Below are 72,089 nucleotides of genomic sequence, written 5' to 3'. Positions count from 1 at the left end.
CTTCTCTTCCTTCCTTCCTCCCTACCCATCTCCACTGAGAAGGCACACAATTCAATATGGGTTATACATATGTAGTCATGCAAAACACTTCCATAATAGTCATGATCTGAAAGACTAACCATGTTTCCCTCCATCCTATCCTGCTTCCCTATTTATTCTACTCTTTCTTTTGACCCCGTCCCTTCGCAAAAGTATTTACTTCTAATTACCTCCTCCTTCAATTTTCCCTCCCTTCTATCATTCCATCACCCCTGCTTATCCATTTTGCCCCTATTTTCTTGTAGTGTAAGACAGATTTTCATACCAAATTGAGTGCATATGTTCTTCCATTTTATGCCAAATCTGATGAAAGATTCACTCATTCTCTCTTACCTCTCCCTTCTTCCGCTCCATTTAATAAGCTTTTTCTTGCCTCTTTTATATGAGAAATAGTTTAACCCACTCTATTTCTCTCCTCCCAATACATTCCTCTATCACCCTTTAATTTTATTTTTTAGATATCATCTCTTCATATTCAACTCATCATGTGCCTCTTGTCTATATGTATATAATTCCTCCAGTTACTCTAATACTGATAAAAGTCTCAACAGCTACAAATATCTTTCTATGTAGGAATTTAAAGAGTTCAACTTTAGTAAGTCTCTTGTGATTTCTTTGTCCTGTTTACCTTTTCATGCTTCTCTTCATTCTTGTATTTGAAAGTCAAATTTTCTATTCAGTTCTGGTCTTTTCATCTGGAATACTTGAAAGTCCTCTATTTCATTTCATGACCATTTTTGTCCTGAAGTATTATATTCAGTTTTGCTGGGTAAGTGATTCTTGGTTTTAATCCTAGCTTCTTTGACCTCTGGAATATCATATTCCAAGCCCTCTGACCCCTTAATGTAGAAGCTGCTAGATGTTCTGTTATCCTGATTTTGTTTCCATAATACTCAAATTGTTTGTTTCTGTTTGCTTGTAATATTTTCTCCTTGACCTGGGAGCTCTGGAATTTAGCTACAATATTTCTAGGAGTTTTCTTTTGGGGATCTCTTTTAGCTGGTGATTGGTGGATTCTTTCAATATTTATTTTACCTTCTGGTGCTAGAATATCAGGGCTGTTTTCCTTGCTAATTTCTTGAAAGATGTTATGGTCATGACCTGGTCATGGTTTTCAGGTAGTCCAATAATTTTTAAATTCTCTCTTCTGGATTTATCTTTCAGGTCAGTTGTTTTTCCAGTGAGATATTTCATATTGTCTTCTATTTAATGAAAGAACTTTTTAAAAAGTGCCTTGCAAATTTTAAAATGTAATATAAATATCATGACTATTAATTGCTAATATTTTCTAACACTTACTCTATGCTAGACCCTGTGATAAGCTCTTTGCAATCACATCATCATCACTATCAATCATCATCTCAGATGTTTAAGAAATGGCAAGACTGTTTCAAATACATAAAATAGGAGTAACAAAAAATAAACCATTCGTCATGCAAGGATAATGCCGAGTGCAGCAGTCAACATCAGGCTAAGAACATAGTTTTTCAGGTTAACTATTCTTTTTTTAAGCAACTTGATATGCTTATCACACAAACATTTGAAATCTTCATGGGAGTTCATGTCCATCTGTATTTCATATTGATTGTACTCTAAAATTTAGAAAGGTTGATCACGAGACTAATGGAACTATGATCATGTTTCCTAAAATTCCTTCCATTTTAAGGCCATAATTCCCTTGATTTTATTTTAAATGCCTTTCTCATCATGGAAAGTAGCCAATTCCTTTTTCTTCCTCCAAGTGTCTTCACCCATTGATTACATATACCCAACTTAGACTGAAGCATCAAGTCAGAACAAAACAAAAACAAAACAAACAATCCCAAACTGGGAAACTGAAGGAAACTGTCATAATCAAAATGGAGTTGGAAGAATCCACTTACTGACTTCTATGCTGAATGATTGGCTGAAGGAAAAAAAAATGCTCTCACACATTAACTTTAATATGATAACCATTTGTAATTGAATTGTATTTACATAGCTTTGATGATTGAGTGTAGAGTTCCAATGGCCAGAATGATGGTATTTGCAGCTCTGTAGCACTGAGCAGGGATAAATTGCTATAATGGGATTCTTGGTTTCACTGCTCTATTAATTTAATAGCAGACTCTGACTTTATTACAGTAAATAACATATTCATTAAAATGTTTAAACACTCATGAAAGGGAAGAAGAGACATTAGAAATGCACTCTGCCAGGATAACTAACAAAGACATGAAATAATTACCGGGGGTTTAGTGTTATTTTAATGCTCTCTGACATTCCCTGCAGTATGCTGACATACACAAGGGTGTGATTGCATGGACACATGCAATTTGAATATGAGTTTCACATTCAAATGTGCCATTAACATCAAGTCATTAAAAAAATAGAGCAATATTTCTTTGGGGGAGAGGATTAGGATCTTTGGGAAATTGAGACAGGTTATAATGGGAAGAAGCAAGTGCTGACATTTAAGAAAACATGTATAGGATTAAGTCGTAGCTCTAGAAATGGAAGAAACTTTACAGTTCATTTCGTTCAAACTTCTCATTTAACATGTGAGACAACAGAGGTTGAGTGATGAAGTAACTGTTGCAAGGTCACATGGGCATGTGTGGCAAAAGTGGAATTATATCCACAGCCTCTGACTACAAAGCCAACAGTCTTGCTAAAATGATATCCAAATGTAATTATTTGTTCTATTAATTTATTCTAGGGTAAAATTGGGAAAAATTACTAAATGGAAAAATTTACCAATTCATAATCACCATTTATTTATGTGAAACCATACAATAATTAAATGACTCTGCATGGCTTCCTCTGCTTTTACTGATAGATTTCGTTTTTAGATTACCTTCATTTCTAAATATCCCTCTCCCTCCTTCCCTAAGCAGAGACACATCCATTATAACACAGATTTTAAAAAATCTAGTTAATCTAAATCTAATCTAAACCAATAAGAATATCACTAGTGTCTGTCGCATACAATATTCCATTGCCACAGTCTGTAACCTTTACAAAGAGTCAAGGGAAATGCCTTTCCTTCACTCTTCTCTAGGGACAATTTTTTTCATTTTCATTATACGTGTTTCTTTTGTTCTTTGGTATTTATACATGTTGTTTTCCTCCTGTTTTCTCTCTGTATAGCTTCCTTTAAATTGAGTTGTCACAATAAATACGCTTGCTCTTGCCTTTTAAAAGTACATCTCTTCTGGGATTCTGTAACTGAGAAAAATGAAATAGGTTGTAGCAGCTCAAATTCAGTAAGGACTGGTGCAATGAAGCAACTGCTTAGCCCTGCTATCACCAATTAAGGTTAATTCTTTAATATATAGTATACTTTAATATACTTTAACATATTTATATATTTATTATTATATATATTTATATATTTATTAATATATTTATAATATATTTAATATAAAGTAAATAATACTTTACATGATCATGAAGGTTGCAATCCATCCTTGTTTTCTTGTCCTGTGTGTCTTGCCCTTGCCCTTCTATAAACTTGCCTTTAGTGGTAAGGGGTGGCATCTCCCCAAAGTGTTGATGACTTTCTTTCTGTTTTCTTGGTATCACATTTGCACAAATGGTTCACACCAATATGTATAAATCAAAGAGATAAATAAAATAAAAATGCTTCAACTGAGGATGGATAAGAAAGTCTCAGTGAGAGATAATCTTTAGAAGTAAGGTAAACAAAGGAAAGAACACTGATAGAACCTAAGCTGTGACACAGCAAATATCTGAAAATGATCAGAGTTGGGTGTGTAGCCTCCAAGTTCCTCAATGAACTGATTGCACAGAATGTCAGCCGGGGAATTTTGACCTTTCAGCATCATGCTTTCACTCTAGGTTGTGTCTACATGATACCAGATGGCATGGAATTTTCTACTGGTGTTGCTGCTGCTACAACCACAGCACATCTCCTCCTTCTCTTCTTTCTCTCCCTTCTCCTATGATGTCATTATTTCTCTGTTTCAGCCATTCAGTAACTTTTCGTGGACCTAAATGAAGCAACCAGACATGTGATTCATCTCAGCGTGCCTTCAATCATCATCTTTCTAGGCACAAAAAGCACATATGAATGTATGTCTAATTTTAGGATGAAAGTCTCATGATCACTAACTTAAGCATCATTTCCTCTTAGACTCTGATGAAGACATCCCACAATCTTGAACCCAAGAAGCTTGGGAATAGTAGATTACCCCAAAACCACCAGATAGGAAAGAACTATTATCATCTGCTTTGATGCTTGTCATCTGACTTGCATCTAAAACCTTTTGTATTTATTATTTCTCCCATTACACTGTGAGCTTTTTGAGAGAAGGAGCTGTCTTTACTATATATGTCTTTCATTTTTAATAAAGTGCTTTTCACATGCTAAGCACTTCAGAAGTACTTATTTCATTCATTCATTTGTGATGGTTAAAGCAGTGTTCACTTTCCTAAATGAAATTCAGTGTCTTCTTTTATTTTTGAGTTTTGGTCTGACTCGTTATCTATAGTGCCTGTCTAAAGTATGTGTGTTGGTGAACTAATCTAAGGACCTGACATTCACTTTTCACATAATTCTTGGAATAACAGGTATTTCTCATCCATTTAGTCTTTCTTGTGTGGATTGTTAGGCAAATGTCTTTAGTGTAGTCATGGATTTCATTCAGAAGGCTCTTATCATTATGTTCTGAAACTTTTAGCAATAAGTACAATGTTATTTGAAAACATATGCTTCTGAAGGATTATATTATCTGGTGGAAGTTTTCTTCCATTTGGTCACTGCTAAGGTTCTACTCCAAGATAGTACTGAAAGCCTTTGGAGAGCATGTCTTGCTGCCTTATTGCTTTGCTTCACCTTATCATTATCATGTAAGTGCCTTGAGATGATGGATTGTCTCATTCTTTGAATCTCTATTAGTAGTATCTATCACAATGTTTTTCGTAGACAATAAATACTTACTGATTGACTGAACATTGATTTTCTGAGCATATTTGAATAGAATTATCTCATTGGTTGCATTTATTAAGAACTTCTGTGGGATCTTAATGTGCACATGAGGATTTCTTGGAGAACATTTGAAGTTACGTTTTGTCTACTGAATCAAATAATTCTTTGGAGTCAACAATCAATAAAACAACAGAATCTTGTATTACTGATGCATTTTCACAAATTGTGTGATGGTAATGATTACAGTCTTTGGAAGAAAATTGCATAAACACTTATCTATTCCCTTCTCATATTTTCTGGGAGGCCACTGTTGCTTAATGTGTAGAGGAAAAACTTGTTAATTAGGTCAATAGGTATTGATGTTCTTTGCATACTTTATTTCTTTATTTCATCCCATTATCAATGGTTGTCCCAATTTTTTTCATGTGTAATCTTTACTCCTTGAGTTATCTTGAAAATGTTCCCTAAAATCTTTACCTCCAGATTTTGGAATGCTGCTGTCCCTTTTTCCCAACTCTATTGCCAAATGCCATTTCAACCTGACATGGTTACTCATCACGGACTGATTCAGTAGGATCCACAATGGGTACATGTACTCTCATTGAATAGGACCATAGGTCATTACAGAAACACTGACAAATTTGTTCTATTTTCCTTTTACTTATGCACTTGTACCTGCTTCATTGTATAAATGCTGCCAAGGTAATGTGACATGTTTGTCACATCATGCAAACTTTCTACAGCCTTGTTTTTACCTCTGCTGCTTTTTGTGGCTGCTGGTTATGCTACTCACAGTATCCTTGCTGTATTTGCTTGAAGTTTTTGATTGGTCTACAGACTTCTGACATTTTTATTGTTTGAACCTGGATTATATCATATAACCCACCTTTTTTTGTAGTCCTCCCCTACGTCTACTTTTCAATTGTAGTCTCTAAGAATTAGGGCAAAAAATAGATATTTACTGAGTCTGTTCATTCTTGTGGTATTCATTTTTGAGTCTCTCTACCTTTCTAAACCACTCCCCACAGAAATTATTAGCTTATTTGTGTATATGTTTTCTTCTGTTGAGTATAAGCTCGTTGAGGCAGGTTCTATTTCATTTTGTACTGTATCACACTGCTTTTTAAATGTTCCTTTTTAAACTTAATTATTTCCATATTTTTATGCTCATAGTATGATCATAATTTTAAAATGGGAAGGGACTATGGTGAACTTGGGCAGTACAAAGACAAATGACACTATCTGTTGATGTAACTCATTCCACTAGCTTCTCTCTTTTCCTTTCCAAGGAGAAGCTGAGAAGAATACTTCCACTTAGCTCCAACTTTCTTTTGTTCCCCTGTTTTGGGAGATAGCACAGCCCACTGAGAAATTCTTGAACTGCATCTGCAAAACAAAACACACAGAATACCTTTACAAAGAGATTGTAAAGGAAAACAACTTAATTCCAATGAAACATGAACACAGTAAAAGACAATTGCATAGTTATTGAGGACCTAGCCATCCCTCCCCTTCCCATTTGGCACCCATTGTCCTTTTATGTTCTCTCTCCTGTCTTTCCTTCTCTACCACTGTCCTCTTGATATCTTTAATGCAAAGGTTAAAACGTCAAGTGGAGATTCCTTTTTCTTTAGCAAGTGTTTGAAAGTTTCTCTCAGATTTCAACATGCTGGCCTTGGCTAACGGTGTACCAAAGAGCATATAAAGTTGGCTGGTCATGAGAAGACAAAAAAGGAAAAGCCTAGAGAAAAACTCAATTTGTGGATAGGCACAATGACCCTTTTGACATGATCAGTTCCATCCACCTAGAGAAACTTCTGCTAAATGCCTTCTTACACATTCCTGTGGGCTGCTGGAATACACAATGGCCTTTTGAGTTATCATTCACTCTCTAAAGTGCAGTATTGGAAGCAAAAAAACAACCCAACAACAACATGTTATTTACTCCAGCAATGTTCCTTCTAAATTGAACAATGGAGCAGTTACATTACCAGGGCTCTGGTGTTTCTGGTTCCAGCTTTTTCCTGCCCTGCCTGAATCCTCATTGTTATGGAGTTCTCATAACCAGGGCTTCAAAGTCTCTGTCAATCTTGGTTGTGACGAACTTCATAGGAAAATGGCCCAGCACTGAATAAGATAAATAAAGAACAGAAAGGTAAAGGGTAGAATAGAAAACACACACACACAGCATTAAAAAGTGAAAATCACCCAGCAGTGAGTGATTTGTCGTTATGTGCTTGTCAAATGACTGGCTACTTGGAAAAATTTCTCCATCATATTGTATAGTGGGAATGAAATGACATCTAATGGCCAACCTTCATGGGGATATATGAATGCTGAGAAAACTAGAGGCGTATGTTCAGAATGTTAGGTGAGCCCACTGAGAAGGACTTAAGGGTTGATATGAATTCATCATATAAAGTAGAAAGGCACGGATTGTTGAGACCTATACATTTGCAGGGGGGGTTCCTAACTCAATGAAACTGCAGATCTGTAGATGTCTTGAAGCATTGAAGTGTCAGGAAAAAGTCATACTTCTCATTTTGTTACATGAACTAAGCCAAATGCTTTAGTAATATTATCTCATATATAAATATAATTCAACAAGAGGAAGGCCATATAAACATTGGTGTCCTCATTTTACAAATGAGGAAACTGAGGTTCAGAGATATGAAATAACTAGCCCATTGTCACAGGACTGGTAGAGGTAGAACTTGAGTTTGAACCCAGGTTTTCCATCTCAGTGACCTTTCCATTATACAAAACCGTGTCTCTATATTCAAATTTAAAGGATTGTAAACATATGAATGAATTGCCTGAAGGGAAGGGTCACTGGTACATGCACACATACTTGTTTAGCTTATGATTCTAAATAAGTATTTGTTTCTTTTGACATATTAATATGTCTTGATGGGGGCTTGGTATATGCTAACTTAAAATTTAGAGGTAAGTCTACTGATTCCCAAAGTAAACGTCAGTCACATAGCCTACCAATTACAAGAGGAGGTAATTAGGGAAAAAAAAGGGAAAAATATGAAAAATGTTTGTCAGCTGTCCACATTAAAAAAAATTCAAGGGGTCTTCATTGTGCATGTATGTGTATGTACCTATGTACATATAAGTAATGTGTGTATTTAAAATTGGCTATCCCTTGCACTCTTGTACTAGAATACAAAACTATCATATCTTCACTTTTCATGCTATTTTGGTCTTTTGACTCAATAACTTCTATCTTGGTCACTAATCTGAAATGGAATAACATGTTTTAGAGCTAAGAAAGTCCATCTGCCCTAGTCTTCTGCCCTTAGGCAAGTGAGATATCATTTTACTGATGCAACCACTGAAGTCTAACTAAAGCGACTTGCCTAAAGTTATGAAGCTAGAAAATGACAGAATCCATAATTCTGGAATCCCAGTATAGTTCTCCTTCAATTCTTTTCTAGTTCTAACATAACATGATGTCATCCTGTAATATTCTCTGTCAATTGTCCATCTAACCTCTGAGTACAGGCTGTGATGGGAATTCACTACCTCCAAGGTAGCATAAACTTCTTGTTAACAAGCACCATATCTTTTCTCGTTGGGGTGGTTAAGTGGTTTTTTAGTAAATAAGGGGCCTCCAAGTGATTCCTTGATGCTGAAAATGAGAAGGCTATGAATATACTATCTCTCTCCCCCTTGGCTCTTGGTAGCCAATTAGGCATTAGTGTGGCAATAGACTCGGTGGTTCCCTCATGACCTGAGAGATCACACAGTGCTCCCTCTGCATCTGACTTAAGGCCCTACAGGGACTTGAGCCTGGAGAGCTGTTACTTCCCAAATGGGAACAGATATCCTTACAGGAGGCAGAAATGCAGAAATTCCAACTTGATCAGGTAACCAGGGCAGAGAATTCCAGGCCTCTTCAGTGACCAATAGCAAATAAATAAACAGATGAAACACCTGAGGATTATTAGAAGACTTAGAAAAGTCTAATTATCCAAATTCCAAAGTTTCTTAAAAAACAAAACATAACAAAATACCTCATTCACTGTAATCTACCATCTTGCGATAGCAGAGGTCCATCTTCATAGCCGAATCCTAGTGCTAGTCTATCAGTGTTGATTCTCACTTCTTTTCACACCCCCATCCTTACAATTCATTGATTTGTAGAATATTTCAAAACCCACTGAACTCTTTGCTTGGCAACTTAAGTAGGAAGTGATAACTAGCATTAACTCCTGCTCTCGTTATTTTCAAGATGGCATGCTTACTGCATATACTTAATTAATTACCAGAAATTCTACTTTCCCCATGAGAACATGTGAGTTTTCTGGCCTGTCCAACACATATTTAATGTACAGATGCACATACACACACACACACACACACACATCCACATGGTCATGTCCATATGGTTCTTGAAATCCTGTTGGGTTTTCATTTTACTGGGAAGGAATGGTTATTAATAAATAGACATGCTATATTTTCCCCAGTTTTCATAAACAGCTTTCTCCTCCCCCCATATATTCTTTTTATCATTTTCTTTCTTCCCACTTGAACACCTTATAGTTTAAAAGCTGCCTTTAGCTTTAAACATACTCCTTAATGGAAAAAACAAAACAAAAAAACAAAAAGAACCAAAACTGATGTTTCCTTTTGAAAGTTGAATTTTAGTGAATTTCTTTTCAGGAAAATAAATAGCTTAGGTCTAAAATAGCTCAAGTTGAATCTTTATAAAAAGACTTGAGTACTGGCACGATTTGTGATTTCATCTGTATGGATAGGTAGTCCCTCCATCCAACAGAGAGCTCAAATCCTCTGTGACAGTAAAAAGTCTTGGAGAGTTACTGGGACTGAATGACAAATTGATCATTCTGCGGCCAGCCTGATGTTAAAAATCTTGAAACTGTGCCTGGTTTTTAGAAGAGAGATAGTTCCTTCTAGCGCATAACATATATTCCATGACTTGTTTGCTTAGTAGGACTTGATAGAGCTTCTGCTCTTTTGAAATAGTGGCGACTTGGTAAATTAGTAAGAGTACTTGCCATGGCATCAACTCACCCCTCTGCTACTTATTGTATATGTCACCTTGAACAAGAGATTTCACTTCCCTTAGCCTCAGTTTCCATCTGTAAAATGGGGGTATTAGACTAGACAATCTCTGCAGTCCCTTCCTTCTCTAACTTTATGACCCTGTTATTTCATCTCTTTGGGCTCCAGTTTCCTCCTTTGTAAAATGTTGGGATTGGACTGAATGGTTTTTGTAGTATCTTTCAATTCTAAATCTGTGATCCTAGGAACCTGACCATATTATAATGATGATGAGACATCAGTTTAGGAATATAGTAGTGGATAGAAGATGTCTCTAAAAATTCTGAGGCCAGCATTCATTAGGGAGTAGGAGTCCTGGCTAGGTTCTCTACTTAGGAGTCCTGGCTAGGTTCTCTACTTATACCATGTGTTATTTTGGGCAAGTTCCTTAAGCTCTCTACATCTCAGTTGCCTTATCTAGAAAATGAGAATTATAAATTCCTCCTTGTAGAGCAAAGGAGGGAGGTGAATCAGAAGATCTGTCCAAGTCTTTCTGTCTCTTCTATTATAATAACCTAAGGAATGAAATGATTGGGGTGGAGTGGGGTGGGTGAGTCACATTTGGACAATATCTGACATGGGTTCAACTGCGTCTCATTATAGAAACTGTAGTCTTGAGCAGCAAACTGTAGATTTTGGCTCCATTGATAAGATCTGATGGAGAAGTGATGGAGTTGCTGGACAGGCACTTAGGCCTTTCTTGTGAATTCAAACAGCTGCCTTTTTATAGTGAAACAGATCTATATGAGTAGGCCCACTGTTAATATAGAATTAAGCTATGGTAACTATGTTGGGGAATAAATCTGAATTTGGAGTCAGAGACTTCAGTTAAAATCACACTTCATAGCTGTGTGACCTTGGCCAAGTCACTTAATTTCCCTTGGCCCCAGTGTTCTCCACTGTAAAACCAGAAAGCTGGACTACATCATCTCTGACTACATCATCTCTTTTCAGTTATCTATCTGTAATCCTCAAATCCATTTGTAACTTCCCAATCTGTGAAATCCTTTTCTTTCTGTTGCTTCCAGCCATGAAACATGCAATAACATATCTATAATATTAGCAAAATACATTTTTCTGTGTGTTCAGGGCCCTGGACTAGGTACTATAGAAGATGCCAGTTTAAATTGGCAAGGACGTTACAGTCTCAGTAAATATCATATTCATGTATGCCTGAAGCTCCAAGGGAGCTTAGAGATTATGGAATCCAACTGCCCCCTTTTACGGATGGGGAAACTGAGGCCCCAAAAGGTGAAGCGGCTTGTTGATTTGACCACTGATTATCAAGGACCTAGGTTCAGATATTGACTTACTAGGCCACCCTGTGTTCAATCTTCATCAAGTCATTTCACTTTTCTGAGTCTCATTTTTTCTCCAGAGTGAAAGATTTGAACTAATTCGTCTTCCTACTTAGATTTACAACCCACTGTTATAACCTCCTAAAGTCAACTTAGTGACATGGTAGATAAAGTCCCAGGCTTGAAGTCAGGAAGGTATTGGTTTGAATCTTGTGTCAGACTTTCACTAGCTATGGGACTTGGGGCAAATCACTTAACCTGCCTTAGCCTTAGTTTCCTAACTGGAAAACTGAGCTGGCTGTTATGATATCACATGGCTGTAGTAAGGATAAAAAGAGATAATGTCTGCAAAGTGTTTTGCAAACTTCAATGCATTATATGTTAATTATTATTATCCTATCTGGATCCTAAAATTCTACCAATGTCAGCTATTTTCATTGAAGCTCCTACAGGTGATAAGTTCAAGACCTGGGATTCCAATTCAAATCCTCTGACTCCAGCTGTAGAACATATCCCACTGTACTGCACTGCATCCCAATTGCTGTGGTCAAGTATAGTGCCTAATGGTGAAAATTTCAACAACTGGGATTTGTTTTTTTCTTTAAGCTTGGCTAAGTAAAGGCCAACGGTGGATTTAATTAGAGCCTTCAAGTGTGAAATTGATTATTATGGTTGTTAATGTAACGGTCTCTCCAAAACAGTGTGAAATTAAACAGGGAGCAAGGCAAAGGAATATCTGTACTTCTAGGGGGGAATGGGATGACTTACGCAACTACATGATTAAGAGTGACAGGCAGGGAACAAGAGAAAGCGAATTTAGAATTTGATGTGAGCTGACAATCTAGTGCTGAGGAATGAGGAGAAAATGAATGGAAAGATGGAAGGCAAAAGCCAAGAGAGGAACCTACAAAATGTGGCATGGGGTGGTATTATTAGATAATTAGACCTAGTTTTGATCCACACATTGAAGAAGGATAGAAAAGAACTGAAAAAGTGCCAGAAAAAGAGCCAATTGAAGTGATTAGACTGAAAACTAGGACACGGGATTGAAAGTTAGAAGAATTAGGCCCATTTGGAGCAAGAAAGGAAAAAAAAAGTATGACGAAAAGCTTAACAACTGTATTCAAGAATGTGAGAGCTTATTATAAAGAGAGCCCAAATCAGTTCTTCCCCATTTTGGTAAAGAATGAAATTAGAGCAAATGGGCTGAGATTGCAGCCTAAGGGATTTAGGTTAGTACTGAAAAAAAAAAACCAAAAAACAAAAAAACCTTCCTGAGAAGCTCTGTGGTTAAACACTGGAGAGAATGGATCATGGAAGTTCAGAGGCTTTGGAATGTGTCTATAAACAACATAGCTTCCCTTTATTTCTTCTCTGAATTTTAAAACAAATCAAAGCAAAACAGCATAGCCTCTCACATGGCTAGAAGTTGTGGGTTGGTGGTGGGTAGTGATTATCACTAGTGATAGGAGATGGGAGAAGATCTCTTATAGTCCCTCCCAGGCCTAGGATGGTACATTCTAAGTATAGATTCTTCCAAGTTAAAAAAAAAAAGATGAGATATAATTAGTATTTATTTATGATGGGGCAACATCATTTGGGAAGAGGGTTGGATGCCACAAATGGCAATTCATCCAGTTTGAATGCAGTCATAAAATTGTAGAACATTGATTTAGAGCTGAAAGTCCCTTGGAGGCCATTTACGGTCTCATTTTACAGAAGACTAAGGCATAGGTCTCCACAGCTAGTAGTTAACTGGGGCAGGATGTGAATCTACGTTTTTCTCATTCAAAGTCTACTTTATCTTGACAATTTTCTGCCTTTTATGCTAGGAGGAATGGTCCACCAACCGGAGACCATAACCCCCAGACTCATAGGCTGGTTGATGGTACCCAGCCTCAAAGCTGGAAGAGACCTGGGGCGAAAGTATGTGTGAGAAAATACTTCATTATGTATTAATAATTTTTTGGACCTAGACTTACATGACTAGAAAGTTTTCTAACACAAAACCATAGGTCATGTTGAGCTCAAAGACTCTCCAGGGAAGCCAGAGTGTTTATTCTGGGTACACCCAGGTCATTGGCTCACCTGAAAATCTTGTGGTTTGGGTTCCCCAATATCTTGTGTTTTGATTTTGCCCCAATTTTATTGAATGTCTATACTTAACTGTTGATATACATCTCAAGTAAACTGCCTCCACTGAGCAATTTATGTGTTGGTACACTTGTTAGAATTCTAGATAGAATCTCAGAGAGACTCAAGAGGAAATCATACCTTTTCTGTTTTCTGGCTCACTCCCCTTTTAGACCAACTTAATGAAATTCTTTCCAAACATCTTTTTTTAAGCTTCAGGGTTTGTTTCCAACTGACATATTTCATAGTGGGTGAAAGTGAGTAGAGAGAGAGGAAATAATAGAACCTTTGCATTCCCAGCCAGGGACCAAGCAAAGGAATGTGGGTGGTTGCCACATGTTGTTGTTATCATTTCTTTTCAAAAAAAGACTAATGACATCATGATTGTATGATGAGTGATGTCCTGACTTGCATTGAGTTGGATTTAAGTGAGGCAGAGATGCACAAAGTCGACAGCCTCGTTCTCTCTTCCAGAGTCAGCAAAGTCTTATGACAGAACAAAAATCAGGACATCTGGTGATGGTTCAGGATCCACTGGGTGACACTGGCATCTACAAAGTCTGGGAAAGCTCTAAGCTCTCCACAATGCTCAATTCAACTGTCTTCATGGTTGTTGGAAGAAATTGTTTAGTACAGCTTGGTGTAGCTACTTGCAGCCACAGATGAGAGTTGGGGGACAAGTGAACATGAAAGGTGGGTGAGCAGCCCTACAAGGGACTTGACAAAATTTATCACCAGAGATATTAGTCCTCCCCAAGCTCCCCATACATCTCCATATGGAGGAGAAAGGACATCTTCCAACATCACAGCTCCTGGTACAAAGCTCAATTTTCCTCATGTCTCATCAATAATTCAAGAGATATATCTAAAAGTTTTCCCAACAACAAGTGTTCCCAAAATCAAAATCAAAAGTAAGCAAACCAGAAACATCACAAATAATAAGAGCAGAACCAGGATGTGATCCTAGGACGTCCATATGTAGTACTCTTTTTGTTTACCTAATTAGAGTTATAATTTGAATGTTGTAATTATGTGCCTTGTTTGCCCATCACAAATTACTAATATAGGAAGAGTATTGTAATTATATTCCACTTCTCATATGTAGTATATCCTGAAACAAGTAATAATTTTGGGAATTATAAAGATTTCCAACCCTTAATGGCAGCCCATTTTAGGACTTCTCTTGAAATTTAATGCCCTTTATCTTTAGGTCACATTCTGTCTTGCCTTATTTACAGCTTGGCCCTTTTTATGTAAGACTGTATTTGGAGAGGAAGTTAATGGATACTCATACAATCTCCTCATTTTATAGATGAGAACAGTGAGGACTAGTTTTGCTTTAAAGTCACACAAGAAATGGCAGAGCTGAGAGGTAAGCCTATGTCATCCAGGACTCAAGGTTAGTGTTTACAAGATTCTCTGACTTCAGATTCAGTATGCTGTCCCTACCATGGAAGTAGCAGAAGAGCCTCCAGTTTGCCCTGCGTGTTTTTACTGCTCATAGTTTCATCCTACACTCAATCTCCAAGTAAAGGAGAGAGTTAAGGGAATGGCCTGAGTAGATAAGTTGGAATTACTTAAAACAAAGAATGTCCTTGAAATGGTCATGTTATTTTAATTCCCACTGCATATTTCCATTGAGAACCAATTACCACACCTAGCTGTATAAAAGAAATGGTTATTCTATGGTGGAGAAGATAGTTATGGTTGAAAAGGTTCACCAGGAGAATATTAGGCCACATCATGTGTTGCGCATACCAAAAATTCTTTTCTCTTTCCTTTGCCCTTGTTGGCTATGCACTATTTTCTGTTGAATATTTAAAAAAATAGTAAGGGAACATATCCAATGCAATGGTAATATCCGTTATACAGAGTGATATGAATGCCTTTTTTTCTCCTAGACATGTGAAGGAGGAGGGGGCTATAGATGTGTGACTGGATTAATGTGATGGGTTAGGTTAGCCAAACTTTATTTTTTAATTTCTATTTTAATCTTTGTTAAAAGAGGTGGTTTGCTGGATAGGAAAAAGATATATAGAGAGTCAAATTGCGAGAAATAACAAATAATTCAAGGGAAATTAATTTTATAAGAGAATGATATGGATAAGGTTCACATAGGACAAGATAGAATGAGATAGTTGCAACCAACACCGATGGAAGGAGCATCCATAATGATCTGGCAAAGGAACTGTTGAAATATTGGAGTCTTATTTATAGAACTGTTCTTTCCATATTCCTTTCATTTTCAATGGAGAGTGTTTTAATTCAAAATGGCGCACTTGAACGAATACTGGCTCTGGAGGAAGAACATTTGGGTTCCATGCTGTTCCTGAAGTTCTAGGGTCTGACCTTGAACAAGTCACTTTTCTTCTCCATGCCTTAGTTTCATTATCTGTAAAATAAGGGGTTTGGATTAAATAATGTCTGAGGTCCCTTCCAGCTCCAAATTGTATGATTCTATAATAAAGATCCAATTTTCCTCTAACTTTGTTTAATATTCTCAAGAAAATTTGTGTGGGTGACAGGATGCAGAAAGGACAACCCTTCCAATATGTGAAGGGTTGTCATGTGGAACAAAGAACACGTTCAGCAGGTTACCAGAAGGCACCCAGGTAGGCGGGATTAACTATGAGATAGATCTGGGTTCAATACGAGGGTGATATTTTTTTATTTCAGTTCAGTTCAATGAACTCTCACAAATTACCTAAAGTCTGCTTTCTGAGTAGGAAATTCAGGGCTGGGTTTGGAGCAAAGAAGATTTGGAATCAAATTCTGTTTCTGAGATGTGACCCTGGATAAGTCAATTGATGTCTCTGAGATTCAAACTCTGGACAAATTTAGTAAGATAAGTTGTTTATCTATGTTGGTAGAGAACTTTCAACTCCGTAAGTTCTCCACATTGATGAAATCAATATATGCATTCCCATATAGAGAGTACTAGGTATGAGGAGAGATACAAAATCTATATTCTTTGTCAGATTACAATCTGGAGATTACAGTCCATTAGTAGAATAACTAATCAATGTTAATAATTCTGCTACATTTTAAAATGAATGGACTTGTGTTCTGTTTGGTACAAGGAACGTCTAATGAGAAAATACTCTCTAGCAAAGCTCAGTACCTCTTATGTAGCTTATAAACTCAGAAAGCTTCATGGAAAATAGAGGATAAATGACTCATCCAGGGTCACACAGCCAATATGTGTCCAACACAAGACTTGAACCAAAATCTTTCTGACTCTGAAGTAATTTCGCTATCCACCTGTAATGGTAATTTAAATGGAAAGATCTTTCCTGTGAGCTGCCTTGGTCACATGGTAATTGGGGTTACATGGAGTCTGTGGTGGGAGGAGCTTGCTGAATGGGTGGAACAAAAGGATGGAACAGGAAGAGGCAGAGCTAGAGGAGAGTTGAGAGAAAATTGGTCAGAGCAGTCAGAAGTGAGGGAGAGGGAGGAAATCAGGCAGCTAGTTAGGGTAAGTGAGAGAGCTTATTTGTGATTTTGTTTGTGAACTGATTTGTGGGAAGCTTAACAGAGGGAAGGCTTGGGGATGGTATTGTCCTCTGTATTGTTACTGTGAATAGATTGCCTTTTTACTATGATGGATTTGGCTCTCTGGTGTCTGAATAAATGTCTTGGTTCTGTCTTCCATGTGGAGAATCTTTTGTATTGCAAAATTCAGAATTGCTTCAGCATATTCATGGCTACCTCAGGCACTGTGAATATCATGTTGGTGCTACCCTACCACACCCACTGAATCTTACATGGAGATGAACACATTGGACAGAGGGAATGAAATTTCTTATGTGGACTCTCACAGTTAATCCCCAAATGGGATAGGTTTCTAAGTGGAGAAGGTAATAAAATGAGGAGCTCATCTGCTCAACCTTCCTTAATTATGTCATCATCATTGAATGATAGTCAAATTGCCTTCCAGATGTTTGGTCTGGGGATGAGTGGGCAAAAGAAATAATAATTTAATCTTTTTACACTTGGATCCAGGTAGAACCCAGCACCGAATATGTAACTGGACTGAGGAGTCAAATTCCTTTTGTAAACAGAGTTGGACTTTCTTGATTCAAAACTGAATTTTCCCTTGTGAAGATGTCAGGGCATCTTTACTAGCCTTCCAGTCTGGCATAGATTATAATATAGAAGGTCTGATGCAGCTGCTTGTCGTTGGAATCATATATTAGCAGGCATGGAGACCCTAGCAAATGATGTTGATGGGTACAGGCCCTCCCCCAACTCAGATCCCAGGTGTTTCCCAGAGGCATTGTTGAATAATCCTTTCAACAGTTCTGGCATAGTGGCTTGGATCCTGCTCCAATCTCCAATTCTCTGTTACCTCTAAGCCAGCTCAGCCCTCATTATCTATACCTGGCCCCACCCTAGACCACCACTCCTTCATTCCATCTGGACCCCTTTCGCATGACCAGGTCCCTGGAATTCACCTGGGGCCCCTGGCCCTTCCCAGTCCTTCTCTGTTCCCTGCCCTCCCCCTCCCATCCCAGTCACCCCAGACTACTTGGCCATTCTCATATTCTTCCCACATTTTTTTCTGTATATAAGATCCATCTTGCTCCCCATAAAACTGCTCAGATTCCTTAAGAGTCTAGCCAATGGCTTAGATTCAGTCTGGCCATCTTGTCAATACAAGTGTCACAATAAGGCAGCTTTTGAGAATCTTTCCCACCCTGACCTGTGTTGTAATAAATCTTGTCTTTGGCTCAAAGAAGGTTTGGGTCAATTCATTCCAGGCAGGACTAGTACATTGTTTGCCCTTGAATTTGGGGGTTCAAGGACTCATAAACCTCAACAACTTCACTAGATTAGAAAATGTGTGAACACTTTTAAAGACAGACAGACTCCTGAGGACATTGTTCCTCCTCTTTCTTTTCAGTTCAGTTTCCACTTTCTTTAGAGCTAGCACAAGTGAATCTATCTATCTAGAGGTAGAGGGCTCCTTAGAGCTCATTTATTTCAGCCTTCTTCTTTGGTAGATGAGGCAATGCAGGTTCATGGAAGTGAAAAGACTTTCCCAAGATGGCACAAACATTAAATAACAATGCCATAATAAGAATTCAGGTCCCCTAACTCCCAGTTGAGCACCCTTTTCATGGTGCCATAGACTCTACCTTCCTCATTTCCCTTTTGGGTCTTATTTGGCAGGCAATTACAGTAATCCAATTCCATTCTATTTACAGGAATGCTTGCATCTTGTATCTTTAGGGTTACTGTTAAGAATTATCTTTGCAATTTATAAAAGTCATTTTGATGGATTTGTATATTTCTGCTGAGCTAGAAAATTTCTGCCAAATCCATGTGCTTACTAGTCCTCATTAAATACATTTCTCTTGGGCAAAAGTGTCCTATTGTTAAATGAAACTCAGTCCACTCAGAATCTCATTGTCCAGTGCCTAAAAGATCCTGGGGTAAAAAGAGTATTGGCCTTCAAAAGAACTGGAAGAAGGAATGAGGGGAAAATCAGGGAGTTGCTCTCAGAGTGAAAGGAGAAAAAAAAAAAAGGACAACTGTTATTAAATTGGTAATTATTGTTAACAGAAAGGTCCTCTGACTTCAGGGAGAGTGCTATTTCCACTGAACTAAACTGTACCCAAAATCAAAGGATCATGAAAATAAAAATCCTATAAATAAACAGGAATTAGGCATTTCAATGGATCAAACAATGCTTTAAAAATGCATGTTAAAGAAGAGTTTGAATGATCATTCACCAGAGTTCTTTATGAAAATTTATTAGATGAGAATTTGGAATAGGTGACCTTCAAATATCCTTCAAACTTTTAAATAATATGAAATCTTATTATTGCCTAGTAACTCCCAGCCTCAAAAGCAGGCTCCATTGTTGAACTAGAGAGTTATTTCAAGAGATCCATATTTAGTCATGTTCTTTCTCAATCAATCAATAGCATAGATATTATCATTAGGGTTCCAGTTACCTTTTAACATTAAAAAGGGATCTCATACTAAAAATTGTTGGTAGCTACTCTTGTCAACCAAGGTTAAGGGATTTATAGCCTGACCAAAACCCGAGCTTGTTACAAGTAGATATGACCTAAGTATCACGGACATGGATCAATACTTTAATCCATGAAAATGATTAAAACTGAAACATTTATTGATCAAGAAAATGATTTTTGAATAGTGATATATTGCTTATTTTTCTTATAATTGTCATATACTTATATCCTAGTTAGTTAACCCTGACAACACCCTTAAGGTAGAGTAAGTCTTATCTATGTCTAACAAATGGAACAATCTTTTGAGAACGTTTTGAAATTGACTGTTACAGAGTACTACTTATCTAAAGCAATCCTTTTCCTTTACACTAAGGGCAGACATGATGGAAGATTTTCACAGTTAAATGTAATATGTATAAGATACTCTGGAAAAGAATCCCGACAGCAACATGAATACATGATAATTATGGCTAATAGTAATATAAAGCCTACTATTTGCTAAATAGTGTGATAAGAACTTTATAAATATTATCTCATTTTATCCTCACAGATAATCCCTCAGGGGTAGGTGCTAATTTTATCCCCCATTTTATAACTGAAGAAACTGATGGAAAATGAGGTTATTTAGTGACTTGCCAAGATCACACACCTAATAAGTCTCTGACACCAGATTTGAACTCAAGTCTTCCTGAGCTCAGGCCCAGTTCTATATTCACTTACCTAACAATCTACCAGCACATTGCAATGTGCAATGAAATTATTCATTTACTTTGCTCTTTGTCAGTGGAAAATTTTATTCAGACTAGAATTAAAAAAAAAAAAGTGATATTCAGTCTGAAGAGAGGGTTTCAATTTGGAAGTGATTTTCAATATCATCTAACCCAACTATCTCATTTTACAAAGAGAGAAATTGAGGGTCTGAGAACCAAATGACTTGTACAAGGTTACATAGCAATAAGTAGCATAGATGTGGTTTCCATTTTGGTTCTTTGATTCCAGAGTCAATATTCTTCCTTTAAGTTCTTTCTCTACTATGTCTTCGGGTAATTTATGTGTGTAGCACAACACTGTTTGCACACCCACACAAACATGCACGTCTGTACATACAGCCCTTTGACTGAACAAATACACCTGTCAACTCTTGATCTCAAAAGACTACAAATGTGACCAAGTAGGCACCATGATTATTCATAAACACACAATATTAGGGAAGCTAAAGAGTTAAAACTTGCCAGACTAAAAGTAAAGAGTAGGAATTGAGGTTTGGACAATGGCTTACTAAATTTGACCTACTTGAATAATGGTTCAAGAATGGTCCTCATTTTTGTTTTTGTTTTTTGATTCATATCCATGATTCCTGTAGTGTAGAAAACTCTTATGATGGTTAATTCTTTCCATCTGTGCAGATCAGTCATTCCCAGAATTCCTAGGGGCACTAATAGGTTAAGTGACTTGTCAGAAGTCCTATAGGTAGAATTTTTCAGGTTGGTTTATTATTCTTTATATCTCATTATATCCCATAGCTACAATATTATTTAGAAATGGTCTCATTATTTTTAGCAAACATTTTATCTCACGTGATTACACAGTAGTATGTAATAAAAAATAAATATGTCACTTTAAGGTTTACAGAGCATTGGACATATTGATTTTACATGTCATCTTTTGATTATCATAACAATCCTTATTAATTATATTAATAATAACAAGTAACTAGCATTTTTAAATGTTTTAAGGTTTACAAAACATTTAAAACATTACTTCATTTGACCCTCACAACAATTCTAGGAGGCATTTCCTATTATTATCCCATTTTAGAGTGGAGGAAACTGAAGCTGACAGAAGCTAGATGACTTGCCCAGGGTCATATAGCTACTAAATGTCACCGTTCAGATTTAGACTCAGGTCTTCCTGACTCTAAGGCCTGAAGTCTATGATTTGGGACTTGAAGGGAAAGTCCAAAAGGATTCATCGGGCACCAACAGAAGGGATGCAATCTCCCAAGGGATCACAAAAATGCCAAGGCAACGAGGCCTTTTCTGATCCCTCCAGTTGGTAATTCTTTTCACCATTTCAAACATTTTTAAAAATTTGCTCATATGTGTTGGGGCAGTTAGGTGGCATGGTGTATAGAGAGCTGGTCCTGGAGTCAGGAAGACTCATTTGACTGAGTTCAAATCTGACCTCAGACATTTATTAGCTCTGTGACTCTGGGCAAGTCACTCAACCCTGTTTGCCTTACTGTCTTCATCTGTAAAATGAGCTAGAGAAGAAAACTGCAAACCACTAGAACATCTCTACCAACAAAACAAAACAAAACACCCTAAATGCGGTCTTGAAGAGTCAGATATGATAGAAAAAAATGACTGAATGACAACAACATATCGGTTCATGTTACTTCTCCCCCCTTCCCTCTCCAAGAGGAATGTAAACTCCTTGAGAGCAGAAATTGATTTATTTTTGTCTGTGGTTTTAGTGCCTGGAATGAGATCTGCCATGTAGTTAGACTTAACAACACTCATTTAATTGAATTAAATTGAGTTGAACTGAATTGGCATTGGACTGGGCGTGGGCAGGGCTATTGCCATGTATGCCAATGCAGACAAACAACAGGGCAGAGTATCTAATTCTTACCCTTGACTGATATTGAGAATAGGGACAAGGCAAGAGTCCATGAAGCTGGGGGAAGATGGGGAAGCCCCTTTCTGACTATGAAGTCCAAGAGAAAGATAAGGTTTAATTCAGTTTTTTCCAGCTAGCTTACTTCATATAGCTAAAAGGCAGATCTATATATATATATATATATATATATATACATATATATAAGTAGATACCTACAGATGTCTACTATGCCCTTCAGGACCCTGGCAAGCCATGACAGAGCACTGCCCAGGGAGCAACCACCCCAGATGGATGGGGGCACTGTGGCACAGGGAGAGGCTGAGCATCTTTATTTAAGTTAACAAACACCTATTTCATGAGGCTTTTTTGCGCACAACAGCTGCTGATGTTTCTACAATATTACTTTGTTTTTATCTTTTGGGTTACTTATGTACATACTTATATACACAATAGATTCCATGATGCCAGAGGATTATTTTTGTCTGCATCCCAGGTGCTTAGCTTAGTGTCTGATGTGTAGGCATAGGAATAGAGTTACTGACTGTACTGTACCTGCTATTTCAGTGGTATGGGGAATTTCAATGGAGGATCTTCCCCTACCAATGCAGGCTGCACCTTCTCTGCAACTTATATAGTTACCTAGAGCATTGAGAGGTTAAGTGACTTGTGACATAGCTAGTGTGTACCATAAACAGAACTTGAACCTGGACCTTCTCTGATTTGAGTCCAGCCTTCTCTTCATAGCGTCATACTGTAGGATTTTAAGATAGAACAAAGTGAACAGTTTGGTTAATTCACTATATTTTGAGAAATGAGAACATGTGATATCATGGGACAGAATACTGGGCATGAACTTTGCTGAAATTCCATCTATATGATTTACAAGCTATGAAACCCAGGGTGAATCATTCCACCTCCTTTTTCTCAGATGTAAATAAGACTTGGGAAAGATGACCTTGAGGATCACTTCTAGCTCTAAATTCGAAGATCTTATAGTTTCCCCCAGTTTCCTATTAGTAAATATAGAGTTGACTGGATGATCTCAAAAAAGGCCCTTTCAGCCTAAATATTCTCTGATTTGTTGAGAATTAATAATCAAGGCTGGCATAGGTATGATTCATGTCTAGAATGCGGATTTCTAGGCCAGGGTTTCCATCTCTAATATGAATATATGCTTCTTGGGTCATTGGTACTATGTGTGATTCAGTCTTTTGCTGAGTCCTTGCTCCTCAAAGGAATGTCATTAAAGCACTTTAATAAGTGGTATAATAATGAACAAACAACCCCTGGACCCTGTGCTTTAGAATCCAATAAGCTGACAATGGCTGCACCATTTTAGCCTTCTATTAATTAAAGTAAGTACCAATTGAAGGAAATGAGAAGTGGCTGATGGAAGCCTGTTTCTCTGCCAGTTCATTCACCCCTACTACCATCCATCCCTCTGGTCCACAAACCCTGGAAAAAGAGATAGACCATAATTGTAATAGGCCACTTAATAAATGTTTAATTACATTTGACTCTCCTAATTTAGTCTGCAAGTTATTGTCAGCTAGTTAATGGAACATTAATTAAAAAAAACATATTCAATAGAGACATGGGTTCATTTTCAGGGGAAAGAGTTTTCCTTGACTTTGGAAGCCTGACAAAAAACCTCAGCTAGTTAACATGATTGCAGAGAGTACCCAACCTTGGTACCTTTTGATAATCCATCTCAGGGCAGGAGTAAAAATGCATGCAGTCAAGGAAGCATGTGTGTGGATTAGGAATAACCAGGGAGTTAATAGTTGAAAAAGGCCAGAAGGAACGGTGGCTTTGTAATATGTCTAAAATGCTAGATAGAAACCAGGTTTTGGGAACTAATCTAAACAAGCAAATAATGTTAAGCTCAGAACAAACCCTTTCTGATTATTTGGTTGAAATAATAAAATTTGAAAGTGCTACAAAGAAATCTTACTTCTCTTCCATATTTGTCAGCCTAACTGAGCAAATTGCTTTTTGTGTCTGTATTTCCTCATCTATAAAATGAGTGGGTTAATGCCAGCACCGGAATAGAGGAAAGTTGGAGGGAGATGCTAGGATCATAGAAGCCTAGATTTAGATCTAGGAGGGACATTCAAAGTCACTAATGTCAGATTTATATTTGTTACTGTTTAGTCATTTCCAATTTTTTGTGACCTCATTTGTGGTTTTCTTGGCAAAGATACTGAAGTGGTTTGCCATTTCATTTTCTCTCTCATTTTATAGATGAAGAAATTGAGACAAATAAAGTTAAGTGACTTGTGCAGGATCACACAGCTAATAAGAGTCTGAGGCTGGATTTGAACTCAGGAAGAGGAGTCTGTCTGACTTTGGATCTGCCTCTCTAGTTGCTGGACCGCCTCACGCTGAAGCCCGTAGATGTCATTCATCCTAGATCAGAGGTAGCAAGCAAGCAGAATAGAGAGTATTAAAATCCAGGTCTGAGATTAAAAGTCCAGCACTCTTTAGCCGGATTGAAGCAGGAGTTCCACAGATTGGAGACTACTGGAGATGAAATCTACTGCAAAGGTTAAAGTTTTCTTTGCTTTTCCTCTTGTGAGTAGCATTCTCTTTTATGTCAGGGAACCATGCTGCCCTTGTTCCCTAACTAGACTTAATATAGAAATGTTTTTGATACTTGCCTCTCAGCTAGCTTGAGGAGATGTCCTTTAACATCCTTTTCAGCTATAAAAATCTCTCTGAGTCCATGAGTCTATATCATTTTTCCTGCCAACAACTACAGGAGGACATGGGCTAGTATTTTCCTTGATAACAGCAGGGGGAGAAACTATAGCCAGGGATGTGTTTCACCCACATTACACATCACCATTGGCTGAACTGGAAATGGTCAACCATCCCCAGAACAGCTGTTTCATAGGAAGTATTTTGTAATGGAAATGGTTCCAAACTTAGTGTCTGAAAACATGAAGTCAAGTCCCAGATTTGCTATTGGGAAGTGGCATGAATAGAGAGAATGTTGAGACAAGAAGCCTTCTGGACCACAATCCTTTGGATCCCACCTTCTAAACTTCTTTTGTGTGTTGTTTTCCCCCATTAGCATGTAAGCCACTTGAGGGCAGGGACTGATAATGGTAATCCTTACTTCACTCCTGATTTTACTGGTTGTAGCTTATCTCCAATTACAGATAATGTTTACTGATGGTTTTAGGTAGATATTACTTATTGTTTAGGAAAAGTTCAATTTATTCCTAAGTTCTCTAGTTCTTTATTTTTAATAGAAATGGATATTCTATTTTGTCAAAAGCTTTTTCTGCATTTATCGATATAATTTTGTCATGCCTGTTGATTTTATTATTATTATGGTCATTTATGCTGATAGTTTTTCTAATATCGAACCAGCCCTACATTGCTGATATAAATCCCACTTTGTCAGAGTATATGGTACTTGTGATATATTGCTGTAATCTCCTTGATAGTATTTTATTTAAAATTTTAGTATTCATTAAGGAAATTGGTTATTAATTTTCTTTGTCTGTTTTGACTTTTCCTGGTTTAGGTATCAGCACAAGAATTGTGTCCTAAAATGAATTTAGTAATATTCCTTCTCTGCTTATTTTTCCAAATTACATAGAATTTGAATTGTTCTGTAAATGTATGGTAGAATTCACTTGTGAATCCATCTGGTTCTGGTCATTTTCTTGTAGGGAACTCATTGATAGATTGTTCATTCTTCCTCCTTCTCTCCCCTCCCTTCCCCGCTTAGAGTTATTTAAGTATCCTATTTCTTCTTCTACTAATCTGGGACATTTAGTATTTTTTAAAAATATTTATCCATTTCACTTAGATTGTTAGATTCATTGGTATATAATTGGAAAAAATAAGTCTGAGTAATTCAGATTTATTGGTACATTTACCCTTTTAAATCTTGATAGAGGTAATTTGGTTTTCTATCTTTCATAAAAAAATCAAATTAACCAATGATTTATTTATTTATAGTTTTTTCACATAATCATATACCAGTTTTGATTACTGGTTTTCTTATTTTGAATTTTGTTAGTCTCTCCTTTGATTTTTCAATTTGATATTTAATTGGGGATTTTTGACTGATTCTTTTTCTAGTTCTTTTTTTTTTTTAAAATTGCATACACAATTCATTGATCTGGACTTTCTCTATTTTATTGATCTACTTACTTAGAGGTATACATTTCCCCCTGTGAACTGCTTTTTCTGAATTTTGGTATATTGTCTCACTGTAGTCATTCTTTAATGAAAATATTATTTATTTCCTTGAATTGTTCCTTTACCTACTCATTCTTCAGGATGAGAGTATTTAGTTTCCAAATTAATTTTAAAATATGCTTCTATAGCCCTTTCTTGAATGTAATTTTTATTAAAATATAGCCTGAAAAAACACATTTAATATTTCTTTTTTTCTGCATTTGGTTTTGAGATTTTTGTGTTCTATTACATGGTCAATTTTTGTGAAGGTGTTATGGTCAACTGAGGAATAGATACAATCCTTTCTTTTCTATTAAATTTTCTTCAGAGGTCTACTATAACTAACTTTTCTAAAATTCTATTTAACTCCTTAACTTCTTTTTTTTTTTTAATATTTAGATTTACCTAGTTCTGAGAGAGGAAAGTTGAGGTCCCCCTCTAGTATAGTTTCACTATCTATTTCCTCCTGCAACCAAGTCAACTTTTCCTGTAATAATTTGGATGGTATATCATTTTGTGAATATATGGTTAGTTTTGATATTACTTCATTGTTTATGGTACCTTTTAGCTAAATTTTGTCCCCCTGCTTATCCCTTTTAATTAGGTATATTTTTCTTTGTCTGAAATTATAATTACTACCCTTGGTTTTTTTTTTTTTTGTATCTCAGCTGAAGCATAATAAATTTTGCTTCAGCTCATTATTTTTACTCTGTGTGTCTCTATGTTTTAAATGTGTTTTTGAAAGCAATATATTGTTAAATTCTGTTTTTTTAAAAATTTATTCTGCTACATGCCTCTGTTATATGGGTGAGTTCATCACACTCATATTCACAGTTACAATTACTATGTCCCTCCTTTCTATTTTTTCCCAGATATCATTCCCCACCCCTTCTCTCTCTCATTTTTGGGTAGCTGGATGGTGCACTGGATATAGAAATGGGCTTGGAATCAGGAAGACTCATCTTTATGAGTTCAATTCTGGCTTCTAATACTTATAAACTGTGTGACCCTGGACATTTCACTTAACCTGTTTGCTTCAGTCCCTTGTCTCTAAAATGACCTGGAGAAAGAAATGCAAAACCCCTTTAGTGTCTTTGCCAAGAAAATCTCAAAATGGGGTCATGAATGGTTGGATACAACTAAAATGACTCAACAGCTCTTTGTTTTCATCCTGTTCCACCTCAAAAGTCTCTTTTCCTTCTGACCACTGCCTCCTGTATTCTACATTTTCTTTTATTAGCACCCATATTTCTTGTCCCCTTTCTCTCCTACTGCTTTGTAGGTTAAGATACAGACCTATACGCAAAGGAATATGTACATTATTCCCTCCTTGAACCAATTCTGATGAAAATAAGGTTCAGGGCTTCCCTGCTACCTTCTTATTTCCCCCTTTACTATAAAAAAACAAAACAAAACAAAACAACTCTTCTCTTTGTGCTTCTTTTATGTGAGATAACTTTTCCATTCTTCTATGCCTTCTCCCAGTGCCTCTATATTTCTCACTACTTGATTTTATTCTTTCTAAAAAAAATCATCCCTTTTGAGTTGAATCATCCATGCCCTCTGTCAATGTATAATCCTTCTAACTGCCCTAATAATTATAAAATTCTTAGGAATGATAAGTATTATCTTCTCATATAGAAACAGTTTGACCTTATTGAATCCCTTATGATATCTTTTTCATGTTTTCCTTTTCATCCTTTTCTTGAGTTTTGTATTTGAAATTCAGATTTTTTATTCAGCTCTAGCTCTTTCATCAGGAATGCTTGGACATCCACTATTTCATTAAATATCCATTTTTCCCTAGAAGGATTGCAATCAGTTTTGCTGGGTAAGATTTTTTTGGTTGCAATCCTCACTCCTTTCATTCTGGTGTATCATATTCCAAGCATTCTGCCATTGTAAGGTAGAAAGTGCCTAACTAATCTTGTGTGATCTGGATTGTGGCTCCATGATATTTCTTTTCTGAGTATTTGATATATTTTCTTGCTTTTTTCTGTCTGCTCTCCTTGACATGGCAACTCTGGAATTAGGCTATAATATTTCTGAGAGTTTTTATTTTGGTATCTCTTTCTACCAGTGATTAGTAGATTCTTTCAATTTTAATTTTACCCTCTGGATATTGGATAACAGACCAATTTTCTTGGATAATTTCCTGATGTCTAGGTTTTTTTTTAAATCATGATTTTCAGATAGTCCAACAATTCTTAAGTTTTTTTCTCAAAGTATTTTTCAGATCAGTTTTTTTGGATGAGAAATTTCATATTTTCTTCTATTTTTTTTCCATTTTTGACTTTATTGTTCCCTGATATCTCATAGAATCCTTAACTTCTATTCAACTAATTCTATTTTTTAAAGGAAGTTTTTGTTCCTATTTTTGTGAATTTTTGTTCCTATTTTTCTATGTAGTCAATTCTCCTTTTAAAGAGTTTTTTTTTTGGTCACTCTTTTACCATTTGGCCAATTCATTTTTTTTTAAGGTAAGTAAATCAATATTTTTTGCATCTATTTTACCAAGCTGTTGACTCTCTTTTTTAAAATCTTCCATCACTCTAATTTCTTTTCCCAATTTTTTCCTCTAAGTTTCTCATTTGACTTTTTATTTCCTTTCTGAGATCTTCTAGGATTTTCTGTTGGGTTCATATCCAATGTAAATTTTCTTTTCCTTTTCAGGCTTTGCTTTTGGCTATTTTGACATAGTTTTCTTCTTCTGAGCTTGATCTTCTCTGTCACTGTAGGAACTTGTTCTAGTTAGTTTACTTTTGGTGTTTACTCATTTCTCCAGCCTACTTCTTGACTTTTAACTTTATATTAAAGTTGGAATTTGTATGCAGTGTGTAGGGGGCACTATTTCAAGTTTAGGCTTTTCTTGCTGCTCTTTTCAGAACTTATTCTGGGAGTCTGTACATTTTCAGTGCTTTCAAAGTGTATGATCTAAACAGAGCTGTAGTGACTGCTCTCTTGATTTGTGTTCTGTTCTTTACCTAGGAAAGGACCTTATGCTCGTGTGGAATTGTGACCACATTCCCTGTTCCCCTGCAGCCACAAGCACTGGCGTTCCTCTTCATCTGGGAACTGTGACTAGACCCTCTATTTTCTTGTAAGTGACCACAAACACTATTCTCTGCCCTTGAACTGTGACTAGGACCCCTGAATCCCTGTGACCACAGACTTTAAACTACCTCTTTCTCATGTACCCAGAACTGTGTATGAGTAATGCAACAGGTTCCTGAAACCAGTTGCAGAAAAGGGTCTCCTGTAATTTCTCCCTGACCATTTTTCCAACCCTCTTACCATCTGTGGGCTGAGAGCTCCTGAAGCTACTGCTGGTACTGCCATAGCTACCTGCAAGGTCTGTTTCTGGCTTTTCCTCTAGGCTTAACTACTATCCTGATATGATAGGTTTCTTTTTTTGTTGTTATTGACCTCAAGTTTTCTTAGGCAGGAAAACTGTTTCACCCCAACCTTTCACGGATTCTGCTGCTCCAGAAAATTATTTGAGACATTAAAGGTATTTAGAAGGGAATTTGGGAAAATTCAGGCCATCTAGCCTCTCTCTTTCTCCCTCCAATCAACCCCTTTAAATGTGAAGAAGAATAGGATTTTGTCAAGAACAGGGTTTTGACAAGATGACTGACTTAAAAAGGTTATGTATCTCAACATTTTTCTTACTTTCTTCATCTTGGACTCTTTGGTAGCTGATAACACCTTACTCAGTCTACTTTTTGCCTAGTTGTGGTCTCCTAAACCAGAGGTTTTTGTCAGCAGCAGTCAATGTTCCTTAAAGAGTTTTCATACAGTATGCATAGGGTGTGGAGAAGAAAATTCAAATCTCCCAGGGAATTTATGAGTAAAGTGTCTCTGTCTTTTAAATTTCTTAGGCTCTATTGAAGTCCAGTGGAATTCCTTATTCCTTAAAAACAGAAGGATGGAATGATGTATAAAGCATTAACTTTATGTATGAGCGTTAGCTCATCTGTAAAATGATCTGGAACAAATAGAGTCTGAGGTCCATTACAGCTCTAGATTTAGAATACTACAACCTTCACTTGGCTACATGGTGAACTCTCCTGTTCTACTTTTTTTCTACATCTTCTTTTCCCATGTTGTTAAGATTGGCTTCTTAACAAAAACCTCTGGCTTTTACATTTACTCTTCTGGGTACATGAGGAAGATATTTGACATTGGCTTTTTTCATTATGATCTTCACTATATCTCACATATTTGTCTGCTTCTCTCTATTCACAAATTTATCTCCTTAGTTAAGATCCTTATCACCTTTCACCCAGTGTTATAGCCTTCTGTTGGGCTCTCAGCCTCAATGCACTTCAATTTGTCTTCTGGATATGCAAAGTAATTTTCCAAAAGTGTAGAGGAGGATATAGAATAATTAAGCATCTACTATGTGTCAAACACTGTACTAATTGCTTTACAAGTAGCATATCATTTGATCAGTGTAGGTATATCATTCCCACTTCCCTGTTCAATAATTTCCAATGAGTCCCATTTTACCCAGGATTAATTATCAAGTCCTCTATTTGACAGTTAATGCTTCTCCAAAGAAAGCATGGCCCCTTCTGATCTTTCTGTTCTGCTCATACTTTTCTCCTTTCCTTATGTTCTAAGGTTCAATGATAATGATCAGTCTGCTCTTTGTTATACAGGACTCTCCATGCCTTTGCACTGACTGTCTCTCATGCTTGGAATGATCTCTTTACTTACATCTACCTCGGATATGCTGGGAACTTTGGAAGACCCAACTTCAGCCACCTGTAGGATGCCTATCCATTCCCCACAGCCACTGAACTTTTGAGTCTAAAACTACCTTCTCTCTATTCAGTATATATTATGCATGCACCTATTGATTTAAATGTCTTCCAACTGATGTTACTTCTTTGAAGACAGGAAACTCTTGTGTGATTTTTGTCTTTGTATGCATACCACCATGAAGGAAAGCACTTGGCACACAGTAAAGGTTTAAAATTTTTTTTTTAATTTATTGAGTGAATTAGCCTTGGGGAACAATATGAAATGACTCATGCAGACTTCAAGACACAGAACTCAAGACACTATGAAGGAAGCCAGAGAAGTCTGGAGGATTAGGTAAGCAGGGAGAGTATTTCAGGCACATGGGACTTCCAGTAAAAAGCAAAAAAAAAATTGAGATTGAATGTTGTCAATGGGGATTAGAAAGAAGGTTAGGGTTGCAGGAGAGTATGTAAATGGCAGCAAAATATAAGGAGACTGGAAGGATGGGAAGGGACTAGGTTCAAAAGGGCTTTAAGAGCCAAACAAGGATTTATGTCATCGTAAACATAATAGGGAGTAATGGGCATGTATTGAATAGGGAGGGTGACATGCTCAGATACATAATTTGTAAATAAATCACTTTGGCTGATGAGTGAAGGATTAAAGAGAATGGAGAGATATGGAGGCAGAGAGAAAAACTAAAATAATTCCTGCACAGTAGTCCAGATGTGAAGTGATGACATCCAGATTAGAGTCATAGAAGTGCAAATGGAGAGAAGAGGACACATAAAAAGATGCTATGAAGGTTGAAATAAAATATTTGGCCACAGACAGGATATATATGGGCTGTGTGCATATGAGTCAAGGATAACATAGAAATTGTGATTCTGTGGGAGCATGGCAGTTCCATTTATGGGAAAGGGGGATATTTTTAGGGAAATGTAATGAGCTCTATTTTGGATATATTGAGTTTGAGATTTTCATAGGAAATCTAGTTTGAGATACCAATAGAAAGTTGGTGATATAAGAATGGAGGTCAGAAGAGGAGTTGGGAATAGATTAATAGATAAGAAAATCTTCTTCATAGAGATGATAATTAAATGTATAGGAACTGGTGGGATTACCAAGCAAGATATGATATAGGGAGAAAGGAAGAGAGCTGAGGACAGATCTTGTAGGAAGCCCATACCTATTGAATGTAACCTTGATGAAGACGTAGTTAAGGATTCTGAGACAGAATGGACAGATAGGTATGCATAGAACCAGGAAACAGCAATATCTAAAAGCATATAAAGGTGAGAGCATGCAGGAGAAGAGGAAGATTGATGGTGTCAAAGTTTGCAGGGAAGTCAAGAAGATTGAGTCAGAGAAACTTTGTTCAAATCTCAGTTTCACTGCCTACTATCTGTGTGACTTTGAGCAAGTCATTATACCTCAGTTTTCTTGTAGAAATGGCATAATACATTGCTGTTGACCCTGGAGAGTTGTTATAAAGTAAGCACTCTGCCAAATTCAAGGTACTATATAAAGTAAAGCTATTATTTAAAAATAATCACATTTCTAGAGCTAGAAGGCAGGCCATCAAGTTAACTCCTTAAGGGGGAGGGAGAAAGGGAATGACATTTATAAGGCACCTACTATGTGCTAGGTACCATGCTAAGCATTTTACAAATATCTCATTTGATCCTTACAATGATGCTGTGAGATTGATGCTATTATCATCTTTATTTTATAGTTGAGGAAACTGAGGCAGGCAGATGGTTAATTACTTTCCCAGCATCATAAACTAATAAATGTCTGTGGACAGATTTGAACTCAGGTCTTCCTGACCCCAGTTCCAATTCTCTATCCACTGAACCACCAGTTGCTCTTAATTCTGAAGATAAAGGTGATGTGTCACACGTCACACAAGTGTTAAGTGGCAGTTAGATTCTGAATTTAGTATTTTGACTAAATTCATGGCTATTTCCATTATATCACACAATTTCAGAAAGCTGAGAAGTTAATTCCACAAGACATTAGCTGATGATCCCATTGGGAGTTCTATTTCCAATAATTTTTTGAATATTAATAGGAGACTTTTGGAGAATGTCTGTAAAACAAATAATTGGAGCTTCCATTTCTATAGCCTTTAGGGCTTACAAAGCTCTTCTTACCCTGTAAGTTAAAGGTTCTTGGAGCCCAAAGCATCTTATAAATGAGACAATTGGCTCAGTAAGATGAAATAACTTGTCAAGACTTCCAAGTCTAATTTCATATAATATTGGTGGTGAACACATCATAGTGGCATTGGATCCTGGAGGATCTAGGTTCATTTCTCTCATCAGACAACTTTCAACTCTGTGAATCTTTTCTTAACTGTAGAATGACCAAGTTAGATTCAGTGGTCAGAGATCCCTTCTACTTCTACATTGATGATCCTAGGATTTTGTGATTGTGGGGTTTCATGATCAATCTCTCAAGTCCAAGATTTTACTTTGATTTATAATGGTCTTCATTCAGGGCAGTCTGACAGGCTCCTTCTCAAAGCAGACCTGGACATATCAATATCCAAGATGCTTCAGTGATCAATGCCTCGAGAGTCAAATATAAAGTTGGTTAACATGTAAAACTATTAACAATCTGGCTCTGGCCTATTTTTCCAGGCTTATTTCATCTTACTCTATTTTACATGCTCTATCCCAGGACAAAAAATGTCCTTTTTGCTGTTTCTGTTATCCAAAATTCCATCTCTCACTTCCATTTCTTTACACAGGTTGTCCCCATGTCTAGAATTTACTCCAACATTAATTGACTAGTAAATAAATAACACTTCGCACATTACCTGGCATACAATAGATGTTTAACAAATGTTTGTTGACTGACTATTATGCACTTACTGTATGCCAGTCCTTGTGCCAAGAATTGGGGATACAAAGAAAGACACATCAGCAATGACAGTTATAACAATAAAGTCATGATGAGTAATAATAAAATTCTGTTATGGAGCTTGCATTCTGATGGGAGAGAAAACACGTAAATAACTAGATCCATGCAGGATATATAGAGAATATATGGAAAGTAATCTGAAAAGGGAAGGCATTAACAGATGGGAGTATAGAGGGAAGAAAGTCATGTAAAGAAAATTCATTTACAACTGAGTCTTGAAATAACCTTGGAAGAAAAAAGAATGATAGTGATGAGAAGGCTGAGAATTCCAGGAATGATGGCCAGCCGGTGAAAATTACTAAGAGAGCAAATGGAACGTTATGTTCAAGTCAGTGCAAGTAGGCTTAGGCAGAAGCATTGTTGAGCGCTTGTAGAGGACTAAATGTTAGAGGAATGGAAAGGCAGGAAAGGACCAGCATACATGCACATGCACACTTATAGGTGTGTGTTTATACACATACACACACCAACATATACTTTATGCTGAAGATATTAGGGAACCAGTGGAACTCATTGACTGATAGGGCAATGAGAAAGGGAAAGGACTGGAATAAGATTTTATATTAAATCTCCTATATGCCAGGTGCTTTGATAAGTGATTCACAACTATTATCTTGTTAGATACTCAAAAGAGCCCTTGGAGGCTAAGCACTGTTATTTTGCTCATTTTGGAGTTGAGGAAACTGACGCCAGCAGAGGTTAACTGACTTGTCCAGGGTCACATAGCTGGTATGTGTCTGAAGCTATTATCTCCCACTCTCCAGCAGTGGGAGATGACAAGGTCATGTCTCCACTTTAGACATGATCACTACAGGACTTGAGAGAAGACTGAAAAGAATTGAGGCAGAGAGACTAATTAGAAGATTATTGAAATAGTCCAGGAAAGAAGTGATGAGAACCTCAACTGGGATTATAGCTGCATGAGAGAACTGAAGGGATGTGTAGGAGAGATATTGGAAAGTTAGAAAGGTCACTTAAAAATTTAATAATGAATTGGATAGGCAGGATGAGTGAGAAGAAGGAACCAATGTTGCAAGTCTGGGTACCTGGGAAGATGGTGGTATTCTCCATGCCTTAGAATTCTTGTTCCCTTCAAAATTCAACTTACATGCCACCTGCTCTAGGAAGTCTATCCTGATCTCACCAAGTTGATTCTTTTCCATCCCCTTAACACTACAGAATTACTTTGTACTAACTATACATATTTTGTATTTGTTTAGTCTTTGTGTTGATCTCCCCAGTCAAGTTACTGGAGCACAGGGATTGTTTTCACACTCAAATGTTTCAATTGATTTGATCTGTGGTATCACTGATATAAGAGTTCCCTGTAATGATGCATCCACAGCATATTCTGTGTGACTCACATCCAATCCATCCCATATATTATTTTCAGATGGAGGACACTGAGCTTACTGGGGACATCCTTTTCACATTTGTTTTTTGATGTCCCAGTTTCTAGCACAGTAGCTGGTACATAGTCAGTATTTGCAAGATGCTCACTTGTTATTGAAGCTTTGGAGCAAGTAGTATGATTTCCTAGGAACCCTCAAATTCCCCAACAATTCCTACTTATCCATTAGTAGGAGAAGCACACAGCATTAAAGATGTATGTATGGATTCTAAGACTTCCTTATGGTTCCTAGTTAGGTTCTCCCTCCCCCCAACCCCCTACCCCTGTCTTCTCAGGCTGAGACTTCAGTTTTATGCATAGCCAGGTGTCGCAGAATGCATTGAAGTAACAAATCAACTCATTTGAGCTTTTGAAGATACTAATTTGCCTTTGGATATCTTTAATCTGGTTGTATAAATCCTTCTTTCAAAGCTATTCTGAATTTAAACCCTATCGAAAACAACATGTGGCACTTTCTCTAATTACTTATGATTAAGAAAAAACAAAGTTGAGCCCTGAAGGCATCACCACTTCTTCATTTTACTAGCAAAATAAATGCTGCAAGAGAGAGCAGCTTGAAAATTAATGTGTAATACTGCACAGGACAGCTATTCTGCATCCCATCCCTCTTTCACACCGTACTTCAAAACCTTTTACTCAATTAGAAAAGTGCAGATGGTCTTGGATATAAAAGCAATTGAAGACAATGGTACAAAGATATTTCCGGGTGGTGAGGGAAGCATCAGATTTGTCAGTCACTGGACTGGCAATGGAGGGAGCAAGAGAAATCATGATATGAAGATAATCAAAGTGGTGTTAACCTTTGAGCGGATTCTTTCCACCCCACACCTACACCTACACACACACACACACACACACACACACACACACACACACACACACACACACTCATCATTTGGATACTCTTTCTGTTATAGTTCAAAGAGTCTCAGTCCTGAGACAACAAGGTAAAGTCCCTGCAAAGCCTACTTATTTTAGCTAGAAATATGCATTTTATCCAATTTTGCCTTGATAAGGAACTTCTACCTTGCAATTATGGGTCTGGAAAATTATAAAGCTTGCTTTGTGAGGCAGAGCACAGATGTCCATATTGTAACTTGAGGTTCAGTGGACCTAGAATCATCTGCCAGAAACTGGCAATATTGGTTCCCATTAGTGATATCAGAACTTAGAATCATCAAACCTCAGAGTCTGACCTCCACAAAAAAATGTGTGGTTCTATAGTCTCCATTTGAATATACCCAATATTCATAATATATATGACTCTCACTACTCCCCCCATTTCCATTTTCAGAAAATTCAATTAGAAAATAATTTCTTTTGAATATATACTCCTTCCAATTAATTCCAACCATCATTCCTAGTTCTGTCTTTTGAAGTTGTCTCCTAGATTCTTTTTTTCTTATTTACGTCTTCACTTTATGATGTCAGTAGTTCCCAAGATTTGATTTACCATATCTATTCACATGGCTCCCAGATTTAAGTATTTAGGTTTGACTTTTCTGCTGAGCTTTGATCTCCCATAAACAACTGCTTATTGAATCTTAGAAATGGAATGCTCCATAGTTATCATAGAATCAAGCCATCCAAAATGAAATGCATTCGTCCCTTCCCCTTACTCATTCCTTTTCCTAATTTTCCTATTTCTCTTTAGGGTCCTACTTCCTTTTCAGGCATGCAGGATCATAGTGGTGAAGCCACCACTGACTCTTCACTTTCGCTCCCCATCCCCCAGATCCCTCATACCTAGACAGTTTTGAAGTCTTGGTCCTACAGTCAACCAATCAAAAAACAATTATTAAGTGACTACTCTGTCAGGGACTATGATAGTTACTGAGAATACAAATAATAATTAAAAAAAGAAAACAAATAATATTCATCTTTATCTTACATCCTATTGGGGTAAACACCATGTAGATATATACATATATGCAGAATAAAAATGCTAGTTATTGCCTAACTTCTCTCTAAGGTTTAAGTCATGATCATTCCTGTTGAAGACATAAAATCAGGCATTTCTCCAGAGTATTTGTGCTTTAAAGTGAAGTTCCTCAAAAGTAATAAGGCCTTCCAAGACTCGAAGAATGAAGAATAATGAGATTAATGAGGCAGGAGACACCTAATGCTCCCTTTATACACTATATGGGCAGTTACTAATTCCCTGACTCACCAGGACAGACTTGGCATGAGTTAACAAATCTTGAGCATGCAGTTTACTGCATAGATTGCTTAGAAAACTTTTTGTGGAAAAATCCTGATTGAGATGATTTTCACAAAGTACCAAGGACATGAAAAGGCTGCTGAGAGGTATTTCAGATAAGCAGAGAAAGCAGGGCTTTGCCATTGATAAGGAGAACTGGCAATCCAGAGAGATTTCTGAAAACAAGATGAGCAGGAATAATGAGTGCAAACAGCTAGGGAATCATGGGACTGGGGTGGGTAATGCAATGGTGGTCCACAAAGGAAGCTACCTAAGCTTTGCCAGAAGAATCAGATTTGAAATAAGGAATGTTAAATAATTACATGCGAAAGAAAGCCAGAGTTTCAATTGGGGGATCATAGCTTCCGCTAAGAAAAGTAGAAACTAATGCTTATACAGTTTAGGAGTGATTCATTGTGGGAAGAGAAAAATGTTTGTTTTAAAGGAATTATTGAAGAATGTCTTATTACATTTCAATTTGTGTTCCCTTCTCTGGGCTCCTTCCTTCGCTTCTACTCATACTGCCAGCAAATCAGATAGCTGCTCCTCCTTTCAGGATGCTAAGGGTAACTCCAAGGGGTTGAGGCTACTAATACTCTTACTCACAAGCCCCTCCCCCTATGCTGTTCCACTATTAATCAATCATATGTAACAATATCAATTCATTATTATAAAGGGATATTTACTGAGAAGGTAGAGCAAAGTTACAAAAAAATCCCCAGTTGGGGTCACACTTTCCTTTCTGCAAACACAAGGTCCATTGGAGAGTAAGGTTAAGATTGAAATGTAATGGTAGTCAGGCATGTGTAGACAGAATATATGAAACTGAGGTTTACTTTACAACTCCTAGACCTCGAAGTTCTTTACTACCTTCAATCAGTCAGCCAATAAGCACTTATTGAGAACTTATTATAAGCCAGATACTGTACTAAGCACTGAGGACATCCCCTATTTGCTTTAGGGAGTAACATCACTAGATTTCAGTGCCGCGAAGATTGGCTCTGGAACTTATTGTAGGTGGGTTTTTAGATGGTTTCTGTGGTATTCATCATGTAGACACTTCGATCTCACAATATTAATTCCTCTAAAATCAGGAAAGAAGAAACACAGCACCAAGACATGCTATATGCTCAATTTCACATGGAGGCAGTGTATGGAATGCATATTGTCTTTCTCCCTGTGCCAACCACAGCTTACAGGCATATTTCTCACTTGAAAGCCATCAAGGAAGAAAGTAAGAGGTCATCTTCTAGAAGTTTTCATTTTGTAACCTAGTTCCAGCTCCTCAGATATGCAGAAACTTCCTCATCATGCCAACTCTTCAGTCACTCATGACTAGATGCATACTCACCCAGTCTCCATGCGTTGGATCAAAACCAGGTAGGGAATATGGCTCAAGCTCCAGGAAGGACATGAGCATGCTCTAAGGACTTCAAATTCACTAAATAGTCCTCCCTTTGAAAATTCAAGATGCCATTGTAAATGTGATATATCAAGACACTGTGGGGAATACAAAAATTAAATAATACTTGCCTAGCTCAAGTATTGAGAAGAGGTAAGACATGTGTGTGCACACATGTCATACAAAGCAGGGTATGATATATGCATTCAAGAGGCATAACCCTAAATGCCATTTGACTTCTAAGATGGTAGATGTCAACTAGATGAGAATTTGTGTTTGTTTTTGACAGTACTGTGTAGTAAAAGCAAAACAAGCAACCAGCCAAAACGTTGGTTTCCCATTCCCATTCTTAATACTTACCAGCCGTTTGACCTATATACCTGTTCTAAAACTCAGTTTCATATCTGTAAAGTAGGATAGGAACAAATATTTTAATGTGAAACGCTGCAAAAATATTTACTCCTTTGTCCTCTCAACAGCACTGTGATTTGTTTGTGCTTCCTAATTCATAAGGTTGTTAGAGGGAAATAAATGAGTGAATGACCAAAGGAATGAATGAAAAGTGTTTGCTATGTGCCAAACAAGGTAAGACAGTTTCTGCCCTGAAAGAATATAGGACCCAAAGGCCACAACTCATACAGAGGATGACTTATAGGAAGGGATGTTTTGGACTTTAGAAGTACAGGGATGGTGACTAGAACCACAAGGGAGTCAACAGACATGGTACTTTCCCAGAACATTATTGATTAGATTATGGTTCTCAGACCAAGAGGTCCCCATTGCAAAATGATCATAAATTAAAATGGTTCTTGTCTTGAGAGGTAATATAATGGAAAGAGTCTTTGGTTTGGAGTTGGTTGGACTTAAATTGATTCTACTTCTTACACTTTGACTTTTAATACATTAGTCAACAAGTATTTTTTAAATGGTTACTCTGCGTTAGGGACTATGGTAGATGCTGGGAATGCTAAACAAACATGGGAAAATCACTTACTATCTTTGAACCTTAGCCTGTTCATCTTTAAAATGGGAATAATGGTCATATATACCCTACAGGCTTGTTGTGAGTCTCAAATGAGATAATGAATGGGAAGTGTTACTCAATACTATTACTTATACATAATTCTTACCATTTTAGATCCCTTTTGGCTACAATTGCTTTCTTAGTCTGATTAAAAAAATAGTCTAATGGAAAGTTAGCCATTCGAACCATGCAGAGTAATATCTCTGTATGAAACTAAAAGTGATGCTATTGAACTTGAGATCATTGGCGGAGAGCCATACAGCTTTTAGCACACAGGGTAAACAATTCTTTTTCTGAAGGTTTGCAAAGGGAGTCTCAGCAGGGTATGCCATATGCAATGCTATCTTAGGCAAACAGTAGCTATTAGGATTTGATATCTTTGTCTCAGACATCCATTAATGGACTCAAGTGCATCATAACCTTGTAGGTGATCGTATTGTGACCCAGCAGGGTTAATGGGCAATAATATAATCAATGAGGGTTGTGATCATCATTAATAGTGCATGTCATAACCCTCAAGTCTCCCTTTCTGGCATATATATTTTTGTGGAGATGCTCTAAAAACCCGTTTAATTTATGATTTCATTAATATAGGGAACTTCTAGTAAGAAAAGTCTCTTTGTCAATGCAGATCTATACCTGCTTTGCAACTGCTAGACTAATATATTGTCTAAAGGACTTTAATGGTTAAGTGACTTGTCCAGAGTTATAGCTAATATGGCAGAAATGTTTGTGTATACGGTACCAAGATACAATTTATATTGTGAAAATTACAATGTATTTTAATAGGTTTTACATCTAGGCAGAGCTTTATAACTTGAATGACTACAAGGATACCTTGCCATCCTGGACTTAGAAGAATAAAAATGATTCTATATTTGTGATGTGGATTAGAGGTAGCACTGTCAATCAGGCAGTAGTTGCATTTTAGGTATGCTATGAAATATATGAAAAATCACCTTGGATTCTAGGAATGAAATATTTTAAAGATTACTAGAGAAAAGTTAGAAAAGACCTTAGATTATAGAATGAGGGTTATTAGATTTGGCAGGGACATCAGCCTACAAGACATGAAATGTCAAGAGGTGCTAGGGATCTTAGAACAAAGACCATGGAATGCTAATAGGAGAAGGGTACCTAGAGGATTTCCATTGAAACCCCGTCATTTGACAGATGAATCAAATGAAGCCCAGAGAGGTTAAGCAGCTTACCCCAGGCCACAGTAAATGAGTTTCATAATTAGATCTAGAAATTAGACTTTCCTTTTTATTTTTGCTATCTATGCTACAAAAATTATAATATATAGTAATAATAATAAATTATATTTAATTTATATTATATGAATCATGTGTGTGCTCCATATGTGTCCCATTAGAATGTACCCTCTTGAGAGTGGTGACTGTCTTGCTATTGTTGTTATATCCTCACCATTTGGCATGGTGCTTTGCTTATAGTAAAGTCCTTAATAGATTCTTCATCCATCCATCCATTTATTCATCCATTCATCCATTTATTTAATAAGTAAAAGGAACAGTCCCTGACTTTGCCAAATTTGTTATTGCTGATGATAAGACTCATCTAGACAGAACAGTAAAATTAGTACGAAGGCAATGTTTAATTAAGTGGCCAAATGTGGATTCCAGTGATTTACAGGAGGTGAGAGGAAAAGGAGATCCATAGAGGCTGAGAATAAGAACGGGCAGGGAGACCTCAAGAATATAGTGGCTGAGCTCAATCCCCTTCTTTAACATCTGAGGAACCTGAGGCACAGATAGGTGAGTGGATTTAAACCCAGGTCTTCTTGCTTCAAAATTAAATTCTTGATCTACTAGCTTTTTATGAAGAATAGGGACTATGTTCCTTTAAAAGGAGACCAAAGATGAGGAAAGGGCCACATAATGCCTCCTTTTAATCTTGCCCCCACAATATTATCTTTGGTATATACCTAAAGGGGAGAAATATGTTGACTTTTTAACTTAACAGAAAAAAAATTTAAGTGAATTAAAAAATTGTTTTTTTCTCCCTTGAGAATGATAAGGAATTGTAGCTTTCTGTATGGTTGCTGGTTAGATTAATTTAGAAGGCATAACTGTAAAGCAGGCAGTCTGGTCCACTGGCATTTTGATTTGATTCAGAATGCTCTCTGGGGGAAGAAATAAATAGTTTATGATAGTTTTTTACATAAAGAAGCAAAGACTATCTACCAAGTAATAACTCTAAAATACACTGTCAGTGCCAAGGAACTGAAGGGTCTCGTTTCTGCTGACTGTATTTGCATACATCCCTTGCAAACAGTAAGCTGGAGTTGTGGGGTGACAAAATAAAGTTGGATAACAACAATGAAAAGTGCTAGTTCTCTAACAGTTGATTTTCAGTTAAAAGAGGAAAGAAGCACCTGGCTAAGCTTCAAGCTGAGTCTGAATCTGAACCTGAACCTCTGCCACTTACTTGCTTCAAGACTCTAGACAAATGACTCCACTCTTTTGAACCTCATTGTTCCTCATCAATGCAAAGGGAGAGCTCTGAAAACTGCAAAGGGTCATGTGACTGTGAATTGTTCTTATTAGTCAACTCACAGGATCTAAGTAAATGACAGTTTCAGAGAAGCTAGTAGAACATAAATTCCTTTAGAAAAACATGCCTTCTTCTGAAAAAGGAGCAACGGACCTAGGGTGCATAGTGAAGTATATTTTTGGACATCAGATATATACAATTTCATTGTTTGATTTTGCTAATTGGTTGAAGTATCCATTTTTTTTTTTCTGTTTTTGTGTGAAATTTGGGGGAGGAGGGTAAGGCAGTAATAGCAATGAAGAAGAAGAAGAAAGGGGAAGAGCAGGAGGAAGAGAAGAAATCTCCTTGCAAACAGAGATTGCTTAATTTGTTGTATTTGCATCTCCTTTCAATCTTTCAATAATCTCATATGAGAGAGCGTATGCCAGTTTCTATGTTCTGGCACATTTGAATAATTAATAAAATCACTAAGGCTTAGAAAAGGGAGGGGATCTGTCCAATGTCCTACAGATAGATTATTATCATTCAAACAGTGAACATTTCTTAAGTGCTAACTATGTGCCAGACACTTGGGATGAAAAAGAGAGAGAGAGAAAGGAAGCATTTTCTGACTTCAAGAGTTTACACTGGAGGAGAATGGTATTTACATAAACAGGCAAATACAAAATACATACAAAGAAGATGCAAGGTAACCTTAGAGGGGAAGAAACTAGACTGCAGAGAGCTTGAAAAGGTTTCCTCTAGGAAATGGTAGTTGACCTGGATTCTGAAGGCAACTAAGGATTTTAAGACATGGAGATGATAAGGGGGAGCATTCTAGTAACAAGATGGAGCCACAGAAGAAGTACAGAGACTGAAAATGGAATATGATCTCTGAGAAGCAAGAAAGCTAATATGTATGGACCGTAGCATACATGTAGAGATGAATATGGAAGAAAACTTAAAAAATGGAAATGGTGAGGTTATGAAGAGCTTCGCTGAACTGGAGTTTGTATTTTATCCTAGAATAATGGGGTAGAGAGGAACCCCTGGACTTTATTGACAATGAAGATAACATTATCAGACTTTGTATTTTAGGATCATCACTTTGGCAACTGTGTGGAGGATGGATTACAAGAGTGAGAAAATGGAGTCAAAAAAGATCAATTAGGAGACAACTGCAATAATTCATGTCAAAGGAGAAGAGGATTTAAAATAGTGTTGGGCTCATGTTAGTGGAGAGAAGAGGATATAACCCAGTGATGTTATGAAGAAGGGAAAGACGAAAAATTGCAACTGACTGGATAGTAACCCATCACCATTTACTAAGTGCTCTCAATGACCAGTCTCTGATCTAGGTGTTGAGGGTATTGAACAGAAAAGGGGGAGTTTTTGCCTTCAATGGGTTTTTATTTTGCTGTGGGAATATAACAACTTTACACGTTTGTTGCAGGACGTAAAACAAAGTAGAGGAGATCTAAAATAAATAAATCAGAATCACCATGGTACAGTGGACAAAAAGCTAATCTCTGAGTCAGGAAGACCAGAAGTTCCAATTCCAGCTCTGATAAATATTTACTACATTAGCCTCTTAGTGCCTTAGGCAATTCCTTTAAGTCTATAAGTTGCAGACCAAGTGTTAAACTACATTGGAAGAGGTAATTCTTCACCCAGAGATCTGTTCAGCAATAATGAAATCAGAGGCCCCATCAAAACCCAAAACACACAATGACAATAGTCTCTTGGAGAAAGTGACACTTAGGTTAAGTCTCAAATAAAGTCAGAGTGCCAAGAAGTGGAGGTGGGAGGAAGGGTCATTTGAAAGACAGCACTCATTCTGTAGAAAGAAAGGCAGAGAGAAGGGAAATGCCATGTGTCAGAAAAAGAAAGGAAACATTCATTGGTGGAGCATAGAGTGCATTAGGAGTGATGTATTACCAGCATGGAAAGACACATGAAAGAATATGGCAAAGCAGCCCTCTCACCCCATTCTCCTGGGCTATTTCCAGGACAGTGCTGAGCTGCCTCCCACCAGGTAAATTAAGGGATGGGGAATACTAGCGTGCAGCACAGCAGTAAGGAGCCACTTTTCTGGTCACTCAGCTATTAGCATTCTGAGATAACAAACCATAAAGGAAGTGAAATCTCTGAGAAATGAGGTTACTATTTCTATGCCATATCAGCAGGGAGGAGCATGGTTCTACCCAATTTTAGCGTCCTCCTGCATTATTAGGTTTATGCCATTTAGAGTATTCAAGAGCTAAGTTGGATGGTGGATAGAGTCCTCTCTCAATGTATTTATTTGTTATACCAGAGAATAATCTAAAATACTTTTTTTTTTGCAATAAAAAGGGTGAGGGAGAATATTGGGTTGAAGAAAAGAAGAAGTAGAAACTATCTTCATTCTGGATGGAATTGGAAGGATGGTATGGTGGGAGGTTTAGAGAAAGGAATCCCCAGGCAAACTTTTTGAAATTGCTTTTTTGATATTTCCATATAATTAATTCCCTTTATTATACTATGTATTTTAACTTGATTAAAAGCCATTATTCTGAAGGAAGCCACATTTCACAGACTGCCAAAGAAGTCTATGATTAAAAATAAAAACAGTCAAGAACTCCCTGTTTAGAGTGAAGAAATCCTGGGTTCAACTGCTCCTTCTGATCTCCCCAGCTTTGTGACTGGGGGTAAATCCTAAATGCCTATATGACCCAGACAGCTACTTAGGATTTGAAATAAAGAATGGCAAAAGATTGCTGTTAGATTGGTTAGAAGTCTTATATTTGAAGACTGGTATGACCTTAGGAAAATCAATTAACATTGATGTATCCCATCTTGCCTTTATGCAAAATGAGAGGTTAAGAGTGACTGACCTCTGAGGTCTCTGATGATTTCAGTTCTGTGGTTGTAAAATCTTTATAGGAGATCAGTTTGCATTGTGAAGGGAATCCCACATCAAGACTGCTCCATATTGTTGAGAATTCACTGATGATTTGCACCTACATTGGTGATTCAGCTATATTTGCAAAGATAATTAAATAAATTTGTCCTTATGGTTATTAGGGCTTCCCGTAATATTTGTTGGAAAGGGGGAAAAATTCCAAGACTAAGGTAATTGAGACTTACATAGCTTTTTTTCTGGTTGTTATTGGATTATTTTAAGGCAATGTGGTGTGCTGAAACAACACACAAGACATGGGTTCATGTCTTGCCTCTGCTACTTGCCATCTGTGTGTCCCAGGGTAATCAATTAATCATTCATCAAAAATAATTTATTAAGACCCTTGTAAGCTCTCAGCATTGTATCAGATACCAAGGGTACAAAGTCAAAGCAAAATGAAAAGATCCCTACTTTCAAGAATCTTATTTGTGTGTATATAATAATGATGTTCACAACAGTTATAAATATAAGTATAGGAGAATTAAGGAGGCAGGACACTAACAGTAGCATTTGGGGAGCTCAGTAAAGGCTTCTTTTAGAAGACTTTGCCTTGACATTGTGCCTTGAAGGAAATGAGAAATTGTATGAGGCAGAAGTGAGGAGGGAGGGTGTCACATAAAAATCCTTGCCATGAATTGAGGGGGTAGGCCCAGATGGTCTCTGAAGGAAGCCACATTTCACCAGACTGCCAAAGGGGTCTATGATTTAAAAAAAATGGTACCTGCAAGGAACAGATCAGTGATATTAGAACCTCAACTCTCAAACCCATGCCTTGGCCCTAACATTTACACCTAAGGGATTATGGGCAAGTAGCTTCATTCTGTTCATCGCTTTATGGATTAAATCGGCACTGTCCACTTCGTAGAGGAAAGCAGCTCTCTAGAAAACTTGAAGCACCATGTGGGTGATATGATGTAAATCAGAGCAGACTAGAAGTCTTAGTGGGACTGGTCTGGTTTTTTGAAATTTCTAGAATCCCTTAAGGCAATCATTTGGGTTACTTCATGTGTCAATCCTCATGATCTATGTATGTAAAGGAGATGGTACAGAGGAAAGAGCGCTGGATTTTATTTCACAGGACCTCAATCCAAATCATATCTATGATACTTACTATGTGAACTGTTGCAAGTCACTCTACTTGCCTTGCCTTAGTTTCCCTATCTGTAAAATGAGGGTTTAGACTAGATTGATTCTAATGTCCCTAATGTCTATGATCTCAGGGATTTGGGGATCTTGATTTGCCTTTTTTCAGTGTATCCCCCTCCCCCAGCCAGGGGTAAGGAATCTTCAGCCTGGAGTTCACATGTGGTTCTTGAGGTCCTCAAGTGTGGCACTTTGACTGAATCCAAACTTTACAGAGAAAATCCCCTTAGTGAAAGGATTTGTTCTGTGGAATTTGGATTCAGTCAAAGGGCCACACTTAAGGACCTAAAGGGCCAAGGTGGCCTTGAGGCTCCAGGTTCTCCATCCCTGCTTAACTAGAATGCTTTTACTGTGGGGGAGATAACGGGGGCAGGGAGGATAACACAAGGGGAAGAATCTTTTGCTAACGTGGCTTCTGAACATAAAATGATCTGAAGTGCTTCAGACAGGGAAGTACTAAATCAAAGCGAAGAAAATTCCCATTAAAACTAGAGAGGATGACCATCAATCTTCCCCGGGCCCTAGGAATACATTCTCCTTGTCTGTCAAGGTCCCACCACGACACCAGGAAACATCTTTGCTAGTGCGAGCTGCTGATGTCAGGATAGGAGCTGTAGGAGCCCATGGGGAGAGGGCTCCAGATACACATCTGCCAGCCCAGATTACTACAGTCTTTCTGTCAAAGTTGCCTTGGTGGCAGAAATCTTTCATCCTCACTCTTTCTCTTCAGAATATTAACACACATTCTGAATGGGTTCTGTGGCTCACTGTGCTTGAGGATCCCTTGTGCTGTCTGGGGATCCCATTCACTTTCACAAAGGTTACTGACATTTCCATAATGTCAAATGAGGTCCAGGTCATGTTTGCATATATAGCAATCTTATTGCCTGGTATTTACACAATAGCCCTGGATTTCTGTTGATAAATTCTGTTGATAAATAATGCATTGTATTACATTTTAGGCACCAATGCTGAGATATTAGAAATGAAAAAGTGACCTAGTCTGTTATCCTCAGCTCCATTATTATTATCTACAGTGTACTTCTGAATATTTCTTCTGCATTAGCATCAAGGATAAGATTTGGTTTCCAGAGATTAAAGTATGAAAGTCACTGCAATATGCTCCCATCTGGGAAAGAGTGATGCTTATGGTGGTGATGTGGCTGATGGTGGTGGTGGTGATGACCATGCCATGTCACAACAACAGGTGCAGTACACAATGATGTGGAAGATAGGGTACCGCTCTTAAAGAACATCAGGTTTCAAGTTCTTCTTCTGACATGTTTCAATCTCTCACTGTGTGAAACAAGACTGACATGATAAACTAACCAATTAAATTCTTTTGATGTGCCAGGCACTGTGCTAAGTTACTGGAAATTCAAATAAAAGAGAAAAAAAAAAAGATAGAAAGTTCTTATCCTCAAAGAACTTGCATTCCAATGAGGGAAGATGATGGTTAAAAGGAAGCTGAGGAGGATGGATGGGGAGTGGGAGGAAGAGATTGTAGAGGCATGGTGTAGAAAGAAATTTGGAGAAGGAAAAGGAGGTGGGGAACATGTCTGGCTTAAACACTTCCTTAAAATGGAGGTTCCACGATGAACTGACCAACTGGAGAAAGGAACATAAGGGCAGAGTGATCTTTCAGCATGAAAAGGCTGCAGGGGAATGGTAGGAAAATATATAATGAGTCAAGAGCAAAGCCTAGAGAGGAATGAAGTTACAAAGCCGAAAATTTAGCAAAGGGGATTTTGGATCCTCAGTTTTCTTACGTTGATAGTGAGGAATTTTAAGTAGATAGCCCTTAAGTTGTAAATCTATGCTTTTATGGAATTGTGTGAGGAACATAAAGGTTCAGTGGCTTGTCCAGTGTCACTGAGTTAGGAAGTCTCAGAGGGAAGATTTGAAGTCCAGCACTCTATCAGCTGTTCCAGGCTACTTCTATAGTACGTTTTGAGCATTTATATTCACAGCAGAAGCCTTTATTCACCTCCTTGCTGTTGAAATTACTTTCTTGTGGAAAGAGTGGCTGCTATGGACAAAGTTGTTTCAAGTCATTACTCATTGGAATAATTTCTTCAAATTGAGAATAAAGTTTTAATGGGCTAAATTATACTAAACAGCACTGTAATGTCCAGAAAAAGTTAATGAGGCTGGCCATCCACCAAGCCGTGACTTCAGCACTATGAGATAGTAGGTCTGAGAAACATTTTCAGGTGTCTTAAATCCTATTAGTTTCTCCCTAAGCCATTTAGTCATCTCTTCTATCAATTAAAATGTAGAGGATTCATTTCAGTTAAAAGTTGTTTCCACACATGGCCTGTTATAGGAAGACCGCCCCCCCCTCCTTTTAAAGCCAAGCCTCTTGATACCACCAATCCTATCCAACTGAAACCATTTACAATTAAATATGTAAGTACTTTGGACTTGTTCCCTTATCCTGTTTTATTTCCTATGAGACAGACCCTCTGAAGTGTCCCCAGAAGGCAGACTTTGTAGTGTGACAGAAATGGCTTACATATGTTTATAGTGCATCTTCCATCCTGGCCTCCATGGTTACCAGAAAGTTGATTACACTGGGATGTTTTTACAGGATCAACATTGCTACAGTTTATGAAATGAGTAAAGCATTTCAACTGGGTAATTCGTTTTAGACTGACAGGGAGGACAAGCCATGATGTTAATTATAGAAGAGAATGTGTCAGGAAATAAAGCAGCTGCCACCACCTCTCCTTTAAAATTTATGCATCCTATGCAATCAATATTTATTTATTTTTGGTGACAATTGGGGTTAAGTGACTTGCCCAGGGTCACACAATTCGTAAATGAGTCTGGATTTGAATTCAGGTCCTTCTGACTCCAGGGTCGGTGCTCTATCCACTGCACCACCAGGCTCTGCTCCATATATACCTACATATGCATATATTTATATATACATATATTTATTAAGCACCTATGTGCCATACATTGTGCTAGATAAGGAAACAAGGGCCCCAAGGGTCTTACATTCTTATGGATGGGCACCTTACCTCTTTACTATCCTTTGCTATTATCAGTCATTGATGATTAAATGCATATATCCATGTTGTCTTGAGATAGTTACAGTAATACCCAAAGGGAATGGAAAATTCTCAATGCATATAACAACTATGCTGTCAAAGATTTTTTTTTTTTTTTGGAACTTAGGATAATACCTGTAGATAGTCTATGGGCCAAACCCTGAAACATAAATTGCTGCATAGGAAAAGACCCAAAGGTAAGAGTCATGTCCCCTTAAATTAAAAAAAAAAATACAGTTTTATCTGGGGGCCAGTGATTTTATTTATATAAAGAACTCTTGGTGTGGAACCTTTCTCCTCTGAGAGAGAAAAGCAAGTTATTTAGCACTTTTAATGTTTGAGTGGCTAGGGACACTGAGACCTGAGTCAGATTTGGAACTTGAACCTTGGTCCAAAAGACTCTAAGACTGGGCCTTTAGAAGGGATAGAAGGTTAATACTCCCTTGATAAGGGTGGGAAAAAGTCATGTACTCATATACAGTTAAGGCATTGCCACTTTGCCTGTGCTGTACTTTCATACTAGTGCTGAAAGGGACAGATTTTATACTTTAGACAGAAATATCTTCCAGGAATCATTGATACTGATGGAGTTAGCACAACTTTCATAAATGAGTAATTGTGTTAGATGATATCCCCAGGTCCAGGAAGAATTTATGTGACTATAAGAATTCCTGGGAGTGATTTAGTTCTCTATCTTCAGTGCCTGACTTTAATCTAGGAACTCTTTCTATCAATGTGAGTTCCACAGGGAAATCAGGAGCAGGACTCTCTCTGCTAATACAGATCAAAACATTTCCATCCTTTTTTAATCCTAAATGATTTTGTGAGCAAACACAGGAACAACAATGAGGATGCTTGGCTACCTACTAAGTCACTCTGTCAGTGCCTTGGAAAATAAACATTTGCTAAGTACCTATTACATGCCAGACATCATGCTACCCAACATGGGATACAAAGAAAGGCAAAAACACAAACAAAAACATGTCTGACATCAAGAAACTCATTTTCTAATGAGGGAGAGTAAATGTAAAAAATGATGCATGGATAAAATGTATACAGAAGAAATTGAAGGTGATGTCAGAGAGGACAGAGAATATTGGATAATAAATAGATGATTTGGGGTCTAGGGCAGTGCCCTAGAGATAAAGAAAGAAGGCCCCCAGCATTCTGGGACAATCTTCAAGGGAGAATTTGTTAACAACAACAACTCAGTTTTGGGAGAGTAGATACTGGACCTGAGTTCTGGGAAGGAGAGCATTGTAATGGGTTTAGCGAATAGATGTTTCTTGGCTCTTTAAATATAATACCAAAGGAAAATCACTTGAGCTGGTTCATGGGATAATCATATTTTCAGAGCTCTATTCTCTACAAGGTATATACACTAAGTCATGTCTGACTGAAGCAAAATCCTGGATTAAAGTTTAGAGTATGTTTACCATTTTATTAACTTTTCTGTCCTCTCTCTGCTCTTTCTCACTTCTCTCTCTTGCTATCTCTCTCTTCCCTCTCCTATTTCTCTTCTCTCTGTCTCTCTATTTCTCTCCGTCTCTTTCTGTCTTTCAGCTTTGTCATATTGAGTCACAGAAATTGGAACAGACCCTATAGAAACGTACAATCCAAGTTGCCCTCTATATATTTCATGAAGATCTCCAGTAGGGGGCGATACACTACCTGCCTGAGGCAGCTCTAATTGTTATCAAGTTGTTTCCCGTCTATCGTCCAAATTTGTCTCTTTGCAATTTCTGTAGATTTAGTTCTATTGGGATTTGGGTAGAACAAGTCTAATCTTCTTGCATTTGGCTACTCCTCAAATCCAGTTCTTATGTTCTCCCCAAGTCTTATCTCTAGGCTACATGTCCCCATACATTTCCAAGAATCCTCATGTGGCATGAACAAGAACCCCCTTCCCACACTGAACACCCCTTTGAAAATGTTCTTCCTAAAATTTGACACCCAAAGTACAATACTTCAAATGTCACCTGACAAAGGCAGAGTTCCTCAGGATTACTTCCCATCCCCAAATACTGGATCAATTTGCATTATTGTGTATTTTGCAATTTTATTGAATACTGAACACACACACATACACACAAACGCACATATGTGTGTATATATGCACATACACACATATACATATGTATAACTAGATGAAGAGTCCAAATAACTTGAATAATAATTAGATTGAAAAATCTAGTTGAACTGAATATTTAGCAATATGCAACACCATGTATTAAAGTCTTTTTTAGGGATATATTTCTTTTAATACAGTTTAAAATCACGTTAACCTTTTTGACCATCGTAGTAAAAGCACTTGATAGACATGCTGAGATGGCAGTCCACTGATGCTGCTAGATTTTTATTCAGATGAACTATAGTCCCTTTATCTTAAACTAAAGAAACTGATTTTTTGAACCCACATGTAAGAAGTCTTTGTATTTTTAATCTGTGTTAAATTTCCTTTTCCTTTGCTGTGAATTATAAACCAGTCAGTGATGAATAGGGTCTCAAAACATTCTTTGGCAACTCATATGTTTATATTAGAGTCAGTGGTTTGCTTAGTGGTTAGAGCATCTGGCCTGGAGTTAAGAAGACCTGAGTTCAAATGTAGCCTCAGACACTTCCTAGTTGTATGACCCTGGGCAAGTCACTTTATCTCTCGTTACCTAACAAAAGCATCCACTGCATTCTCAGGGGGAAGAAATGGCAAATGCTTTCATTGTCTTTGTCAGGAAAACTCAATGGATGCTTGGTCAACAATGAATACTTTCACTTCTTATTAACAGACATACTCCATAAGATGTCATTCTGGACAATGCTATCTTGAAATGACAGTATTAATATATTGTACCACATCACTGTGATCATGTTGCCAAATCTTGCCATATAACCCTTTAGTTCATCATTCATTTGTAGCATTTTTTCTTATAGATCACTGATACCATGTAGACTGATAGGCTCCCCTAATGCCATGTTTCTGTAGAATCACAATGGCATTATATGGGAATGTTCAGAATTAAAAAACAAAACAAAACAACGTAGACCTTTAGGGTCTTAAAGATCATCTGGTTTACAACCTTATTTTTTGCAGTGATGGAAACTGAGCTTCCCAAGTATGTAGTGATTTCAAAGTCCATGATCACTCAGTAAGTCAGAGGCAAAGCCAAGTCTAGAATCATGGTTTCCTGACCTTCAGCCTAACTAGTCTACTTTCTAATATTCTTCTTGGCTCTGTTCTAGGGAGACAAAAAATATTGCATCTGTTATAAACTGGATTAAAATTAGTCAAACTCTTAAGGCTTAGAGAGAATTTAAGAGGGGGAATATTTCAACATAATTTTTGCAATTTTACCTAAGAGTTGTGGTGGAGTTTGAAATCAAATTCACTTTATTAAGAACTGAACACCATCATGCCACTTATTTCAAACTCTTGTGGATGAAAGTAATGTATCCACCGAGAGGAACAGAAAAAGCCATCTCCAGCAATCTCTTTTTTTTTTTGATCATTGTCTTATCTGGGTACAGTGTCTGTAACTGAGGGAACTTGGAGACTGTCTGACCTCTCAGCTCTCTTTCAGGTCTATTGTGAAAATGGACTTCCTTATCAGTTTAAGCTAAATGTGGGCAATTTCTGGGAAATGTTCACTTTTAGTTTAAAAGCCAAAGTGTTTCTTAGAATACCAAAGCTTATTTTAACCAAGATTAAAAAAAATTCTCTCAGCTAATAATCTTTGATTTGAAAAGGTTTAAGCAAGGGGCAATTTATAGACTGTGGACTGTGTTGTCTGAGAAGTTCCCTGAATAAGTATGTAGAGCAAATAGCCAAGAGTTGGTCACCAGAAGTCTACTGAGAGAGCTCACATTTATGATCTGTGTTGGGGGCAAGAGAGCAATAAGGATTAGATTCTAAACTTAACCCTAACCCTTGATTCTAACCCTAAATAAGCAAGGGGATGACAGTAAGTATCCTAAAGGATGTATTAGAAATGCACCCTAAAAGAAAGCAATTTTTTAAGGAGAGACAGAGATGGAAGTGAACAGCTAGGAATTTTTGGAAGTGATGAAAAAGAAATCCTCGCTATAATACAGTCAAACATGGACTTTCCCCCTTTGTTTTAAAAGCAGAATGCCATAGGCTCATAAGATTAAAGATTTACAACTCAGAGTGACTTTAGAAGTAATTTTGTACAATCTCCTCATTTTGCAGATTAAAAAAAAAACAACTGAGGTACAGAGAAATTAATTGAGTTGCCCAAGATCACAATGATTTACTACCTGTGTGTATCGCAGCTTGGGAGAAAACCCAGGTGTTCTTGCTGCAAATCCATTATTCACTTTGTTGTATCACACTCTAATAGACATATTAATAAACATCATGCAAATAATTTTTATTTACTCCATGAAGTATCTATCAAGTATGTATGTGTAAGGCACTATGCTAAGTTTTGAGAATACAATATAAAAGAAAGATACTGCTGTCAAAGGGCTACAGGAGAAAAGATACCCACATATTTATAGTTGCACCTCAGATGGAAAGATCCCTTGATCCTAAGTATTCAGTGGTAAAGCAGTTGGCTAATAAATTTTTCCACTGATAAATGACATTTCACTGATAAATTCATGCCACTTTCTAATTTTGAAGTTTTTGACAGTACCAAGGACTTTGGTGACAAATGCTTCCTTTTCTGAATCTTCAATAGATATGACTATAGCACCAGAATTAGTGGTTACTTCCCATGATGATGCTGAGGGCACTGGGCTAAAAGTATGGCCAATCCCAAAGCTCTTGAATTCAGCGCCCTGGGCTGTCTCCATCAGAGTCTAAGGAAAGATGGCGGTTAAGTTGATGATGGTGGTTGTTTGACTTTTCTGGCACATACTGCCTATAATTCTCTCTCAGGGCACCTTGCTGATTTAATAGTAAAAGAAATAACAACAGTATACATTTACATAACTTTTCAAATTTTGAATTGCTAATTATCTTTTCCCTGCTTACAATTCTCTGAATGAAGTGCTACAGATAATAGTTTGTCCACTGTTCAGGTGAGGCAACTACAGATAAAAGTTTATTGACGTCACCAAGATGCCATAGTTAGTAAGCACCAGAGGAAGGATTCCAGCTGGATCTTCTTGGCTTCCAAGGCAGTACTGCAGTCACCATGCTGTGCTGTCCCTTGTTTTTTATTCCCTTGAAGTGCTCTGTGTTTTACACAGTATTTTCTTCCCAATAACTCCATAAGATAGATAGTGCAAATAACATTATTCATATTTTATAGATTGTAAAGCTGAGGCTCACAATAGTGATTTATAGGGACCACATAGTCTATCAATTTAGGATCTCAGTGAAATTACGAGCTTCTGATCACAAAGCCTAATAGTTTTTTTTTCATTGCAATGATAAGTAATAGACAGGATCATGCTCTTCTAACAACTGGCAACCAGTATTTAGTATTTTCACTCTCTCAAAATTTAGTTCTGCAAGACCTTTTGAAGCTTCTCTTAATGTATCTCAATACATGCTTAAGATTACAGCTCAAAATTCAAGCCTCTGATTTTTCAAGCTGGTTGTTATTCATGATATCTGAATTCTCCATCTGGTTTTATATAAAACTATTTGTGTGTATGTGTGTGTGTGTGTGTGTGTGTGTGTCCTTTGTTCCCAAAGAGAAATCAGAGAAATGATTTGCACTTGACTTTGTTTTGAGTGAGGGAGGGCTGTGCAGGTCACCAGCCTCACTCCTCCTCTAGAGACATCTGAATCCAGTGACCAGATATTTCATCAGGATGACTAGAGATGACCCAGGATGAGGCAATTGGGGTTAAGTGACTTGTCCAAGGTCATGCAGCTAGTGAGTTATTAAGTGTCTGAAGTGAGATTTGAACTCAGGTCCTCCTGACTCATGCACCGGTGCTCTATCCACTACACCACTTAGCTGCCCATAAAGCTATTTAATGAAGCTGCAAACACATACGTAGACTTGGCAGATGATATAAAATATCATCTTTGTTATCTAAATTTTAGGAATGACAAAGAGAATGCTGACAATAGCATTTGGATAAAGGCCCTCATGATTGACCCGCAAACAGGTGAACATTTTGAACTCAGCACAAACATGCAATAATTTTTATTTTTATTTTGTTTTCCCCAAATTTATTAACCTATTTGTTTTCAGTTTTCAGCAATCACTTCCATAAGTTCCAAATTTTCTTCCCTTCTCTCCTCCCTTCCTCTCCAAGATGACATTCAATGTTATATGGGTTCTACACATGCATTCCCTTTAAACAAATTTTCACATTAGTCGTTTTACATAGAAGAACTAAAATGAGTGGGAGAAACCATGAGAAAAATAAAACATAACAAAGGAGAAAATAGGTTGCTTCATTTTGCGTTCTGACTTCATAGTTCTTTCTCTGTATGTGGATGGCATTTTGTATCATGAGTCCTTTGGAAATGTTTTAGGTCCTTTCATTGCTGTGAAGGGTTAAGTCTATCAAAAACAGTCCTCTCACACTGTGGCTGTTACTGTGTATAATTTTCTCTCAGTTCTGCTCACTTCGCTCAGCATCAGTTCATATAAGTCTTTCCAGACTTTTCTGAGATCCACCTCTTCATCATTTCTTATAACACAATAGTTTCCATTACATTCATAGAACACAACTTGTTCAGCCATTGTCCAATGGATGGGCATTCCCTCAATTTCCAGTTCTTGGCCACCACAAAAAGAGCTGCTATAAATATTTTTGTACACGTGTATGCTTTTCCCATTTCTATGATCTCTTTGTGATACAGCCCTAGAAGCAACATTGATGCAATTATTTTAAAAATGGAAGGGATCTCAGTGATTATCACACTCAGACATAGTCTTCCTGATTTCAAGTCTAATGCTGTAGGAAGGGCTGTGCTTTTAGATTTCCTCAGTTAGGAAAATTTGAATTTGATTGACAGATAAGTGAGATGATTACTGATAAGTAGGAGTTGCCAGGAGGCAGGTTTCAAGTAGATGTAAAAGGATATTTCCAAATTACGAAATCTATCCCAAAATGAAATGTGCAGTGTCAGGAGGAGAGAAGTTGCACCTCATTTGAGATTTTGAAAGGGAAAGGTGGGGGTGTTTTCAAAGAGGATTCTTGGTTATGGATTAGAATAATCTTAAATATGATTTTAAACTCTGAGAGTGCTTTTCTTTACCATTAAATTGCAAACTTGATGAAAAGAGAGACTTTTCGTAAGAAAAAACTTATTTCGTCTTTGCATCTCTTCCAGCCTCTGGCATAGTGCTTTTTGTACAGTGGACGCAATCCACAGTTGTCGAATGAATAAAAGAATGGATGATTGCACGTATAAAATAGAAAATACTTTATAAAATGAAGTGTATTCATCTAATTAGTTTAGAAGTGTATTTATCCAATTAACGTGAAATTTATCTTGCTTTGAAAAATGTATTTGTCCTGATTTTTTGCAGCTTTTACATAAAGCCTGGGAATTTTAGTCACCCAGGATCTTGTGCTTTTGTATTACAGAATAATGGAAAGTAGGGTGCCTGAGTTACATAGTTCCTTGTAACAAGTAAAAATGTTAGAGTTTTTCCCTGGAAAATCTGTCATCCTGTGAGCACCACCAAATCAGCCTCTCAGCCTATCACACATAATAAAGATGTAGAGCTTGCAGGTTTTCCCATATGTCTTTTATATAAGATCTTCTTAGTGTGCCAGAAGCCTTCCCCTTGTTCTTTTTATATTTTCGATGGTACCACTGTTGCATTTTGACAGTCTGTTATTTTTTTATTCTTACAACATGATCTGCCCACCTCCCTTTTCCAGACATGAATGTCTTCATAGAGTCATATGGCATAATAGGGCATATGTTCAAAGCTAGAAAGAACCTTAGAGGTGATTTATAAAAGTGGCATACTTTATTTCTCAGGTAATAAAACTTATAACTGATAGAAAAGAATGACTTTCCCATTCTCATCCAGGTAGAGTAAGAATGATGGATAGATTGATATATAGATCAATAGGTAGGTGCTAGTCACTTGCTAACACTAAGGATATATACAAGTGAGCACTACACTCCTTTAACTCAAGGATTTATATTCCAATGAAGGAAAATAATATATTTTAATATGGTACAATAGCTAGCAGGATGACTAATGAGAATTTAGGAGGATGTAGGCTTGAGACCTAGTAAGATAATGCAAATAACCAATTGTCAGGGGCAAGGTGATCCAGGGTCAGATTGAAAAGTTCAAGTGGGAAGGGGACAATGATAATGGACAGTCTTAAGGTAGCAGGAAACAGGTTGAAAAATCAGGTCCTCAGAATCTAAATTTCTTGTTTTGCTACTGCATCATGATGCCATCTATGAGGAGTTTCAGCCTTCATTGTTGGAGAGAGTGGCCATAATGAGGAAATAAGAATATTTTAATCATATTAAAATGAGATAAGAAAATGCTTCAAGGCAAAGCTTGAATATCACCGTGGTCCAGTTCAGAAAGTTCTGCTCTTCCACCTCCAACTATGAAGTTCAATTCTTTCAATTCTAGGAACAGATACTGAGCACCAAGTGTGTGTAAGGCATATGGTGAAGGTATGGCCTGAGAATGGCAAACTTTCAGCCTTGAAGCCGTGGTATTTTAGGTCCTCAAGTGCAGCCCTTTGACTGAATCCAAACTTCACAGAACAAATTCCCTTAAAAAATGGTTCTATAAAACTTATATTTTACTCTAAATAGGTCTGAACAGCAATATTATCTTGTAAAATGATTCCCTGTCAACTGGGAGGATAACATAGAAAGAGTAGTGAGCTTGGAGGGTACCATTTATTCCTATGGAATTTTGAAGAATGTTTGGCTAATAGAAGTTTGAATTCCTTTGCCTAGGAGATTAAGTTTTATGTCTAGACTCACAAGAAGCTCTCAGATTATTGAAGAGAATGAATAGAACACTTATTAGAAATGCAACCAAATGTAGTCCTGAAAGGCCTTTGCTTGGTTGCTGCCTCCTTGACACATGAAGACCATGCTAAGAAATGTTAAAAATAAAACAATGAGATTTCTGGGGAGTGACACATAGACATTCATCCTTTTTCTGAGATGCCTTCATGATATTCTGTGTACCAGAGCAGAGACATAAAGATAGACACACACCAGGGAAGCTTCTCCTCAGGAAACACGGAAAATTGAACAACATACTTCTCTGGATCATACTCATGTTTTCTGAATACCTTCGATATAAATGTGCAGAAGTGGGCCAGTCTAATTACATCTACTAGCCCTGAGTTCTTATCATAGTTCTTTCCTCCTATATATTTTTAATGATCTCTCTTTCCCAAACTCACATAAACATGCATGGACACACACAAGTGTGTACAAACTTACACACATGTACACACACATCAAAACACTGCTCAACTGTAAGAGAGTTGGCCCTACTACATCCAGAGGTCTCTTAGATCTGAATATTAAACCCAGTATTTCACCGAAGTTCCAGACCTACGTCATCAATGGCCTGTTGTCTACAATGCACTCTCTCTTTCTCGCGACCATATGGGAACTCTGACTTTCTTCAGGATCAAGCTCTACCTTTTACATGAAAACTTTTCTGATCCTTCTTCCCAGTTGCTAGTTCTGTCTCTTACAAAATTACCTCATGCTTATTTTATATTGTATATATACATACATATAATACACATGCACATACACATACATACATATGCTTCTCTTATTTCCATTGATAAAATGTAAATTCCTTGTGAACAGGGACTATATAATTTTTACCTTTGTATCCCTGCTATCCAAAATAGTGTCTGGTCTACTGTAGGCCCCTAAAAATGCCTACTCATTGACTAAATGCTTGATTGTGAGGTTAAGGTTAGGTGGAAGGGATTGCTTTGATCATGGGCCCTGGTCATGTTCCTGAAATTTGTGTTGTGGAATATATCTAAAAGGGAGAGGGCAGGAAGAGTGTGGTGAGGCTTTGCATATGTATATCTATGTGCATGTATGCACATATATTTATATGAACATGTAAGTATATGTACATGCATATGTGTGTATAACCTGAAAGCACATATATTCATATATACACAGGGGAATTAAACACATACTGAGAAAAGGATGGGGGGAGAGGAGAGGGAGAAAAAGGGAGAAAGAAAGTGAGAATGAGAGTGAACAGAAGAGGGAGAGGGAGAGTCTCAGCACATAATACTGAGTGGAAACTTTTGGATTCAAATTTGGGTTTGGGTCTTGTCTTGGCTAACTTGGATGAATCTCCTTATTTCTCTGTGTTTCACTTTTTCTTTTATTTAAATGGGGATCACAGTATTGGTCCAGTTACCTTAGATTAAAGAGCTGTAATGAGGCTAAAATGAAGTGACAAATGTAAAAGCATTTGTAATCTTTAAAGTTCTAGTAAGATGTAAATTGTTATTTTTATTGTTGTTTTGGCCACGTTTTTTGTCTAATCAAAACCGTGGTAGCTTCACTAAAGATAGAGGGACAAACTCAGGAAGACCCAGTGTAAGATTTTTAGAAAGATGTACTGCTAAGTAAAGACCACTATTTTATTAGCAACTTAGTAGAATACAATTTTGTAATAAATGCACTTGGTTTCATGGTGTGGGCATTGTACTGTAAATTCTACGTGTGGTGAATATCTTAATTGAATGAGAATGATAGCTAAGGAATAATGCTAGGCTTTTCTATGGCATAGAAGTTTTCAAATTAAATTCCAAATTATATATTGACACTGGATTTCAGAGGCTTAACACAATATTGAAATGAAATCCTTGGGGAGAGAGCCTTGTTCTCTCTCCTATACAAAGACAAAATAAAGCAGAAAGGCAATTATCTGGATAATTCTGCCTCCTACTTTTCAAAATAACTTTGTAGCCCTCCTTTGGAGCTAAAAGGGGCTCCCCCTCTTTGAATTATCCAGATTGGCTGTATACAGGGAATGGGAAAATGTAGTCTAGTTTATATCCTGAGTGGGAGCCAGGATCCTTGTGTGGAAGTCATACTGCGTAGGAGCATGACTAATTTATTCATCTATAAAATTAGACTTGGAATAGAAGATTTCTAAAGTCCTTTCTAGCTAAACAATTTTCTGATTATTGCTATCCCTATGAGTACTATTGTTGCTCATGCTTTTGCTGTGGTGGCAGTTCTTAGTACCTTACATTACAGAGGCAACATGGTGTGGTGGAGAGAGGGTTGGCTGGAGAGAAGGAGAGTAATGAATTCAAACTCTGCCTCTGTCACATAGTGTCTTTGTGACCCTGGACAAATCATTTGTCTGCTCACTGAAGTGGTAGCCATGAATAAGCTACCTGATTTCCAGAACAAGAGTTCTCTCCAATGACAAAATCACAGGCATGATAGGAAGCACCCTTTCTCCCTGGGAAAAATTATATATATATATATATATATATATATATATATATATAAAGAGTTTCTATAACTCTTTCATGTTTCCAAATCTCTTTTCAAATATTATGTCCTTGTACTAATGCTGAGATCAGTGGTAAGAGCATAATCCACTTGATGAAGAAACTACACTGAGAGAGGTTGGGTTTTGTGCCAGCCTTAACACAGTCATATCATATTTAAGAGGTGAGCTGATGGATCTGGGTGAGTAAGACTGATTTCACGTCTGGTCAGAGCAATAACCATAAGTTGCAGCTGCCATATTGTTCAGTCTCCTTGGACATGCTCATATCTGTTTTGCTGAACCTTGCATTGGCATAATAATAACAATACCAACAATAATCATTGTCACACATATAATTTTTTTTATGTTTTTATTTCATTGGGAATAATTTTTTATTAGTTTATTTGCCTTCAGTTTTTTGCAATCACTTCCATAAATCTTAGATTATCTCCCCTTCCCTTTCCCCTCCCTCCCTGAGACAACATGAAAACTTATATGGGTTCTACACATGCATTCATATTAAATACATGTTCACCCTAGTCATGTTACATGGAAGAATGAAAATGAATGGAAGAAACCATGAGAAACACCAAAAGGAAACAAAACAAAACACAAGAGAATATGGTCTTCTTCTTTCTGCTATCCAATTCCATAGTTCTTTCTCTAGATATGGAAGGCATTTTGCCTCCAAAGTCCATTGGCAATTTTTTAGGTCCTTGCATTTCTGTGAAGGTCTAAGTTTACCAGAAAAATTCCTCACACACTGTAGTTGTTGTTAGATACGAAGTTCTCCCGGTTTTGCTCCTTTCACTCAGCATCATTCATATAAGAACTTCCAGGGCTCTCAGAAGTGTTCCTGTTCTTCATTTCAGTTCCTCATACTTATACAATAGTATTCCATTATGTTCATATACCACAACTTATTCAGCCATTCCCCAATTGATGGAATCCCCTTTGATTTCCAGTGTTTGATCACCACAAAGAGTGCTGCTATAAATATTTTTGTACATGTGGGATCCTTTCCCATTTTTTTCATCTCTTTGGGATATAGTCCTAGAAGTGGTATTGCTGGGTCAAAAGGTATGCATATTTTTGTAGCCCTTTGGACATAGTTCCTAATTACTCTCCAGCATGGTTGGATCAGCTCACAGCTCCACCAAAAGTGAATTAGTGTTCCAATTCTCCCACATCTTCTCCAACATTTATCATCTTCCTGTTTTGTCACATTAGCCACTCTGAGAAGTGTGATGTGGTACCTCAGAGTTGTTTTGATTTGCATCTCTCTAATCAATAGTGATGTAGAACAATTTTTATATGACTATAGATAGCTTTAATTTCTTCTTCTGAAAACTGCCTGTTCATATCCTTTGACCATTTATCAATTGTGGAATGACTTGTATTCTTGTACATTTGACTCAGTTCTGTATATTTTAGAAATGAGACCTTTATCACAGACACTAGTTGCAAAAATTCTTTCCCAGTTTTCTGCTTCTCTCCTAATCTTGCATGCATTGGGTTTGTTTATGCAAAAACTTTTCAATTTAATGTAATCAAAATCATCCATTCTGCACTTCATAATGATCTCTATCTCTTGTTTGGTCAAAAATTTCTCCATTCTCCATAAATCTGACAAATACACTATTCCTTGCTCCCTTAATTTGTTTATAGTATCAATCTTTATACCTAGATCATGTGTCCATTTGGACTTTATTCTTGTGTACAGTGTCAAGCATTGGTCTACGTCCAGTTTCCACCACACTGTTATCCAGTTTTCCCAGCAATCTTTGTCAGACAGTGAGTTCTTATCCCAGATGTTGGGGTCCTTGAGTTTATCAAATAGTATTCATTGGCTACTGTATCTTGAGTACTTAACCTATTCCACTGGTCCACCTCTCTATTTCTTAGCCAGTATCAAGTGGTTTTGGTGGTTGCTGCTTTATAATACAATTTGAGATCTGATAGGGCTAGGCCACCTTCCCTAGCATTTCTTTTCATTAGTTCCTTTGATTTTCTGGACCTTTTGTTCTTCCAGATGAATTTTGATATTATTTTTTCTAGATCTAGAAAATAGTTATTTCGTAGTTGGATTGGTATGGCACTGAATAAGTAAATTAATTTAGGTAGAATTTTTATTTTTATATTACCTCTGCCTACCCACAAGCAACTGAGGTTTTCCACTTACTTTGATCTGACTTTATCTGGGCAAAAAAGTGTTTTGTAATTGTGTTTGTATAGGCCTTGGGTTTGTTTTGGCAGGTAAACTCCCAAATATTTTATGGTATCTACCCTAACTTTAAATGGGATTTCTCTATCTCTTGCTGTTGGACTTTGTTAGTAATATATACAAATGCAGAAGATTTGTGTGGGTTTATTTTGTAACCTGTCACTTTGCCAAAGTTGTTTATTATTTCAAGGAGTTTTTTATTTGAATCTCTGGGATTCTCTAAGTATATCATCATATCATCTGCAAAGAATGATAACTTCATTCCTTCTTTGCCTCTTCTAATTCCTTCAGTTTCTTTTTCTTCTCTTACTGCTAAAGCTAAAATTTCTAATACCATATTGAACAGCAGTGGTGATAATGGACATCCTTGTTTCACCCCTGATCTTATAGGAAATACATCTAGCTTATCCCCATTACATATAATGCTTGCTTATGGTTTTAGGTAGATACTGCTTAATATTCTGTGGAAGGTTTCATTTACTCCTATGTTCTTCAGTGTTTTCAATAGGAATGGGTGTTGTATTTTTTCAAAAACTTTTTCTGTGTCTATTGAGATAATCATATGGTTTCTGTTAGTTTTGTTGCTGATATGATCAATAATGCTGACAGTTTTCCTAATATTGAACAAGCCTTTCATTCCTGGTATAACTTCTACCTGATCATAATATATTATTTTTGTTATATGTTGCCATATTCTTTTTGCTTACATCTTATTTTAAATTTTTGCATGTGTATTCATTAGCGAAATTGGTCTATAATTTTCTTTCTCTGTTTTGGCTCTTTCTGATTTAGGTATCAGAACCCTATTTGTATCATAAAAAGAATTTGGTAGGACTTCTTCTTCATCAGTATTCCCAAATGGTCTATATAGTGTTGAAATAAACTGTTCTTTAAATGTTTGATACAACTCACTTGTAAATCCTTCTGGTCCTGGAGAGTTTTCCCTAGGGAGTTTATTGATGGCTTGTTCATTTTTTTTTTTTCTGAGATGGGGTTATTCAAGTATTCAACTTCCTCTTCTATTAATCTGGGCAATATCTATCTATCTATCTATCTATCTATCTATCTATCTATCTATCTATCTCTACCTATCTATCTATCCATCTATATATATACATACATATATATACATATATACGTATATATATATACATATATATACATATATATATATACATATATATATATATATGAAAATATTGCTCCATCTCACTTTAGATTGTCAAATTTATGGCCGTACAGTTGGGCAAAGTGATTTATAATTATTGTTTTAACTTCCTTCTTGTTGGAGGTGGGTTCACCCTTTTCATTTTTGATATTGGTAATTTAGTTTTCTTCTTTCTTTTTAAAAATCAAATTGACCAAGGTTTATCAATTATATTGTTTTTTTCCCATAAAATCAACCCCTGGCTTTATTTATTAGTTCAATAGTTTTCTTAATTTCAATTTTATTAATTTATCATTTGGTTTTCACTATTTCTAATTTGGTATCTAATTGGGCTTTTTCAATTTGTTCCTTTCCTTCCTTTTTCAGCTACATGCCAAATTCATTGATCTCTTCCTTCTTTATTTTATTCATGTAGGTATTCAAGGATATAAAACTTCCCCTAAGAACTGCTTTTTCCATATCCCATAAGTTTTTGTAGGTTGTCTCATTACTGTCATTCTCTTGAATAAAGTTGTTGATTGTTTCTATGATTTGTTGTTTAACCCACTCATTCTTTAGGACTAGATTGTTTAATTTCCAATGAATTTTTGGTCTATCTTTCTATGGCCTTTTATTACATATATTTTTTATTACATTATGATCTGAGAAGGATGCATTGATTATCTCTGCGTTTCTGCACTGGATTGTGGGGTTTTTATGCTCTAGTAAATGGTCATTTTTTGTGTATGTGCCATGTACTGCTGAGAAGAAGGTATATTCCTTTCTAGCCCCGTTCAGTTTTCTCCAGAGATCTATCATATCTACCTTATCCAGAGTTTTATTCACCTCCTTAACTTCTTTCTTGTTTATTTTGAGATTTGATTTATCTTGTTCAGAGAGAGGGAGGTTGAGGTCCCCCACTAGCATAGTTTTGTTGTCTATTTCTTCCTGTAGCTCCAAAATTCTCTTCTAAGAATTTGGATGCTATACCACTTGGAGCATAAATGTTTAATAATGATTTGGCTTCATTGTCTATGGTGCCTTTTAGCAGAATATTGTTTCCTTCCTTATCTTTTTGGATTAGATCTATTTCTCCTTTTATTTTGTCTGACATTAGGATTGCTACCCCTGCATTTTTGACATCGTCTGAAGCAGAATAAATTCTGCTCCAACCTTTTACCTTTGCCTGATGTGTATCTCCCTGTTTCAAATGTGTTTCTTGTAAACAACATATTGTTAGATTATGATTTTTAATCCATTCTGCTCTCTGCTTCCATTTTCTGAGGGAGTTCATCCCATTCACATTCGTAGTTATGATTACTATCTGTGTCTTTTCCTCCATCCTCTTTCATTCCATTTATGCATTTAGTTCTCCTTCTCCCTTCCCTTCCACAATAAAGTTTTAGTTTTTGCCACCACCTCCCTCAGTCTTCCCTCCCTTCTTTCTGCCTCCTCCCTTTTACTCCCCTTTTCCCTTATTACTTCTTCCCTCCTTTTTAGCCTCCTCTCCCTTTTCTTTCCCCTTTCCCCTCCTATTACCTATAGACCTAGTTAGATTTCTATACTTAATTTGCTGTTTCTTCCTTGAACCAAATCAGGTGAGAGTAAATCTCAAAGAGTGCTCATCTCCCGCCCCCCCCTTTACCTCTATTGTAATGTGTTTTTGTGCTTCTTTCTGTGATGTAATTTTCCCTTTTCTGTGTTTTCCTTTTCACATGTCCTGTTGCAATCCCTTCATATCCTTAAATCACATTTTTATCATTACATCATTTAATTTATACCCACTCACTCTATCTATGTATATCCTTTTTAAATACCATAACAAATATACCATTCTCAAGATTAACAAATATCATCTTTCCTTATAGGGATGTAAACAGTTTGCCCATATTGAATAACAAGGTTTTTTTTTCCCTCTGTTGACCTTTTTATACCTCTCTTGAGACTTGTGTTTGAAGATTGAATTCACTGAATGTCCATCTCCTTGCCTGAAATATTATGCTTAATTTTGCTGGGTAATTGATCTTTGGTTGTAGACCCAGCCGCTTTGCCTTATGGAGTATTGTATTCCAATCCCTCTGATCTTTTAATGTAGAAGCTGCAAGGTCACATGTGCTCCTGACTGTAGTTCCTTGATATTTGATTTGTTTCTTTCTGGCTGCCTGCATTATTTTCTCCTTCACTTGATAGTTCTGGAATTGTGAAATGATATTCCTTGGTATTTTCAGTTTCTGGAGGTTTCAGGAGGTGATCAGTTTATTCTTTTAATGATGTTTTTGCCCTCTTGATGTATTAACTCTGGGCAGTTTTCCTTGATGATTTTTTGGAAGATATTGTCCAGGCCCTTTTTCAACATGATTTTCCAGCAGACCAATAATTCTTAGATTTTCTCCCCTGGATCTATTTTCCAGGTCAGTTGTTTTTCCAGTGAGATAGTTTACATTTTATTCTATTTCTTCATTCTTTAAATTCTGTTTGACTGATTCTTGGTGTCATAGAGTCATTAGCTTCTACTTGCCCAGTTCCAATTTTTAATATATTGCTCTCTTCAGTTAACTTTTGCATCTCCTTTTCCATTTGCTCAATTTTTCCTTTTAAGGAGTAGTTTTCTTCAGTTAGTATTTGTACTTCCTTTTCCATTTGTCAAATTTTCCCAGTTAAGATTTTTGCTTCCTTTTCCATTTGTCCAATTTTCCTAATTTTCTTTTGAAATTCTTCTGTGATTTTTTTCACATTTTTAAAATAATTGGTCAATTTTTCTTCTACCTCTCTAATTTAGTTTTAAAAAATCCTTCTTTAGCTCTTCCAAGAATACTCTTTGGGCTTTAGAAGTTTCAGACGAGAGTACAGTCTCAATGCTATCCTCTTTGGTATTCATGTTTTGGTCTTTGTCCCCATGGAAACATTCTATGGTCTTTTCTTTTCTGGTTTCCTTCTTTCTCATGATGATCACCCTTTACCTGACTTTTAAAGTGGATCTCTGCTTCTGGGGCACAGGGGGCTCTGTCTCACAGTTCTTGTGCTTAGAACTTGAGGCTTTGTGTATTTTGACCTCTGATTCTTTCAGCTAGAAAATAAAATGTTGCAGCTTACTGGTGCTGAGCTGGCTGGTGTGCCAAAGCAGAGGGTAGATGAAGTCTTTCTGAGTTTCCTTAGAGTTAACCTGGAGCTAAGTGTGTTAAGTGTAAGAGAGGGGTGGTCTGGCTACAGGAGATCTCCTCTCCTAAGCTAGAGGACAAGCAGGCTCAGTGGTGAACCTTGTCTGTGCTAGTGTTTTCCTGAATTCTCTGTCTGCACTGGGGCATGCTTGGGTTCCTAGCTTTGGCCAATTATGGGCTATACCCCACTGTGGCTCAGGATCTCCTCCTGGTTCACTGAGAAGGGGCTGTCTGGGACAGCTCTGGTATTGCAACCAGTCCCCTTCAGCCACAGCAAGAGGGATCCCCCTTTGCAATTTTCCTAGCCTTAGGGGCTAAGAGACTGTTTATTCCTTCAGCTGATCCCACTGTTCCAGGATTTTCCCTGGGGAAATATTCTCTGGATTTTTAAGGTCAACAAGAGGAGGAATAGAGCATTTACAGATCACTCTGCCATCTTAGTTCCTGGGAATTCAAGTATGTGTCTTATAGACATTTAATCTGAGGGCTGATAATCTCAGGAGTGGTTGTTGCTATTACCTGGGATTCTGTGGTTCTTTCTCGCTCATTTCCACTGTACTCCAGTTCTAGTCTGATATGTTTGAAAATCTGCAGTGCAGACCACCCAGGGCTTCCTGCTTGGCTTTGCTTTTGTGGGGTCTAGGCTGGTACAGCCTGTGTGCTGTGTGCTCCTCCAGTCCCATGCAACAGATCCTTCCCATCGACTTTTCAGGCTGTCCTGGGTTGGAAATCTGCCCCACTCTGTCTCCTATTGTATTCTCCCACTCTAAAATTTGTTTAGATTATCTTTTTAGAAGTATCTGAAGGAGTTTATCTTAGAGCTTAGGTGAGTACTTGCCCTCACTCCACCATCTTGATTCTGACCAACTTATATAATGTTTTAAGATTTGTGTAGAACTTTACAAATTTATCCCCATTGATTCTCAAGAAAACCTGGGAAGCAAATGCTATTATTATCCTTATTTTAAAGATAATCAAACTGAGACAGTTTAAGTGAATTGTGTAGAGTCACACAGTTAGTAAGCATTTGAGGCTAAATTTCAACTTAGGTTTTCCTAACTCAGGGTATGATGCTCATCCATTGTTTCACCTATTTTCCTCACAACACTTAGATAATAGGGTAAAACGAGGAATCCAGACAAAGTCCTCTAAGAAAAATTGGGGAAATAAAACCGTAACTGTCTCAGTGGTTGAGATCATCAAAGGCTTTGTCCATCAATATATTAACAAGCAAGCATTTATTAAGCATTCATTATAGATCAGACAATGGGAGATCCTGGGGCTGCCAAGATAAAATTGGAATGATCTCTTCTCTCAATGAGCTTGCATTTAATTGGAACCATGACGCATATGTAATAAGGATTTATAGAATATATAAACAATAAATCCAACTACTTTTCTGGAGGGACAGCATTGGTGGCTGGGAGGATTTGGAAAAAATGAAATCTGAACTTGGTCTTGAAGTTTTATAACAGGTAGAAGTGAAGATGAAAAGATGAAAAAAGTGAAGAAGAACAATTCTAGGAAAAGTCTGGTGTGCAACCTTTGGTGGAAAGTATGATGTGACAAATCCCCTGCCCCTCCCCAAAGGAAAAAAGACAGTAAGAATAAGGGAACTACTAGAAGCCCAGGTCATTTGTGTGAATGGCATGACATAAGTTTTGTTGACCTGAAAACTTCTTGAAGAAAAGGCAACAGGCTAAATGAATACATTTTATAATTTAATTAATTAATCAATTCTCCATAAAGAAAACAGTAACATAATGCATTATGGAGCCAGAAATGTTCTGGCTACCCAGTGCAGAAATCTTCTGGCTTATATACATTTTGTTGTGAGAAAGGAACTCTCCTAGTTGAACAAATCATAAATTTAGTAAGACAAGACAATTAACAAAGTAATGTTGGTCAGGTCTTGGGATTCCAGCTGGGTAAACATATGTCTCGGTGATAAAGAAGGAAATCCCACCACTTGTAAGTGGCAGGCTTCCTGCCCTAAACAGATAATTGACATAGGAAAGGGTAAACAAAGTTCAATAGAAATTATGACCTAAGATGTCTGTGTTTTCTTTACCATTAACATGCCATAACATAGTATATGTCTACAAATATTAAGATATGGAAAATGTCCCATTATTCAAGATAGTGTCTTAGGTTAAAGGTCTCTTAAGGAATGTTAAGTCAGCCTTGGCTGGCTTTGTTGACATAGGAGGAGGCATTCTCTGAATTTGCTTCAGAGAGAACAAAGAGATTATTCCAAAATTTTATATTAAACATTATCATTCCCTCCTTTTGGTCAAAGGCAAGCCAAAGGCTTCACCTGTAGACCAACAAAGATATGAAAAAACCTCTAAATAACCAGTAGTGTGAGAGTTTACTCTTCATGCAAGTCTGGTCCAGGCTCTTGGGAAAGCTGTCTATGTCTGATGGCATCTTCTTCAGGCCTCTTCAAAATTAGAGGGCACAGTCCACTCAGGATCAGGGGCAATGGAGGTGACGGATGGATCCAAGAGTCTATACAGAAAACTTGACAGGGTCTCCCAGAAAACATGGTTTGATAATTGAAATGAAACAATACAACATAGTTAACATGGCTAAAGACACTTAGCAATAGTTCAGTTTCCCAGCCATGCAGGGCTAGGTTCAAACGACACAATGAAGTTTTTTTACAGTTCACAAACTGCATTTTTACATTAAGTCAGGTACAGATTAAAACTTAGATGGCTCACAATAGACTAGTTTTGAAAGGGAGATTTACATGTCACCAATATAAACAAGAAAATTAAACATGAACCATACAAATCAATGCAATTATTATTTCAAAGTTAATTAACATTAAGTTCCTTGTATCCCAGTAATCCATTCTTAATTTTCATTTAAACAAAACTTTGAATCCCAGATTTCTCATGTAGTTATCTGATACCTAGATATCCTTTCTTTAACAATAGATTTTATTCTTGGGACAGTTCAAAAAGAGAATTCTGCTTTTCTGGTTCAGATCTAGAAGTTTCCAGATACTTCAGACAATATAATTTAGTACAATTACTTAAAATTTGTTCTCCACTTTTGAAATTTCAGAAAATTTCAGTTCACATTATTTACTGTTTCTATCTTTACCTAATCTTGTACCTGGAATAAGAATCTTTTAAAATGTGAGGGTTCAACTATAAAATGAACTCATCTTTCTTTTAAATTATTAGACAGATATTTTAACAGAGAAGAAATCATTTCACTTACTTTTACTACTATCCTGTACAAATTTTAAGCAAAAATCCAAATTTGAGATCTTATTATCCAAAGCATGACAAATTTTAGAAGCCAATGATACACATATGCATATTTTTTCCTCAAAATTTGCTACTCTAATTAGACATCTATCACATTACATCTTTGTCTTATTACCTGATCTAATCATTTCCTCGATGTTATCTCTATATTATATTTATTTATTTGGCCAGGAATATAGGTGAAAGTTGTAAGCTATTCATTCCTGCACCCCATTATAATAACTCAGAGATGCTCCAATTTCCATTTATTATTTGATAGACTTAGTATTATACTTTCAGAACTTCTTGATTATAAAGATTTGCTATAAAAGAAAAAGAGGGACAATGTTAACAGAAGGAAAGGATCTCCTTAGTTCTAGTTGATTCCAGGAATAAGCCATTATCTGACATGTAATCATGAGGTTACCAGATGCTGAAAGCAGGGCTTAGAGGTGATCAGGTGGGGAATTTCCTTTTTCAGAAAGGAAATAGCACATTTGGAAAATAAAGTTAGGAAGATCCTACCTAGGCCGTGTCCAAGGTCATCTTCAAAACCTTCCCAAGCATCCACCATTAGCCTGCAGCACATGTCAATTGGCTTTATAATAACTTAGACAAGTATTCCTGTAATCAGAGCTTCAAACAATAGTAAATTGCAGTCCCAGTCTTATATAGCAAATATTGGCTGGTATCCCTCAGGTAAAATACTTCCTCACTCTTTAAATCATCTGAAACTGAAACAAAGGTATCCAGAACAACTATCTAGGAGCAAGAGGGGTTTGCATAACCCATATTTATTCCCAAATCTTATCTACCTTTCATAGTTTCAATCAGAACTTAATTTATCTTTCCAAATCTCTTAATCCTATTCTTCCACTTGCTTTTACATTTTAACCACAAGACAAGATAGCTCATAAGTTATTACTTTTTGCTAGCATAAAACTGTACTGGAATCTCATTACAGCTTAAACAAAACAAAGAGGTTAATGACTAAATTTATAGCTTGATGGAATTATGTCTTTGTTTCACAAGTTGTTATTCTTTCCTAATTATACTCACTCTGGAAGAATGAGATACTTCAGGAATTAAATCTTTTACATAATAAATTCAAACGCAAACCTTAACTCTGACTTAGGCCATAGAATGGCTACAAATTCAGATCAAAACAGCTTAATTTAACAGTATATGATTTTGAAGCTTTAGTAGGCCTGCTAAGAATCATCCATGATTTTTCAAAACATTTCTTCTAAAAGT

General features: G+C 36.9%; 1 pseudogene; it reads left to right on the top strand.

Moving 5' to 3' along the window:
• The first annotated feature begins 50,029 nt into the window (after positions 1-50,029).
• LOC140512966 (U6atac minor spliceosomal RNA) lies at positions 50,030-50,138 on the top strand (annotated as a pseudogene).
• Positions 50,139-72,089: the final 21,951 nt, after the last annotated feature.

Source organism: Notamacropus eugenii, chromosome 6, assembly GCF_028372415.1.
Source record: "Notamacropus eugenii isolate mMacEug1 chromosome 6, mMacEug1.pri_v2, whole genome shotgun sequence".
In the NCBI taxonomy this organism is placed as follows: domain Eukaryota; kingdom Metazoa; phylum Chordata; class Mammalia; order Diprotodontia; family Macropodidae; genus Notamacropus; species Notamacropus eugenii.
This window is presented reverse-complemented; position numbering and strand designations above follow the sequence as displayed.